The sequence below is a fragment of the Falco peregrinus genome, chromosome 11 (genome assembly GCF_023634155.1).
Source record: "Falco peregrinus isolate bFalPer1 chromosome 11, bFalPer1.pri, whole genome shotgun sequence".
NCBI classification, from domain to species: Eukaryota; Metazoa; Chordata; class Aves; order Falconiformes; family Falconidae; genus Falco; species Falco peregrinus.
The window spans coordinates 12,572,366-12,642,267 of NC_073731.1; the positions used below are offsets into that span (position 1 = coordinate 12,572,366).

The 69,902-nt window shown below is 49.4% G+C and overlaps 2 protein-coding genes across 11 annotated transcripts; one reads left to right on the forward strand and one right to left on the reverse strand.

Annotated features, from left to right (window-relative positions):
- Positions 1-11,482: 11,482 nt before the first annotated feature.
- Positions 11,483-25,721, reverse strand: LOC129785306 (uncharacterized). 3 transcript variants are annotated; one of them, XM_055816152.1, is made up of 2 exons: positions 19,932-25,721; positions 11,483-17,642 (listed from the first exon to the last, which is right to left on the reverse strand). In XM_055816152.1, the coding sequence occupies exon 2, from the start codon at positions 14,337-14,339 to the stop codon at positions 13,419-13,421; it is 921 nt and encodes a 306-aa protein (XP_055672127.1). In that variant the 5' UTR covers positions 14,340-17,642; positions 19,932-25,721; the 3' UTR covers positions 11,483-13,418. The 3 variants fall into 3 exon arrangements, with proteins under 3 accessions (XP_055672127.1, XP_055672126.1, XP_055672128.1); XM_055816151.1 differs by having other exon boundaries at positions 11,483-17,936; XM_055816153.1 differs by lacking the exon at positions 19,932-25,721 and having other exon boundaries at positions 11,483-15,703; positions 17,032-18,592.
- On the forward strand, positions 18,749-42,352 carry VEGFA (vascular endothelial growth factor A). 8 transcript variants are annotated; one of them, XM_055816154.1, is made up of 9 exons: positions 19,096-19,791; positions 25,731-25,782; positions 30,847-31,043; positions 32,809-32,885; positions 33,289-33,321; positions 33,485-33,631; positions 36,090-36,161; positions 37,299-37,430; positions 39,708-42,352. In XM_055816154.1, the coding sequence occupies exons 1-9, from the start codon at positions 19,726-19,728 to the stop codon at positions 39,727-39,729; spliced, it is 798 nt and encodes a 265-aa protein (XP_055672129.1). In that variant the 5' UTR covers positions 19,096-19,725; the 3' UTR covers positions 39,730-42,352. The 8 variants fall into 8 exon arrangements, 6 of the variants coding, with proteins under 6 accessions (XP_055672131.1, XP_055672129.1, XP_055672130.1 ...); XM_055816156.1 differs by lacking the exon at positions 33,485-33,631 and having other exon boundaries at positions 18,749-19,791; XM_055816155.1 differs by lacking the exon at positions 37,299-37,430.
- The last annotated feature ends 27,550 nt before the right edge of the window (positions 42,353-69,902 follow it).

Below are 69,902 nucleotides of genomic sequence, written 5' to 3' on the forward strand. Positions count from 1 at the left end.
ACAGCAAACTTTTTGCATTGGTGTCTTCCTTAATTTTGATGTATGTTTCAGAACAAACAGATGTCTCGTTTAAATTTACAGAGTTATTGTTAACAAAGATACTATTCTTTTCCTATGTTTATTAGCTGTCATGAAGAAAAAAAAAATCCTTCAACTTAAAATGCTTACATGCTATTCTCTTTTTCTTATGATGTAAGAACTGACAATAATTTTCACACCATCTCTTGATATTCAGGTTATAGGATTTTGAGTACAAGAATGAAATCACTCCTTTTAAAAATGCTATGAAAACATGAAACATCTACCTCTTAAAATCTATACATTCAAACAGCTTTTCTTTAGAGGTCAGCTTTAAAACATTCTTAAAAGATGATGCTATAATAGAGAAATTTAGAAGAAGATTCAGAGGCAATTGGAAACTTTGAGCAGTTGTTTTCCCCTGGTTTTGATTCCCATTATACTTTTTTTTCTTTATATCCTTTCTGTTCTGATTTTTAATTCCTCATGGAGGTCAGACATTTGAGGCATCTGATTCTGATTGACTGCTGTGGAAACAGCGATGAGGCAAAAGTGAGAGGTGACATCATGGGAGAAACAGATGGTGAGAGCTGATGAACTTCTAAGAAACAAAGACACTTTTGCCAATAAGTGTTCCTAGAGAACAAGAAAAAGAAAACTGAGAAAAACAATCTTATTTCATAATGCAAAGACTGTCTTAAAGGAAGAACAACTAGCATTGTGGATAGCTTTTCGGACTCCACTAGGCCTTTGACTCGAGCTAAATGAAAGCAGTGTTGAATACTGGAAGAGCAGAGAGCAGAAGATCATTCAGGATGCAAACTCTCCCAGACACTTCCACATTGTTAGGAAGGTAGTAGCAAGCCCACCAAAAAACTCCCTCTTTGCTCAGGCATCTTGGGAAAATTTGCTTTTGGGGAATGAGAGTCCTCACAACAAACCAGGCTTTTCAGTTATGCAGTGATATGGGTGTCTTTAATAATCTTGTTAGATCCTGATGTGGTGCAAATGTAGCTAAATTTGAAAAGGAATGTGGATAAAATGACAGTCAGTCCTGTTACTGAAGAAAGGAAAAAAGAGGAATCTGCACAAGTGGTTGTCTGTTGTCTTGTAGTGTGAAGAACATGAAGAAAGGGTTGGTTTGGGGAGGTGGGTAGCAAGGCTTTTAGGTTTTATTCTACTGCCTGACACTGCCATTGCAATTACTCTGGTGTCTAAATATGAGAGTCTTTTGTGCTTACAAGCTTGATCAAAAGCCTGCCATCTAGGGTTGCTGGACTGTCTCTGGCTGCATCATCAGTAGGGGTAGTAATTGTAGTGTCTCCTCTTGACGTGATTTGGAGGGGGTCTGAGTGTGGTGCTGTCATGAGGTGGGCAAGATGAGGTCTCACTGATGATGAGCTGCAAACTGTGCTAATGAAGGCAACTGAGTTGATACACCTTCTTGAATAAGGTGTAATATATATTGAATATAAAAAATAATTTTAGAGATGATGTAGTATTTTGCCTCACATTACTTTGGGGAAACATGAGCTAGCATTAGGGAAGACTGCATCTTACTGGCATCTGCTCAATGACTCCAGAAAAGCAGCTCTTCCCCTGAATGGAGTTTGCTGTGAAGTCATTCATCCTCCTGCTGAGACAGGGCAATCTGACTCCATTGACGGCAGCAGAAATACTTGAACCGAACTTGTTGGGTCTGAGGCTGAGGCTTAAGCCTAGCTGTCTTCAGGCATGTGAGTGGGTACCACTCCCATACAAGGAGTATAAGGTTGTGATTCCTTCACAGAGAATCCTCTTCCTTATTTTCTAGTACTATTTGATCATATCATGGAAAACACATAGATATTACTTCATGCACTACAAAAGGCCCAAAGCCCAGTGACTATTGAAGTGCCTTTGTATTAGGCACTTTGAGGACCATACACTTTCATCTCTCTTAACTTTTGATGTTTATGTTTGAATTTCTGCTCCAGGCAATCTTTATAGCCAATGGAAAGAGATAGTCACTTCCAGGACTTGGTTCATCTGAGTGCTTTTCAACATCTACCTTAAAATGAGATTACCCATGCCCCAGAATGCCTATTTTTCTCTGCTGACTGTTAAAGGAAGTCTAGACGTCTAGCTCTGATGTAAATGCCAACATCTGGACAGGTTTATCCCACCAGCAAAAGTCCCCTGGTAAAATCCAGAGCAATTACTTTGTTCTCTTGAAAGGACAAAATGCTAAATCAAGGTGAGAGCAGAGAAGAGTGAGGCTGAAGAGAAAGCCAGGGAGAAAATGATAAAGTGATCGAATTCCCACACCACTTCAGGCCCAGTAAGGAACAGAGTCAGTGCAGAGGCCCAGCTCATCCTCTTATCTATGGATATGGTGGGAAGAATTTATAGATTTCAGAGGGAGGAGACAGGAGGATCTGAATGTTTTGTAGAAATAAGCTAATAAGTACTGGCTCTGTATGTAAATGAAGTTACCCCATTAGCCTCAACTCTGTGGTAGTGTTCTGGCTGAGCTGTTATATGCAAAGGATCTGTACATTTAAAAAAATAAAAATAAAAAAAAATGCTAAGGTGTTCTAGAGGGAAGCAGAGCCACTATGGGTTAGGTTATCCAGGGCCAACTGTCCTGCTTATCCACAACAGGAGCAAAAAAGCAGTGCTAGGTAGTGTGTCACCAAAGAAAACTGCTGTTTTTATCAGTTCTCCCAGAACAAAGGAGCCTATAGATAGCTGCTTTCTCACATACTTGAGAATACTTCACGATTTTTTCATTTCTTTGTTTTCTACCTCTGCTCTTCCATCAAGCCAACAGACACTAAATTCTGTCTCTTCAAATTCGATCCCTTATGATATTGCAGCTTTAGGGTTGCTGAACTTGACCAAGACAGCACAGCACATTATTTGGCATTCACTCATATGTATAGATGCATTTTGTTCTCAAACATTAAAGATGTATCTGTTATTAAATTTTCAGTGTCCTATTGCTGCTTATAAAGGCAATGACTATTTTGTGTAAGGAACGCTCTCTGTGTGACTGCAGTGTATATTTATTACTGACTTTTCTGCTGTAATGGAGTCAGTTAAAACTCATTTAGCGTAAGGAGTAAAATATCAGTGTGACCGGTAGAAAGTAAACCAGCAAGAAATGTCCTACATAGGTGTATTCATATATGACTTGTTATAAAATACAACATAAAATATGAGAGGAAGAATGTTGCTATAATTAAAAACAAAGGACTGGCAGCAAGAATATCTGGTTTCTGCTTTCGGCTGTGTCACAGACGCTCTGTGTGGCTATGGAAGGATCACTTCTCTCTCCCGTGGGTTTCCCCATCTGGAAAATGGTCTAATGATACCTTCCAAGAAGGTGCTTGAGAAGCATGACTCATTAATATTTGTAAATATCCAGGGATCAAAGGGCCTGTAGATATACAATGTAACATATTATTATGCTGCTGTTCTTTGCCAATTTCCCTTCTCTGTAAGGATGAGCTCTTTGAATTTACTGCTTTTAACTCAGGAGAATGGTCCCACGGGACTCCGTGTTTTTATTGACTCCAGATGAAGTTTTCTCGTGTTTACAAATAAAGCGATAACTTACTGACCTCCAGTGCCCACCGCGCAAGCCCGCCCTTGGATCTCGTTCCCAAATGTGGTTCTTGCTGGTACATGGCAATAAGCAAAATGCCACATTTCTGGTGAGCAGAACCAGTTTTCTCTCTCACAGCTGGACGGCTCCGGTGGGGCTAGCACAGAGGGAAATGCCCTAGGTGGGTTTTGAGAGTAAGCAGCACAAGGCAGGCACAGGGAGCTCAGCTCTGCCATAAGGAGTGGTCATGGTTACAGATATTTTGCAGATCATGATATGATGCTGTTTTAGTAACAATTGGTCCCTTTTTCCCTGTCCTGGGATGCAAACAGTTTACAGTTCTTAGAAGGAAAATCACTTCTGCAGCTGCTCCGCTGTGGGGATCTTTCAGAGCCAGAAAAGCCAGAGAGCAGCTCCTGCAAAATGTTTTCTGTAACTGAGGAGTATGTATCACCAAATCAAAACAGTCTTGGAAATGCTTGAAAATAACACCAGGGTTAAACTTTCAGCTATTGGAGGATGTGAGAAGTCTGAACATGCTGGAGTCCACTGGTGGATAACAATTCCAGAGAGTGATTCTGCGTAGTTGCAGTCAAAGTGTTTCATCGGCCCTCAAAAGGCAGAATTTATTTCAATATTTAGTTGTTGTTTTTTGTTCTCCAGGGACAGCTGAAAGTTTGTGATCTGGTAAGATAAACAGGTAGCTTTTACTTACTGGAATACTTAGATCTTTTGGAGGTGGATGGAAGCTGTGTTTTGCTTAAAATAAAGTGATTTGAGCATTTCAGATACAGCTGCATTTCTCCAAATGCACCATACAACACACTAAAGAAAGAAGTGTGATGGCATAAAGCCAACATTGGCTAAATTAGGGACAGAAGTTTTACTCTGGGGAAAAGTGCTTTAGTTTTGGGTAATTTTTAAAAAAATAATTATTATTCAGAAATGTTATCTTCATGGGAACAAGAGGTTGCAGGAGAGGCCAGGGCTGACCACTTTGAGCAGGAAATTATTAACGATTCTTATCTTCTGGAATTTGAGTAGATTTGGTTGGTGATCTTTATAGAACAATATTTATCTTTCCCTGGTGGACTTTCTCTTTGTCTCCACCAGCTATCAGAATTATAACCTGGTGTTCTGCATGAGTGGTCTTGTAACTGTGAGCCAAGGGACCTGGGAGCAAAGACAATAGAATTACAGTTACAGTTGGCAAATTGTGAAGATTTTTTGTTAAAGGTTGGATGGTAATCACAGGAGATTGGGTTTTGCGATTACTAATGGTCCTTCGCTCCCCTTTCCCTTGTGGGTCTTTGCCTGTACAGAGCTGCAAGAAACTGCATGGAGTGAGACTTTATTTTTCAGCGTGTGTTTTCCCTCCTGCTCTGTATGCTGTTGCTGTGCTTATGAAGGAGAGGAAAAACACAAATGTTCTTTGGAGATCATCTGATGTTTAAAAATTTCTCATTCAGATTCATGTCTTCCTCAGTCTCTCAGCTGCCCTGGGCAAAATTTCTCATTTTCTTTTCTTCCTGCACCACCTTATCTGTCCTTCCTCACTGTGCTATCTTGCCCCATAAATACCCCAGAATCTATATGTTTGTATGACTTCAACTATTTTTCTTACATTATCTTGAGCTATTCCTGCTGCATATGCAATAGTAAACAATGATAGCACCAGCTGATGGCATTTTTTACTCTTTGTATATAGATGTGTCTAATCCTGGTTGTTGGGAGTTGCTCTTCGCTTCCCTGCTTGAAAACTGGTAGTGTTGTATGGGCTAACTGTGAAAAGTGTCCTACCACAGAGGAAGTCAGTGCTGGATTCCTTACCAGATAGGCCAGAGATATACTAAAAATGTAACTTATCACTAGTGGGGCTGTGCTGTCCCTGTTACAGCAGGGTCTGTGCTTCCTTATTGATTTATTCAGGGTGGTATGTGGTGGTGTGTAGCCCACAGACCAGACCACACGCTGGCCTGTTGTGTTGGTAAGCATGTCGACGTCCTTTTGTACAAAAGCCTGGGCTGTATTTTCCTTGATGAACCAACTTCTGAAAGAGAGAGGGGGTTGGGGTGAAGGGGGAGCGTCAGCAAGAGATGATAGGATTATTTTGGCAGAAAGATACTGCCAGAGAGATGGAGGTATTCCACAGGCTTCTTGGGCCTCAGCTCTCTCCAACAGGAGTATAATCCCGGTTTTCTTCTTGGGGGTTTAGCAGCCTTGCCCCAAAGTCCTCAACACACAAAGAAGTCACTCAGAGTAGCTTCAGCACACTCGGGGTCAGGCCTTCTAATGGCCTGAAGGGATCTGGGGAGCACAAGAAATATGAGGTGCAAGGCCAGTTGCATTTCACTCTGGAATTTTCCAATCTTCTCGCAGCTAGAATACATTCCCTGGAAAGCCCAGCTCCATTAGCTGTATGTTAATTATTGCCAGCTATCTCAGAAACGGAAATCTTCACTCATTTTTCTCCTTAGTCCCTATCTTCAGCAGAAGAGTCCTGTCTTCAGAGGGTGGCTGGCAAGAGGGGATGGCCTGTTTCTTTGAGTTAGTACTCCTGTATCTGACTTCTTAGTAATAACAACAGCAACAACAACATTAATAAGTTAATTTTTAGCAGTCTCTCTCTGCTGGGGTTATGACCGCACTGTCAGAGGGTGCAGGTAATGGGACTGCACTTCCACATCCAGCTGTGAGTTATGCAAAGCGTGAGGTAACATTTAAGTTAATGACATTCCAGTTCGCACACCTGCCCGATGGCCCTCTGATGCTGTTGAGTCTTTCCTACAGTGGTGTTTGCAGGCAGAGGCTTCCTTGGCTTGGGTGACCATGTTTATACAGGCTTTATTTTCTTGCTAGCATCAGCCGAAAAAAGAGGCATTCCCCATGGCTCCCCTCATCCAGGTTGAAATTAATGCCCTGCCGAAACACGTGGGTGAGGGATATTTAATCCCACATAGCTCCAGGCACAGGACCAGGTGCCACTGTGATCTTTTTCTGTATTTCACCTCCAGAACGTGAAGCAGACGGAACACGGCTCGGCAGCCAGCAGTGGGCCAGCCCGCGGGCCGAGCGGTGGCGTGGCCAGCAGGGGGGAGTGTGGGCAGCGTGAAAACCCCGGGGCCAGGGGAGAGCCAGCCCGCCCCGCAAACACGGCCCAAGGGCTGGAGCAGGAGATCATGGATTCATAGAAGCGTTAGGGTTGGAAAAGACCTTCAGGATCATCAAGCCCAACCGTCAACACAGGATTGCCAAGTCCACCACCAAACCATGACTCTTAAGAGATGGGAGTTTGCTCTGGGTCCCTTCGCCCCCCTGCCACAAACCTGGAGTATGACATGGGTAAGTTGTCCATCACGGGAGTTGCCTTACCTGCACAAAAGTTGCCTTTGGCTGCCCAAAAGTTTGTCTCTGACTCAAGTCTGAGGCCATTGCATAGCTGCTCTCTGTAGCTGAACAGAGACAGAGGCATCCTTCAATGCCTTGTCTTGTAGGGTCTTTCTCCAGAGACATCTCTTGCTATTGAACAGTTAGGAGCAGGGCTGGAGGAGCGTGGAGACTTGGGCACACTGGGACATGAATGGAGCTGTGGGGAGTTTAAACCTTGTGGAAAGCAGGAGGGAAGGTAATGAAGCAGATTGCTGCTTCTGGCTACAGAGATGAAGAAGGAAAAGAGGCCATCAGGAAGAGAATCACTACTGGATGCAGAGAAACTGCACTGACTAACCAGCAGGAAGACACAAATACCTATTGTAATGAGAGCAAGCAACAAAACCACCCACAGAATCCATCAACTTTTATAACAGATATAGAGCAGAAGGAACTGTAGTGACTATCTCATCTGTTCTGTATGACACCCACCAAAGAATCTTCCCAAGTTCATGCCTGTTTGAATTAAGGAGAAACATTAAAGCTCTTCTGTAGAAAATGACTGAAAGATTTCCAGTTTTCAAAAAATCCACCAGAGCTTGTTGTAATTTTCCTCAGTTGTATTTTTGCCTCATTTCTTATCTCCAAGATTGCCTTGCATCTTTTCCCCCCATTGGCTCTTTTAATATTTGCAACTGCTGTTATTGCATTGCTGTCTTCAGTGTCAGACTCTTACATGCCATGACCAAACCACCCATGACCTCCTCTTTCATCCAACGAACAGGCTGCGTCCTGGCAGCTCTACTCCATGGCATCTTTTCCAGTGCTGCAGTCATCCTCTGGCTCTTCCCAGCACCCTCTCTAATCCTCCCTGCCCATGCAGCATTCCCAGCAGCAGTTGTCTTGGTGCTAAAGGGATAATACAGCCTCCCTTTTCCTGTTTAATATTTCCTGGTTTGCAGCCCAGGATCTTGTCACCCTTGACACCGTATTTCACCCTGGCAGATATTTCCATGGCCTCCAAGTCCTCTCCTGATTTTTGGCTTGCTTGGGTAGAAATCCCCTTTTGGTAGGAGGTCTGCTTTCTTCCATAGCTGTGAGTCATACATTTCTGCATTAAAATGCATCGTGTTTGCATGAGCCCAGGCAATCTTTATTGTTCTGCACCAAAGACATATCCTCTTCATTACTTAATAGTTTCATCTCCAGGCTTCAATAGCAATCATTTAATGTATCATTCTGAGTTGGATTTGAAAGACCTGGGCCAAAAGCATCATCTGCCAAATGGTGACTCTTCGCTTACAGTATCACTTCCCAAGACCTACTAGTTAGCCAGTTTTTAATCCATTTAATAAGATCCATGCTTATTTTGTATCATCCTATGGCATGTACTAAAATGGCCTGAAGAAGTCCAAGTAAATTACATCAACCCTGTTACCTCTGTCAAGCAAACTCGTAATCTCACTGTTAAAAGCTGTTGTTATTCTAACTAGATCTAACTAGATCCTAGGTGTCTAGGCTCACTGATATGAATTATTCTATCCCCTTTAATTCATTCTTCCTAACTGAAAAGCTCAGGAATGGAGGCTCCACCAGCTCTCTGTGTGTCTTGCTGCAGTGCCACATGCCATTCTTTATTTGCTCATCATAATACTGGTAAAATGCCACCTTGTTTTAGGCCTATGAAACCTGTTTTCCAAAAATTATCAAAGCTCCTCAGAGTCTTTTTTTGCCAGCTCTTTTTAATGCTTTGCAGTGGTGGGTTTTTCATGTGTTCAATCTAAATTGCTGCCTTCAGGTTTCTTACACTTCTGTTACATATTTTTAAAACCCCGTAGTCGCTATTGGGAAGGAAATATGTGTCATCACTGTCCAAAGTCTACAACAATAATATTTGTTGGCTACAACTGTTCTCTGTATCATTACTAGATAATTATTTCACCACTATTTCCACGTAGAAATAGACTAGAATTGTTTTATGGTATCCTTTGGTTTTACTCTGCTTAAAAAAAGCTGTCTTACTACCCTTAGATCTGTCCGCAGTTATCTTCCTGTTCTTTTGCTCCTCCTATCAATTTTCTACAGTCGTAATAAATTAAATTATCAGTCACATTAATTATTGCTACCAGCTTCTCTTCTCCCCCCCCATATCTACATACACACAAGTCCATAAGGAGAGACCAACATCTACATTTTTAATTATTGCAATTGCTTTGTTTTCCTTACAAACCAGCCTCCTTTCCCAATTGTGATATTTCAGCACCAATAAAAATATTCAGTTTCCCAACTACTGTGTTTCTTCTGTTTGTGTTTCTCTCCCATCTCATTTTGCTCAAAGCTGAATTGTTTTCAGCTTTGGAAACTGGCCCTTTTAAAACTCCACGTTTGTACATTAGCAGTTTGGACTTTATTCTGTTTGCCTGTAACAAATCACATTGAGTCACACTCATTTGACTCTTAACTAATCAATAATTCATTTTTAGTTCTTTAGTTAGTAGTCTTAATCTAGCACAGAATACCAATAAGGAATGAGTTTCCACCAAAGCAGTGTTTTGGAAGGCCCACCCTGATCCCTCCTATTCCACTGCGCCTCCATTCTGCCTGCAGATGTGTGCTAGATGATGTGAGATCACCTTCCACTTTAGCCTAGGTGCTACTAGTACTAGTCAGAGTAGAGTATGCACTAGTCACAAGTCTTCTGGGATGCAACTGGCTGTTTTGCTCTTAATCCTGCAGTGCTTTGGAGTCGGACACGCTTTGGTACCTTCAGGACAGGAGCAGTCAGCAATAAACTGCCCTGGATAATGTTTTCCTGTTTGCCAGCAGGTGACTGTCCCCAAGGTGTCTGCAATGACAGAGCACAGGCCATCTAGTGTAAGATGGCACAGAGTCGCTGTGCTGGCTGGCTCCAGCTGTGTGCTTGGCTGCCTCCAGCTAGCTGTTGTCCTTCATTGTGCAGGGACCTCCACGTGGCCCATGTCCTGATTCTTGTCTGGGTTTTGCTACCTGCCACATCTGGTAAGGAGATTGGGCCGGTCTTGGGGGCCTGCCTCAGTGGTGACCTCATCAGAGACCTTCATTCTCCCACCTGGCCAGATACATACAGGTGGGATGCCAGGAGAGAAATGCCAGCATGATCTGCCCAGTCTTCCCCTTGCTAGAATGAGCTGCAGACCTGGGAGAGCAGGTAGCCAACCTGATAGCCACTCTCTGCGACAAATGTGCATGTTGTTGGAGAAAAACGCAGCTGGCTCAGGCAACCTCAGCAGCTGCTTAATGAGCCTTGACTCATCCTACTACACCAAACATCTGACCAGATGAAATCGGTGCTGGCTGATGCAGCTCCTCTATTGCCACTGCTCAGTCCAGAGAAAAATGAAAGGCAAGCGCTTTCAACCGAAACCTGGCATGAGCCCCCAGCCACTGGCCTCAGCTCGCTGCACCATAGTGTGCTGTCCAGCAGTGAAGCCAGTCTGCACACAGCTGCACCTGGGTCAAGGATGTATATTAATGCAGACAACTCCCTTGGCAACCACTTGATTCTCCGAGGTGGTAGCCCTTGGGCTTCTCAATGTCTCTAGTGTGTCAGAGGTGCTCTGTTACATTTTAAACTGGCGGGTTGTCCTCTTACCATCATGACCCCCTGGGTGAAGAGCTACAGACCTTCCACCAGGACCTCCTTTAGCAGCCTCTGCATCATCTCCTCACCATGCACTCTCTGCCCAGCCCAGCCTTGTGTGCCCAGACCTCTCCTCAGTCCCAGGCAGGGCAGGAACACGGATACACTAACAGCAGATATGTTCATCAGTGAAAGAACAGAAGCACAGACTTAACAAGGCATCTCTGTTCTGGAAGCCACTTCTTCCATTCAAAGACTGCAAAGCCACCTTCCTTTCAAACAGAAAAGGCCAGCTAAATGACAGGCGCAAATGCTGCTTCAGCAGAGCTTTGCAGCTGAAGCCATTCACCACTGCAGGGTCCCTCCACTCAGTACTGCAAAGGATCAAAGCAAACTGCCCGAGTGAACTGCAGTGAAATGTGTTGGTCTGTGAGGGGGAGAGCGAGCAGAAGTGTCAGAGGTGGCACTGCTGGTCTCCAGAGCAGGGCTAGTTAGCCAGGCATGGCACTGCACAAAACACACTTACTCTTGCATTGACTTTGCTGCCTGGCTTTGTTTGCTTAATTGTTTGTTTTCACAGATAGCACTGGGTTGTGTAATCATTTTCTTTGAAAATGGGATTCAGCTCATGTTATTTCACCTAACTGGCCTGATGTTGAGTGAAGCAAAAGCTGCTTTGCTGACAGCCCTGGTCCCCAGCCAGTGACATGTACTTGGGATGTGGCCTCAGAGAACAGTTGTCTTGTTCTGATGTCAGGTGTGTCCTGGGGCCCCAGCACAGCAGTGCGCATGGCAACTGGGAGACATGTGAGGCAGCCCCCCAATACTAAAGGCACACAGCTCCAGCTGTGGCATAAAGATATTTTGAATGGGCAGGAAAGGCTTCAGGGGTACAAGCATTAAAAGGTAAAGCAGCTTAGGCATTTAGTCCAGGGTAGAGAGCGTGTTTTAGGGCTTTTGAAACTTCGGGGGGGTAAATGAGAAAGGAGAAAGGCATGCTGTTATTTCTAAAGGGTGAGGGAAGCTGCTCAACTCAGCCTGCTTCTCTTGTATCTGCAAATTGGCTGGCTCTGGACATGGGCTATCCAGATATAAATGCCTTGCTATAAGAGTTGTTTTGTGGCTCACTTTCAGGGAAACCAGGCTGCTAGGTACTTCATAGCAAGTCTTCTGGGGGCAAGGACTGTGTATTTTCCTTTACCAGGAAAGCAGCTTGCTCTTTCGGAGTGCTGCTGCCTCACAATGTAATGGTAAGAGAGCACTGCCCCATGCAGGTCTGGAGCGCTGCCCTGATGGTCCTGTGCTGCCCTGCAACATGATACAGATGGATAAGATGTGAGTGGGCAAGATGCTAATCCACCCACAATGTAACTCTCGTGAAACGTCACGAAGGGAAGGGGATGGAGTAAACCTGCACTATATTTTTTGCTACCAGGATAGAGATAATATCTTAGATTCACTGCTGATTTGCAAACTCACATCCCTTCCTCCATCCACCAACCTTTGGAAGACTTAATACTGTCCCTTGAGGAGAAAAATAACATATATGGGAATACAGAAAATACTGAAAAGCAAGTTCTCTGTCAAACTATAGATGTCAGAAGCTAAGCTCTTTGACCTATAGCTCAGTTCCAGAAATAACATTTCTTTTTAGATGAGCAGAAAATAAGCTGGCAATGATGAAACTGATCATATGTTTGAACTTTAATTTTGTTGGTGGATGGCAGTTGTATGAGTAGCTGCCCCTGCGGTTTTTGTTTTAAATCATCTGGGCTTTTAATACTGACCTTTCTGTGAATTGGTGACATCAGAAAACCTATTACCCAATTCAGATTTTGCCAATCTTCTTCAAAAGTAGTTTTATTTATGAATATCCTATTTGTAAGAAAGGGGGCATTTCTGGCATCTCGAGCATATTAAGCCTTGGCTATGTTTTGTCCTACTGGTGTAAATAGTTTTCCCAGAACTGACACTAGCGAAGCGGTCTCAACCTGAAGCTGTTTGGACCAAACTTCCTTCTAAGATTTGCCCTAAGAAATTGCTTTCAAAATGCTGAGAGGCAAAAGGAATTTGAGAAATTACAATTAGCAAGGACGAGGCTGATGAGCTTGGCCAAGGATGAGGAAGGCAGCTCTCGAATTCTGTTCTTGAGAAATGCTCTACAGGCTGCATTTCAGTTCCAGAGCTGGAAAGTACTCCCCTGGGAGACCAAGAGCTGGAGAATTTAGGAACCTCCTAACAGCCTATTTGCCCCTGTTTTGATCTTTTATTAGTTGGGAGTATTGCCCAGCCTTTTTTGGGGTGTGAAGGTGTGGCTCTGGGCAGACAGCCACCAAGGTGTGTTGGCATCTGTTGAGTCCAGAGACAGAAGGAATTTAAGAAAACTTCCCTGCTTTGAGCAACGCAATGTGCTCTCATGAAATTGCTCACTGACCTGTATTCGATATGCTTTACTTAAGGTCCTGATGAAACTGAAACACTATCTTGTGTGAACTGTGATTCAAAAGAGTTATCAAATTTCCATTTATCCAAAACAATTTCTTGAAGTCTGCTATTTTAAAAAAATTGCATGTTTTCAGAGTGTAGAGCCAGACATTAATACACCTCTGAGATGGAAGCTTTACAATTTTATGTATGGTTTGTGGTTTAGACATCAGATAATAACCTAGCATAAGTATGAAAACATTTAACTGGCATCCAGTTGTAGATTTGATTGGAGCATCCTTTGGTTGGGGTTTCTAGCATGCACAGTTGAGTGGGCAGGTTTTTGTGAAGGGTCAGGCCCCAGGTCATTCGTGGAGGTGAGACTGGGATGATCATGAGTTACTTGTGGGAAAGGAGGTGGGAGGAGGAAATGGTGCAAGGAGGTCTAGAATCACTGGTGGGGAAGTGGTATATGGGGATGGGGAGGTTCCCTGCCTCAGCCCCTAATTGCTGGGGAAGAGGCACAGGTGTTGCTTTGGTGCATACACATTTCACACCCCTCTGGTACCCTGGAATGGGGAACCACAAATGGCTGGCTGGTAGCTGCTCACCAGCTTTTAACCCTAAGGAAGTTACAACTCCCAAATCTCCTCCTTCCATTGTAGAGGGGCTTTTGAGTCCCGCCAAGCAGATCTGAGAGGAGGTTGGGTCAGCGCTTGTTGGCACCCTGCCCGTGTGGCAATAATCCCGCACTGCCTGAAGGGAGGCAGGAAGGTTTTCTTCTGCCTTGGAGGGAGAAGGAGGCTGGGTTTCTGCTGTGGTTTCTTCCTTCCAGGGGAGCACTGGTGAGTGAGTGGCCAGAGAAAATACATGATTTGTGACAAGGTATATCTGTGATCCTGTCCCCATGTCCCCAGCATTTAATCCAACTACCAGATCTGTGGGCAGGAGGGAGTTTTCCCTTGATAAAATAGACACCACTGGCTGGGGTGTGCTACCTTCCTCGTTAGCACCGACAGCTTCTGACAGTTGTGTGGGGCACTGGCGTGGATCACAGCCTGCCACTGCTGAGGCTTGGGGAGAGCCTTGCACACTTCTCTCTTTCTGTGGTGCATTACGCTTGTGGTATTTGACCTTTGCTACAGCTCTGAAGTGTGGTGTGAGGTGTTGGGAGGGACTTTGTGGCCCATGACACACAGAATAGATGCTTTGCGGGTTCCTCTGGTCTGAAGTCCCATTTGGTTGTCTTTGTGGAGGACTGCACATGCTGACTGTCCAACTGCTGTGTCCCTCTGTTACCATACTCATTTGATGCGTCATCGGTGTGATTCTGATGTGATTGTTCTATAGGTTTATTTATTGTTCAAGTCAATATTGCTAACGGCCACTTGATTTGCAGGGGAGGGATAGGCATGCTTGAGTTTAGTTTTATTTTTGTTTGGTAGTTACCAAAATGTTGAAATCTGAGACCAAGTCATACCTCCTTCAGCAAGCAACATGTGTCCAGCACCTGGGACAAACATCAAGCGATCAACCTCAAACAACAGAACAGCTTTTCTGAAATCAGCCTTTGGTTCTTAGACACATAAGCCATGAATAACACCCACTCCCTATGTTTGGAGTGTAAAATACGAGCTCCAGGACAAATGATAATAAATGAGCCCAAATGAATTCTCCCCTCCAGAAAATTATTTAATACGTAAGACTGCCCCATCAGATGCTTCTCCAGGGACCATGATGTAAGTGTATAGTGAAGTACTATCACAGTAACCGTGTGTGTGTATTCCTACCAGCTCTGTTAGCCGGGGATGTATAAGTCAGGGTCAAGACGTCTGATGTACCCTTAGGCTGACATTACATGTAGTTTCGGCATGAAAAAAGCTGTTTGAGTCTCTTGATCTCTCTGTAGATATTAAAACAATCCTGCTGATGGCTGAGGACCTGTCCTGTGACATCCATTCACTTGTCACTGCCTCTGCTGCTTGCTGCAAAAGGATGATGCAAAGATCCAGCGAGAGACTGGGTAGGGGAGATGGTGAGTGAGGAAAGGGGAGCAGCTCCTCATAGCCTGCTGTCTTTATTGACTGTGGGAGAAGCACCCAGGGTACAAAATCAACCCAGAAGGAACCAGCGAGTGATGGTGCTGTGCATTTGTGAGCATTTTTCTCTCTTTCCAGGAGCTGAAGATCTTTGGACAAACTTCTGAGCGACAAGAGGCAAGTGAAACAGCCAGTGGGTGGTGCATGGGCATCTCTTATGCTTGCAAATACAAGCCTAGCGCTGCCCTTGCCCGGTGCTTGTATTCTATTTATACCACAGCAGAGGGAGCGTTGGCAAAGCATCTCAGAGGAGCAACCTTTTGTTATACCTACAGCTGCTCCCTTCCCTGTTAGTGCAACCGACACAAAAATAATCACAACGATAAGGATCGTGTGGTCAATTGATTCACTGTCTTGTGACCAGGCTGCAGACAACTCGGCCATAGCCTGGCTATTGCATCTGCCTCCCTGTGATTTCTTACAGGGAAGGAAGCACCTGAAATACCTCAGGACATTTAGGATCCGTTCACCTGGCTGCTTCTCTCAACAGCTCACTCCATTCTGGCCTTTTTTCCATGTCTGCTAGAAGGCCAGATCAAGACGTCGATTTTCCTCATGCTGTCCTCCAGGCTCAGCGCTGAGGGACTATATTTGAAATCAGAGAGTGAGCTGTGTGTTAAGAAATAGCTCTGGCACTAAAATATTTAAAATTACTCTTTGTTTCCCTGACTTCTCTCCTAATTTAGATTATCCAAATCCAGATTCCCCCCAGACTTGCCCACAAGATGGAATTCTAAGAAAATATTGTTTCATTTGTTTTTTAACGTCCACATTTCTCACATTTCCTGTTCCAATTTCAAAGTGGGCCTGAGCTCCTCCGCTAGCATTGCTCCAGCTGTTATTTTGGGGATCTGAGAGAGGGGAGAAAAAAATAAACAAAGTGCAGGGAATGCGTTTCTTGCATTTCCCCCTTGTCAGCCACAGGTTCTTTTAGGTAAGTTGGTAAAGAGTTACTGACATTCCTCTTTTCAGGTCAAATAAAGGGATTAGACGAAGAGTATTACTAACATGGGTCAAGGTATTAAAAAATGGATGCCTAAATTTAGGCTCCTAATTTTGTATTTTGAGCCCCTAAATAGGGCTTGTGCCCTTTGAAGTCAATGCCAAAGCTTCCACTGAATTCAATCTGCAAGATGAAGTCCTAAATTATGGTCAGGCTCTTAAAAGTTCTCATCGTCTCACAGCTCCAAATAAGTCATCACCCAGCCTCTTTGCAAATCACGCGTCTTCCCTTAAGTGCCTGAACATGGAGCTTGTGCTTTTAGGTATTCCGTATTTAAAATCCTGCCTGTTGATGCCATCTTTCTTTCTGTCTCTGGAGCCATTGACATGGGAAAGATAACAAGGCTAATAAAGAAGCGTAGCTGGGTAACACATTGATTTGCTTTTTTTGGTGAGCGGTGCCTAGCACGAACGCTGTGGATTCTATAGCAATGTCAGTATTTATTACGGTGTAACGTTAACATGGGAGGCACATGAATGTCCTTGCTGGTGCCAGAATTCAAGCAAGTACATGACCATTTGCACAAACTTCACATACACCGCTTTCCTGGTAACAGGATGTTGGCAGGTGGGAAGATCACAGGATCCACATGAAACGTAAAACGAGATGAGCAATCCCGTAGTGGTAATTTTAGAAGCTGGGTTCTGTACATTATTTACAGTACATTGTAGCTTTAAGGGGATAACGCTACCCCTTGCCACTCGTGGGTTTAATCTTTTTTGTGAGACTTCTGTGTGGGACTTGTGGTGGTGCAGCAGCCAAAGGGATATTGTCCATACAGGGGAGGGTTAAAATTGCAAGTTATTTGCAGTAGAGCTGCCTTCATTCATAAAGCGCTCACCTAGTGAGAGGGGAAAAGGCACCTAGGACTTTCTACCAAATGAAGAGAAAAAAGTACTGACGGAGTTACCTGCTTGCTGCTGATCTGAAGTGCTGAGGCCTGGCACAAGGAGGGAGCTGCTCACTGTGAGCTGTGACAGAGTCGGAAGCGGTTCCTGCCTCCGGGAAGTTTCATTTGCCTTTACCTTCAGTTAGTGAAATATTCCCTCTTTATCCCAGGGAGGGGCTTGAACTCTCCCTATCTCTCAAAGGACGTTTTTGGCAATTGCATTCCGAATACGGGAAACTCCAGCTATTTGGATGGATATTTTTCCTCAGAAGCCCTCTGCAACAATCAGTTAAAAAATAAAATAAAATAGAGAAAGGAAAGAAAAAGGGATTCTTTTGCAATGTTTGAACAACACCCACCACTCCGCTGTAGAAACGTGATCCCTGAGGGGAAAGGGATTATATTCTCTTTCAGTTTTCAGCTAGGCTGGATTTCTCCCCTCGCCCAGAAGGAGGGCCGGGGGCACCAGGGGTGCGGGGCATGACCCCGCTGCCTTACGCAGAGGAGGCGCTGGATGGGAGCTGGAGTCGCTCCTTGCTCAGACAGACCCGTCACTCATCTCCCAGCCTTCCTCGGGATCGGTGTGACCCGGGTGACATCCCTGCATCCTGCACTAACGGGTGACACAAAACCTTTAAAAAATAAACAAAGGGAAGAAGAGGTCTAAGATCTACCGAAAGCAAAGATAATTTTTTTTTTTTTTTTGTCATTTCGTGTGTTTCCCTCAGCCAGCAGGTGCCTCTATAGAGCCAACGCTTCGCCTGTGTCAGTAGGAGTCCGTGGCACAGCACTGGAATACCTGCTTTCAAATGATAATATGGCCTTTTCTTTCTTCGGTGTCTTTTTCCCCTTCTCCTTCCTCCAGCCCACGGTGAGCCCTAGGAATCTGCCAGTCTGGACTTCCACTCTGTCCGCCACCCGAGGTCCTTGGATGACGGTGGCAGGAGAGAGATTTATATATGTTGACACAGGCATATTGTCACTATATATCCCGTATGAGGAAATTTTGTGTGTGACAGGAGCAAAGAAGGAGCTCAGCTGGGGAATGTCTGCGGTAACCCCAGTGAGACAAAGCTGCCTTTTTGCCCTTCAAATACCTTCCCAGAAAGCAGGGTGGGGTTTGATGGCAAAACCTGCACCCCTTCAGCCCGACACCCATGGCACATGGGGCACGGCTCCGGCAGTGCAGGCGGGGGGCTGGTGCTGCATAAAGAGAGGTGAAGCCCAACTGAGGATGACACCCCACCCCCCACCCCCCTTTAGCACGTAGGTGCTAAGAAATCACTGTATCTGAAAAGCGAGGGCCTCGGGGGGGACGGATGATGTCTGTGACCACAATTTGTCCCCTGCTGCCCCCTCCCCCCAAATGGCTCCGTTGGACTTTGGAGCAATTCCCACGGGCAAGGTGAATTTTGACCCGAACGTGCATCCATCGGCGGGGCAGAAAGGGTGGAGGCAGCGCGGCCCGTGGGGCGGCGGGGGGAAGGCCGGGCGGGCGGGGGGCGAGACGTGCTGGCGGCGTGGGGCCGCGGTCCCGCGTGGGGTGGCGGGGAGCGGCGGAGGGGGCGCGCACCCCTTTACCTCCGTGGCCTTTTCGCCAGCGCGGAAAGGATGGGAGGGGAGGAGGGAGGAGAAAACGCCGCGGAGGGTGGGACTTCTCCGGAGCGTGTCTCCCCGCGGCCGCGCCGAGCAGTTGCAGAGCGCCGGCGAGCGGGCGGTGGGGCGGGCGCTGCGCGGGGAGCGGGCGCTGCGCGGAGCCGCCGCTGGAGTGCGCGGAGCGCGGCTGCCGGTGCGCCGGGGCGAGGAGCGCACGCCGCGCCGGCGGGGGACAGCGCGCCGCGGGAGCAGCCCTCCCCGGGCACCGGGACCTGCTGTTGGCTTGCCGCCTTGCTTTATCCTCTCGTAATTTATTTTTCCCCACCTACACTTTGATCCGCTGGGATTTTTTTTTTCCTCCCTTTTCTGCAGAGCCTCCCCCCGCCCCAGTTCCCTCCCTCTCTAGCCAGTTTGGATTTTTTCTTTTTTTTTTTTTTCTTTTTTTCCTTTTATATTACTATTCTGATTTTTTTTTTTTTTTATTAAAGCGGTGGACAGAGACAGGCAGAGAGAGACAGGCAGAGAGGGCAGGAGGAACGCGCTCTGTTCGTCCCCTCCGCCACCATCACCCCGACTTGCGGAGAGGGGTCGGGCCGAGCGGCGGCAGGATCAGCCCCTTCCCCCCGGGGAGGCGACCCCGGCTCGGGGAGCCGCCGGAGGCAGCCGCCGCGAAGAGGGGCAGCAGAAAAGAGATGCATTGAAACTTTCCGCGCAAACTTTGGCGTGAGTGCGCGAAACCGAGCGCGGCGCGGGTGCGTGCCTGCCCCGGCGCGGGGAGAGCGGCCGCGGACGGGCGCCGCTGTGGAGCTCGGACTGCCCGGCGGCGGGGGCCGGGCGGCGGCGGGGCGGCCGCGGAGCCTGCGCTCGGCCCGGCGGAGCGCCCACCGAAAGCAGCAGCAGGGGCCGGCGGAGAGCCGGGCTTATGGAGGGGTGAAACCGGAGACCCCGAAGAGGAACCCTCCTTCCCCCGGAGCCCCTCGCAGCGCCCGGCCGGCGGTACCCCAGGAGGCGGCGGCGGCGGGCACGGAGGAGGCGCGGGCGAGAGCGCGGCGGGGCGGCGGGGCGGCGGCGGCGAGGCGGAGCGCGGCGGGCCCCGCTCCGCGGCGTGCGCTGGCAACCATGAACTTTCTGCTCACTTGGATCCACTGGGGGCTGGCGGCGCTGCTCTATCTGCAGAGCGCGGAGGTAAGCGCCGGGGACGGGGACGGCGGCGGGACGGGGGCTTTTGTGGCCTCGGGGGGGGTGGGGGGGGTGGGCGCGGAAAAGACTTTTCCCCCCTTGTGTTTTTTTTTTTCTCGACACCCCCCCCCCCCTTTCCTTCTCACCTGCTCGGTGTGGTGCCGCCGCGCCGCTGGCACCGGGTGCGGGTGGGTGCCTGCAGCGCACACGTGTGTGTGTGTGCGTGCGTGCAGCGCTGCGGCGGGGGGGCGAGCGCTGCCCGGCGCTTCGCGGGCCCCCGGGGCAGCCGGCAGCCCGTGCGGAGGGAGCGCGCATTGCGCGCCCCCGGCGCGGAGCTCCCGGGGCGGCGGGGCCGGGGGTGCCGGCGGGGCCGGGGCGCTGCGCGGCGCGGGGCAGGGAGGCAGCGCGCTGGCTTCTTGCATCAGCCTCGCCTTCCCGTCCTCGGGTCTCCTGACATTGCAAAAGGGTGTTTCGGCGGTATTTGCCTTGGGTCCCAGCTCGGGTTCGTGCCGCCGAGTGGAGTTCAAAATACCTAGCCGGAAAAACAAATAGAGATCAAAGAGGACAAAATGGATTCTGAATTTCTTCCAGACTGAAAAAAAAATTAATCAAAATACGTGTCTCCTGCACCGAGATTACAAACCCGCGCATTTTTCTCTTCTCTTCCTCCTCAGTCACTTTTACTTTTGCCTCATTGTCATTCCTGAGGGATTAGAAACCCACTCTCCCTCCTTTTCTTTCTTTTCTTTCTTTCTCTCTTTCTCTCTTTTTTTAAGGAAAAAGAAAGGCAGCTTTCTGTACAAACCTGTCCTATAAATCTGTCTGTTTTCTAAAGAGTCAAGAGGGCTGTGTTGCCAAGAGATATTAAGGGGTTTAGACAGAGTGCCCACGTGAAAGTGGCTGTGTGCTAGGCGGGCATGGATTACGTTTTAAAGGCTATAACAGGTTAGTTCTCTCCTGCCATTTCTCCTTGGAGAGAATGTGGGCCAGATGATCTGCAATCGTGAAAATAAACGTTGCTTGCAAACTAATCAGTTATTCACATTGTTTGTTCAGCACCGATGCTGGAAGGTAACTCCCCAATTAGGAGCCATTTCAGCTGTAACTGAAGTCATGCAGGCACTACGCGCTTTGTTTCTACCCTGTTATATCTCTACTTTCTCCAGTGACAGCCGCACGTTGGGCTGTACTCGATGGGAGCGGAGGTGCACCTCTCCCTGGCGTGTGGCACAGCGCAGCTCTTGCCTGCCAGCCTCAGCTCGGGGAACAATCCTTTCCGCCCTCCCAAGAGTTTTTCCACCATCACCTAAAACGGGGGTTCTTTGCCCCCTGGCTCCTCAGTGAACTCGTACAGTAGTGTCTGTTCCCCGGCTATAGGTTAGACAACTCTGTATGGGTGTCTAGTGATAATACCCTTTAACCCTCCCCTTGCTCCTTCTCCCCTCCCCTTCCTCTTCCCCAGAGAAGGAAACGGCTGATCAGGTAGAGTCCAGGTCTGTCGGCCCTCAGGAGTCGTGTAAAAGCCTCATGCTGCCTTTTCTCCCAGGCAGGAGGATGATGCCGATGGGAAAGGAAAGAGGATAATCATGGGGAAAATACTAGGGAAGAATTAGGGGGTGTCGGTCGTGGTAGGGGGAAATGTTGTGGGGATAGGTACGTGAGAGACTGTGAGATGTTCAGATAGCCGGGTGATGCGGGCCATATAAGTGCTCAGGCGGATCGATGGTGAGGTCTGCCCTTTGGTTCTGTCCTTATTTGTCCGTTGATCACCCAGGCACCACGGTGATGGGAACGTTAGAAATACCAGCAGATCTCACGTAGGCAGCTTGACGATGACTCTGGGCATGGCAGAAGGCATGACTCTTCACGCTGGGACTAGGGTTTTGTGCTTTGATGATAATATTTATCTGTACTGTTAATCTGGCTGTTGTGCTGAATAAAACCTATCTGGCTAGCCAGGCGCATTGGAGAGCATTAAATAAAAGCTCAGGCAGAGGCTGAGCTGGGAGAGTGTGGTCCCAGCGTGTGTCAGGGAGCTTTCCTGAAGGAGAAAGAAGAGGGACACAGGAATCATGGTGCTCCTCTGGTGAAGGTGGCAGGGGGATAGCTCCTTACTGAGGAAATTGTTACAGTAGCTCCTGCAGCAAGGCTGGGACAGTGGGAAATTATGTCATGGTTGGGGATGGGCTGTTCTGATGCCACAGGTGTCTGCCTCCATTGGTGGCGATAGCCTTTCTGTGCAGGAGAGGGAGGAAAAGGTGGTTTGCAGTGCCGCCCTCCCAGCTGTTTGCCTATGCTGAGCTGCGGTGCGCAGTCCTTGCTCCCCATGGGGTCAGGGAGGTTGTGTTGTTGTCCCCTTCCAGTCCCTCTTTTCCTAAAGAATGGGGGACGGTCTGTCGTTCCTCATCTTCCTTTGTCTGCGGGTCTTGGCGGCAGCCGGGTGGCAGGTTACCCCTGATGAGGGTCTCGGAACTCTTCGCTTCCTGCCCTGAACTGTGGAGGGACCTGGATACACCAGCTGTATTGCCATAGGGAACAGGCATCGATCAGACACCGAGGGAGGGAGAGCAAGCCTGTGACTAGACTGCTAATGATCGCACACCCACCAGGCTCCCTGCCTTTGGTGTGCCTCTGCGCCAGGCCACGACGGGGAGCCACCAGAACCTGTTTCCCCAGCCCACAGGCAGCCAGGACACAGCGGGTCACCTTCCCCAGAGCTGCTCCAGGCCTTGCTCCCAGGACAGGCTGCGAGGAGTGTTCCTCTGGGAGAAGGGGAGAGGGAAGCCCATGCTGACATCTCAGAGGGGTTTGCTGATTCGTGAGCAACCCCAAATCCACTCTCCTGTCCGTCCTGCTCCGTGTCAGAGGTGCCTCGGCTGTGCTGGCAGCTTGCAGTATTACTGACCTCTGTCTGCATGTACAATGGAGAAGGAGTGCAGTGAGTCCCGTGTCCCCCCTGCTTAAGTAGAAACCGCTGAGAATTTCTAGTGCCTAAGACGAAAAGTGTCTTAACTCTGGTCCCAGAGTCCCTCTCAAAGTGGATGGATTGTTTGTTCCAGTCCTAAACAGTTACAAAGCTCTTTTAATGAGGCTGCACAGATTAGGGGGAGGGGAAGGCAGAGAAAGAGTTCTGGTGGTGGTAGTCAGGGGAGTGATGGTTAGAGGGGAATGACTTGATTAACCTTTTCTCTCCCTTCAGAGAATAACTTGCTTCAGACAAGGACTGGGGGAGAAAGGGGACAGGGAGGGTGCAGACACACGGATGGTGTGAAGTGGGTTTATTCGTTAGGGAGGGTTTTACTCCACTGCGGGATGTGCATTTGCTGTGACCTGCAAAGGGCACAGAAAGGAGCTTCCCCTTGGTCAGCCCCGTTCCCAGGGTCATTTATCCCACTCTTGAGCACAAGGGTTGCTTCCACACCTCTGTGAAACGCTGAAAATCTGTTGGAAGGAAATTGTGTTACAGAGCTGTTGGGTAATGCCAAAAGCCAGCAGAGGAGAGCGTGACCTTCAGGCTCCCACCGAAGGGCACGCTGGGCCTGCTTGTCCCTTGGAATGCTTTTGGTTCCCCATTGCCCTGTCTGATATGTAGCGGACTGGTTTAAAGTGAGGCACAAGCCTCAGCCTCACCTGCTGTTCTAGTGGATGGGCTTTGAGGGCACTAAGTCACAGGTGAAAGGCACTGCTGAAAGGGCAGAAAAGTTTCTTGGTAGAGTGAGCAGAGAGGGTGTTACTGATAGTTCTGGGAAACCTTTCAGGTTTCTGCTGAGAGCTCCCCTGGGAGTGCTTAGAAGCTCTGTGCAGACCTCATGTACGGATCTTGTTTCTGGTTCTTGGGGTGGGATCGCAACCCAGGTCTAGGTGATTGCCGGGAGAGTGTTCTGGCTCCTGCTCCAGTACATCAGGGGCAGAGAGAGGTGCTGGCCAGGTGCAGGGGAGCAGTGACAGTATGTGGCTTCTGCTTTCCGTCACCTGTGCCCCGTGTGTGCTTGCGTGTGAGGAGGTGGTGGGATTGGCAGTTGGCTGGGCAACCTTGCATGGAGAATGGGTAGAATGACCCTCAAGGTGTCTCCGAGCTAATTTTGCCATGGCCATCATGGTCATGCTACGTGCGAACCAAAAATCCCTCTGTGAAAGGTCTTGGGGGCGTTGTGAATTGGATAAACTGACTTGGCTCGTGATCCTTTTCCTGTGCTATGACACAGACTGAGGCTTTTCTGCCCTTGATGCGGTTTTCATTTGACCCGTAGGTTGTCAGGCGCCGAGTGGCTTCGGAAGGCCACTGCAACCCCCGCTTGCCTCCATTTTGTTTGTGCTGTTGCAGTGACCTTCACACTTCAGGAATGAAACTGTTTCTAGGAACCAGCTTTTTAAACTGTTGTCACAGCACTGAGCTTGGGCTCACAGCCCTCTCCTCCCCAGGGAAGAAACAGATCCATGGGGTGGCTCAGGTCTGGGCCGGTGAGTTATGCCCAGGTACAGAAAGACTTTGGTTGAAATGAGAAGCAAGGAGTTCGGTCAGAGGGACCTCAGACAAAGGGAACTGTGCACAGACACAAAGGAGCGGCTGGGAGAGGGGCTTCTAGGGCTTCGCTGGCTCTCTTGCTGCCTCCTTTTAAAAGCTGATGCTTTGGGCTGCTTCAGTGGTGGTGCTGCCCCATGCATGGGGCTACCTAGAAGACTGTCAGTAGCAGATTCCCGTTGTGAGCTTGGGGTGGACTTTGCCTGCTCGATTCAGTTGTCTCCGGCCGCAGGATCAGAGGGCCTTTTTCTAAGCCTAAATGCAGCAGATTGCTGATGAAGCGGTGTTTTATATGTATCACCACGCTCTTTTGGGGCCTTTGCTGAAAGACGGCATGTTCTGGGGCGGATGGCGTCACACAGGTGGCAACATACCTCGGGGAAGTGAATCAAGCTGGGCATTTTTTGGTTTTGGTTCAGAACAGAACAGCAGGGGGAAACCTGACTTGGCTGGAAAGTTACGTCAGAGCTAAAACCCTCACGCAGAGCAGGAAGAGTGGAGTTTTTGTTTCACCTGGAATTAAAAAGACTTCCTTAGTAAAGCAGTGTAATGCGTCTCCATCCCGGTCTGGAGGTGGGTTACCTGTCGCCACTCCTGCCTGCGTCAGCGGTGTGGAAATGCCCCTCATCCCAAAAGGCAACGGGAGTGAGGACAGAGCTCGGGGCCTTGGATTTTGCCCAGGGGAAGCGTGGGGAGCGCAGGGACGGGAGCCCCGCTGCTGGGCCACGCAGGGGACTGCGGGGCAAGGATGCATCTCCCCCTCTCGTCTCCGGTGCAGGGAGAGGGGGAACGTGGGTGGGATGGCGGTGACCATCGCCAAAGCGGTGCTGTCACAGTTAATCGCTCTGACACCCGGCCAGATACCAACACCTCGGTGGCCACCACCACTTGGCGACAGACGCCTGTGACATTGAGAGGGGAGCGATGCCCTTTGGCGCCTGGCCGCCCTTCTCCCCCCTCTGCCCTCCCGGGCCGGATTCACCTCGCGGGGGGCGGAGGAGAGCGGTGCCAGGCCCGCCGGTCCCGCCAGCGGCGGGAGGGCACCCTGGTGTTTTTCTGCCCCGGGCCCAGATTTGCTCTCAGGTTTTCGGCCGCGATCACTGGAAGCCCCTCCCGAGGGACGCGTTTCTCCCGCCGGGGCCTCCCTCCGGCCCGGCCGCCTCCCTCCCACCTGCCCCTGCCCCCGGCCCGGCCCGGCCGCCCGCGCCCCGCTCGGCTCCCCGGGGACGGGCAAAGACAAAAGGTCCCTCTGTGCCCGCCGGGGCTGCTGGGGGCACGGCCCCGCCTCGGGGGCGCCCGGCCCGCCGCGGCCTCCCCCCGCCCCCTGCCCGGCGGGGCGCCGGCGGCGGGCCCGGGAGTCCTCCCGCGCCCCGGGCCCGAGTAACGGCTCCGTGTGGTGACCGATTCTCTGTTATCTTTGCAGTTGTCGAAGGCGGCTCCTGCCCTGGGGGATGGGGAGCGGAAACCCAATGAAGGTAAGCGCTGGGCGGCTTCCCGGCGGGCGGGGGCGGCCGGGGGCTACGGGGGAAGGAGGCCCGGGCCCCGGGAGCCGCCGGCGGCCAACACCGCCACCTCCCGGGGAGCGGCGGCGGCGGGAGCCGGGGGCTGCCGGCGGGAGGTGCCGCCGCCATTAACCCCGTGCGCCGCCCCCTGCGCCCCCCCTGCGTGCCCGGGGCGGCCGTGGGGCCGGGGCGTGCAGCAGGGCCGGGGCGTGCAGCAGGGCCGGCCCAGCCCACCGCTGGCTTCCCACAACTCTGAGGAAAACTGCGTGCGTGCGCTTGTGCACATACACACGCTCATTTTTTAATATATATATATATATATACACACACACGCACGCGCACACACAAAGAGCTGGGTAGTGGCGAACAGTTTGCTAGGGATTCACCACAGTGCTGTAGGAAAGGATTTGTCATCTTCCCCAGCAGCGCTGGCGGTGCCCGGCTGGGTGGCCAGGGCTGATCCACGAACAAAGGCCGAAGCAGCACCCCAGCAATCCCCAGGCGGCTGGGCAGCGGGTCTCAGGGGGGAGAGGGGGAGGAAGGGCAGCCCAGGGTGATCTCCTGGAGTTGTGCCTCCCGAAAGTCCCAGGTAACCCCCCCAGTCAGGTTATTGCTAAGTGCTGGGCTCAAGAAATACACCCTTTTGCTCTGGTTTGAGCTGGCAGGCTTAGCGGATTCAAGGGACAGCAACGTGATCCAGTAGGTTTTACTTATCCAGTGCGAATGGGACCATTCCTCAGTGGGGAAACGAGGTGGTGCCTCTGCAGCCCTTGTGATTTTGTGTCTCTTTGGCTGCCCAGAGGCCAGGCTGTGGCAGTGTCCTCTGCCTCGTTAGTTTTTGCAAGTACCCGCAGTCAGCCCCCAAGTTAGTCAGACACGCTTGCTGCAAGTGCTCGTCCAGTGGAGCCCTGTGAGTTGCAGGAGATTGGCTTTCTGTCTTCAGTCCTTGGTTCAGAAGTGGGATAAAAGGATTGTGGACTTGGGAGTCTTCAAGCTGAGGTTATCATCAGCTGCTTTAAGACCATCCTGATCGCCTTTTCCCCATACCTTCACAGCAGAGCAAGACCACAGGCTCCATGGCAGGGTCTGATGGAGGTCTTGCAGGGTCCCTGTGGGTTGTGACCTCCAGCGTTATTCCAGCTGGAGGTCAGCAGAGGGCTCTAACAGTGTGGGCCCAGATGGGCTTTTTTTTTTTGTCACACTCGATTTCAATTTATGTAACTTTACTGGTGTCACAGACTGCATGTGTGCTGCCAGAGGTTTGTGGCAGGCTGTGTTTGGGATAGGTGTCCATTTTGCATGGGCAGAATACCTGATTTGATGGTGGGCTGCCGCCTGTTGCACCTGAGCCTTGCTCCTGCTGAAGTCAACAGAAGAAGGTTCAGTGACTCCAGTGGGAACAAGATGGAGCCTGCAGTGCGGCTTATTTTGGTAACCAGTCCTCTGCTGTTGGTAGGAAAGAGCTAGAGTCCTCGTCTGTGCCATTTGTTGTGTGACTGCTTTCTCTGGGGAGGGCAGGAATCAAAAAGAATTTAATTCCTGGTTACAAGAAGACTGATAGGATCGCAGGAGAGGTTGGTCTGGCAATATGAGTGGTGAGACTTCGGTGCTATTGCCTTGGTGCTATTTCTGATTCTGTGATGCAGATACATCTGTGAGCTAGAAATCAGGACTCTTGGCATTACCTTCCTGGCTCTACTTCTGTCCTGCTGTATGACCTTGGAGGTTCTCTCTCAGTACCTCAGTTTCTCCTCTGTGAAGAGGAGATGATGATATGCCTCTGTTCCACAAGGACAGTCCTGTAGTTCCTTCCACTGAAGCTGTTGAGGTTGAGGTAAAAGGTGATTTTGTGTCTTTGGCTATTTTATGCTTGCTCTGAGATGTTGAGCTGTGGCAGGTTATTATTTGGGATGGACTTACTCTGCTTGGAGACTAATTTTAGCTTCAGCCCCTACCCTTTTGTGCTCAAGAGAGCCTTCCACATGTTTCGTGGCACAGGAAGTTGTAGAGGAGTCAGACAAACACTCTTTGTTTGTTCCACGAGAAAAGATTTTCTGGTATAAATAAAGGAAACCACCAGCACTTGTGGCTGCACTTTTTATTTTTAAAAGAACAGTGTGTCTGTATTGCTGCTAAGCCATTGATGGGGAGGGAGGCAGAATGATCATAGACTTGCTCCTTTTCTAGTCTAGCATGTTCCCACTCAACTGCTCCAAATTTGGACTCAGTCCTGCCTGCTGTGGCTGTAACTACCCTGAAGAGTTAATGTGGGCCCTGACTGAGTTTTAACCTTACTTCCCCCCCTTCATTCACAAAGAAGAACCTCTGACTCAAATCTGGAGATGTTTTGCAGGGTAGGGGTGTGGGTTAAATGCAGGATTAACTTTTAACGTGGGTTGAAGCCCAGATTGCAGGAAGGGAGCAGGCCAAGTGGTGTTAGTCCTTCAGTGACCTTTCTATGCTTACCCATGAAAGACAGACCTTCTTCTGTCCCCGACACAACCAATGGAAAGGAAGCACAGACTGAATCAGCCCGGCAAAGTGTGGAATATGACTCCCAGTACACAAGAGTAAGTGTAGGTACGGTAGCAGAGGCAGGGCTTTGCTGTGAGGATGACTGTACCTCAGTCATGTGCTCTGGTTTGGGTGCTAACTGCAAATGAACTATGGAGCATTGCAGTCTGTGTGTATGCCCGGTGTCCTGCAAAATCAAGGCAAAGTACCTTTCATGGCAGAATCTTTTGACTGGCAGCTGGAGAAAGATTCCACATTTCCTTTTCAGAGGCTGATTCAGACTTTGGAAAATCATCATAAGTTAAAGTAGAGCCAAAAACTCCCATATTCTTTATGGGAAGGATTTGGTCCTGTCAAATCTCCCAGATCTCAAGTATAGTCAGTCGTCAGGGTGCAGCTGTGAAAGTAAAGGCTCTGCAAAAGAAGTTCAGTATGCTGTTCTGTGGCCAGCCTGTGGTCCGGATTCTCTGGTGTAATCCAGCTGCTTGCACAGTGCAAACATTTAGAAAGCGTGGCAGATGTGAATCGGTTTCACTTCAGTTTTCTACTCTGTTTTGATTTCTGCCTCCTTTATGCCCCAGACTACAGCATTTGATCTGCACAGGTAACTGCCGCCTTCCCTCTCTCTTTCCTTCCCTCCCTCCGCTTGACGTAGGTCTGTAGGCATTTTTATCTAGAACTGTGTCTTTACTGCCAGAGTTTCCAGATCCTTTCTGCTGGCACAGCATGAATAATCAACAGTGCAGTTCAGCAACTGTCACTGTGCCTGCAGAATTTCCCACATACTAAATTGTTCAACTTGTTGGAACACAGGCAGTGACTAAGGTCACTCCAAAGGGGAACGGGGGGAAGGAGGTAGCTGCAGACAAGATAGGAGAATAGCCAGGAGCCATACTGCAGCTAGGGGAGGAAGGAAGAGGAAAGGAAAGGACAAGGAACAGAAACATGCTGTCTTCTAGATGAGGAATACCAACAAGCAGTCCATGCCTGCCAGGCTACATTTCCCTTTCACAAGCCACTTTCTCTTTTAATAGCTGCTCACGCTCTCTGACACTTCAAACTCCCTGGACGGAAGCTCCTCCCCTCTTGTACCCGCTCTGAGCTCTGTGGCACTGTCAGCTCTGCATGACCTAGAATTAACTTTCAACAATTAACTGCGGGCTGTGAGCTCCAAGCCCTGCAGCTTTTGCATTTTTGTGGCAAAGTAACCTTTATGCCAGTTTGTCACAAGTTCAGGGCACTTTAGAAACGCTTACCGGAGACCATTTTTTTCCATGATGCAAGCAGTTTGCTCTTATCACTCAGTTATCAACCTTGGCGCTGTAGGACTCTGCATACTCTACAGGTGGATCATTATAGTGCATAACAGCATGGGGCAGGTACTCTCTCTTTGTGTGTGCTCTTATCCTCTGCTCCACTTGAGACATCCTCCTTTGCCTGTGTGCTGGTAGAGCTAGGAGGCCTGGAGGGCTCCAGGTACTCGTTGTTTGCAGAACTGTACTAGCAGCGGGCTTTTGTGCATGTGTACTTATCTGTCCTATCTCTCAACTCTTTAAATCTCTCCAACCCTTGACCAAGAGCAAAATGAAGCTTTGGCAAGAGACTGGGAAATGTTGAGAAAGGCTTGTGAAATCAGCGCAGGTCGCAAGCAGTGTTTGCTCCATTTGTAGGGAAGGCAGGGGATAATGGCAGATCCGCCCTGTTCCCCCTCCCACACTGCCTCATTGTGGTTTAGCAGCCAGGTATACGGTCTAGTTAATTCTGGGGGTGCGTTGGGTTTGCTTTGAAACTTTCAGTGGGTGGCTTGATTCCTTGGTCTGGGAAAGTGGTCGGTGTGGAGACGTGGAGGCTGTGACTTCTAGCAGGTGCTGTTGTGGTTCTGAGGTGGCCTGTTGAGGTGGATGTTCCGCATGGGCAGAAGAGGTAGCTGACGCTAAGAGTGAAGATATGTGGATGCTTGGTTCAGAACCCACTGCTTGTTCTTGGAAGTGTCTCTGTGCTGAGGTCTGTAGAAAGGATGCTTCTGGCTTATCCCCTTGCCTTCTAAAACCCACTGGGGCATCCACTGGCTCTATTGAAAGGGAGTAAAAGACAAACCGGTGACGGGCCTTGATCCAGAGCACAGATCATCTGCGGCAGCTTCAGGTGCTTTTAGGCTGAGCTAGTATGCTTAGTGACAGCATATCTGAGAGTATGGGGTATAGCGGGGAAGGGGTTTGGGGAGAAGGCACCTGTGGGATGCATCATGGTGCCAGGGTGGCAAATAGTGAGGCTCTCTTGTTTACCTTGTTTATATACCCTGAAGCAGTGGTAGGAAGAGACTGTCTCTTTCTCTTCCCCACTTGATTTGTGTGTGTGTATGTGTGTGTGTAGGGCAGAGACGAAGGACTTAAGCTTGCAAGACTGCTAGTGAAGAGCATAGGGTAGATGTGTTGCAACTGTCTGGCTTGATTTAAGGGGCAAAGCACTAGAAATTCCTGAGCTAAGTTTGCATTAACTTATTCCCTCCATTCCTCCTTTTAGTTATCAAATTCCTGGAAGTCTACGAGCGCAGCTTCTGCAGGACAATTGAGACCCTGGTGGACATTTTCCAGGAGTACCCTGATGAGGTGGAGTACATATTCAAACCATCCTGTGTGCCTCTGATGAGATGTGCCGGTTGCTGCGGCGATGAGGGCCTAGAATGTGTCCCTGTGGATGTGTACAACGTCACGATGGAGGTGAGGGCCCAGCTTGCAAGCTGGCATGCTTGGGTGGAAGGAAGCAAGTCAGCTATCACAGCCACCCCAAGTCCCATCTCTGAGCTAATTCAGATGAAGGGCAGCCTACTCCAGGGAAATGGAAATTGTTGGATCAGGAGGGCTCAGCTCTCTACTGACCCTTTTGCCCAGCATTACATCATGCCGGGTTAAAAGATGAGTTGCCCATGGCTGTTCAAGGCCAAGAGGAGAATCTGGTTTTGGCTCTTGACTTTGCTAATGCCCAAATACAGTACCTAGGAGCATGCAAAGGAGCACTTCATGCTTAGAGAATGCAAAGAAGCTGTTGTCTATGAGGCCTTACAGAAAATACTCATTGGGCCCTTGCTCCACTGTAACTCTGCATTTGGTCCACACAGCTGTTGCTCTGAAGCCAGCTGAGTAGCGCAAAAGGGGAAGGCTTGTCAGTACTCTCTCCTGGAGGGCATGTGAGGTCAGCCTTTACCAACAGAGCAGGGGATTTGGGTCATTAGCTACACTGGCACAGCAGGGGTGGAAAGGGGCTCTAAGAAACACACTGCTTCAGTGTCAAGTGGAAAAGCTTTCCTGCCTCTGGGCATCTTCCCTCCTTTATTTGGAGGCTGCTGAATTCTTTCCTTGGAAGAGACAGAGATGGCCACGATAGCAAAGGCTGGGCACATGGGGAAGATGCAAACTCTGCTTTAGAGACCTTTGCCGCTGCCCTTGTCTGCCAGTCTGGATCCCAGCTTGTGACCTTAGTGGTGCTGGTGCCTATTACCCTTAACCTCACCTCCTTTTGTCCTTCAGCCCCTTGAATGGCTACTGTAAATACTGCCATCACTTTTTGATATGTATGAGAGACATTCAGGGCTAAGTGATTAACCAGCAAGCTCTCTTTACTTGTCACTTGAGCTGTGTTTGAACACTGGCAGAGAACCTGTCTGTACCCTTCTGTAGTTCCCCATGCTGCTTTTCTACTTGCAGGTTCCAGCCTGGGCCAGAGCATGCTAGCATGGTGTAGATAGGGATGGTTTTCTTCCTACCATTCTTTGCTGAATTACAGTTTTTGGCTGGTATGCCTGCATGCCTGTAAAGGGTCAGAGGCGCTTGAACAGATCTCTGGTGCAAATGCTAGAGCTAGTGGTCCAGCCAGGTTCTGGGTTGAGAGAATGTGACAATACGTGCTTAGCTTCCAGTACAACTTCCCTGGAGGCGCTTGGGACAGGGGGATGGATGATGTCTGGCTCTGCAGGGCTGTTTTAAGCACAGATCACCAGGTTTACTTTGTGTGTCAAGTCACTGAGAAAGTGAAGTGTCAGCTGGGAAGGAACGCTGGCTTAGGGGAACTGAGTCGGATATGAAACTTTTGCTTTGGGCCTTTGCATTAGACTGAAGCATGCTTCTATGTGAGAGCAGGCTGGATGCTCCGGTACTGTCTCTCTAGCATCATCCAGGGATGGCTCAGTAAGAACCTTGCTATGGTGTTACGTCCTCTGCCGTGCCTGTCTCCAAGGCAGTCCACCAGTGCTGGCACCTTGCACGCATGAGCAAACAGAGCTTTGGCATGAGTCTGGTGTTGCTGCTTTCTTGTGATCAAAGACCTTCTCTGACTGGGAGAACGGGGTCTCAGAGCCAGCTTTTCTCTCTGCCATGCTTTTCCCAGGAGCACCCGGGGTGCAAATGCTTCGCTGCGCAGCGGGCTGATGTGGAGCTGTGAATATAAATAGTGAATGGGCAGTGACCCTCTCTGTTTCTTTCATTCCAGATCATGAGAATTAAACCCCATCAGAGTCAGCACATAGCGCACATGAGCTTCTTACAGCACAGTAAATGTGACTGCAGGTGAGAATGGGGCAGCATTGGTTCCTTTTGCAATAAACTTATTCTGAGCCTTTCCTTTTTTCTGCCATTGGGTTGGGACTGTTGTCCAGAGGCTTCTGCAGTCTCCTCAGCTGGTTTGCAGTGGGATGGCTGAGCCTGGGAAAAGAAGTCATTTGCTGGCAAGCCTCCTCCATCTCTAGTGGACAATGCAAGCTTGCAGCCATGAGTCTTTTGGCACTGGCTGCCAGCGAGGTGCAACAGGAGGGCAAACACTTTGAGAAGGACCACTTAACCTGTGCCATAGGCATCCTGCAATGCCAGCTGTACATGTCCTTCCCTGGACCTGGTGGGAACTGGGGATAATACTGGAAGCATATGTGGTAAGCTCCCTTCTAATGAGGTCTTTGTTCTCTCTTCCCCCCAGACCAAAGAAAGATGTCAAAAACAAACAAGAAAAGTAAGTGACAAGCCTTTCCTCCTTTCTCTTTTGGTGGTTGGTTGGCATTTCCTCTCCCCACTGCCCGTTACCCTTTTCTTTGGTTGGAGATGCTCACTTTGAGAAGGTGTTTTTGGAAATGGCATATGGTAGTGCATGGGGCGACACTCTGAATCCATTCCAGGTGGGCACAGAAACCCAGATCTGACGGTCCTTCCTTCATACCCCAGACCTGGAGCTTGCATGACCCATGGCCACGGCAATCATTCCTAATGCTTTATCCTGAGTCAGGGAAGTGCCGTCGTCTGTGTCCTACCAGAATGGATTCAAGGTGCAGCCCCCATTTTCCCTTCCCTCTTCCTGGGGTGTTTCTGGTTACTGCAAATCGCTGCCTTTCTTTATTATTAATTTTTTTCTTGCTGCTTGAGTGAGTACTTGCTGGCTTCTTTCACAGCAGCTTGGGTAGGAACTCTGCTGGCAACAGGGAGAGGTGGCAGTAGAGGCCTGGTGGAGGCAGGAGTGATGCCATGCAGGATGTGGTGCTGGTTTTGTTGGGTGGGAGCCTGGGAGGGTGTAAAGGGAGGTGGATGTCCTAGTTGGGTCTTGGTGGAGGCTTTCATGAGATTTTTTTTCATCAATCTGATGGATTTGCTGTGGTGACCTGAAGGAGGTTAAGGCACAACCTTCCTTTTCCTTCCTCCTCAAAGTAAAAAGGTTGTGGAAACAAGAGAAATAAGCTCTCGTCCTGCAGTAGTTGCAGGGACGATCACAAAATGTGGAACAAGATTGAAAAGAGTGACCTCTCTGGGAAAGAGGGTCAGCTGGATGGTGCATGGCTGGGATAGCAACTTTGCCTTTAGAGTTGTGGAGTTATGAGAGGAAGGGGGTCAATACTGGGAGATGAGGCTGAAATGGAGACAGAGGGAGCAAGAAGGAGTGTGAGAGAACTTCCTTCACCCCTCTCCCAGTGGCTGTATATTTCTAGCTGCCTTCCAGCCTCTCCTCCTCCCCCTGGAAATCTGCTCCTAGCTGCACCGGGCTGTGTGCAGCAAACACTCCTCCCTGTGCAGGGCTGTGTTGGGGACGGTCGGTCAGCGTGGCTCTGTGGTTTGAAGGTGTGTGAGAGCTGGGTCTGTGTGAGCTCTGGTGAGGATGGGGTGTGGGTGAAGCAGCCAGCCCAGACTGTGTTGCATTCCCTTTCCTTTTCTAACAGCACCTTGCCTGCTCTTTGCTGGTTCTGCACTGCCTGGGGAAGGAAGGGAAGGGATGGGAGAGCTTGGTGTGCTTTGATTTGTGCTGGATTGAAAGTCCTGTTATATTGGTGCCCCTCTCCTCCCTTCAGGTCGATTTTCCTCCCCTCACCGCATCCCCGTGACTCCTGACATGTAGGGCAGAGGCTGGGAGCGAGCTGATGCTCTGACACTCGTTCCAGTGAGACGGCTTGAACAGGGCCCAAGAAACAGCTGTGGTGCTTTCCCTTCCGCCCCCCACATATCCCCAACAGCTCCCTCCCGAGGTGGGCTGCGCCAGGGAATGAGGGAGCCTTTGCTGAGCTGCCACAGTGCCGGGGCACACTTGCCTGATGAGCCCTGGTGCTTTGCCTAGGGCCTTCTCCTTGCATGTCTCTCCTTTGGTCCTGTGCGAACGTGGCTCCAGGAGCAGCACAGGCTCCAGCCTCCCTCCCTCCCTCCCTGTGCTCTCACTGGCCTGTAGGGATCCACTGTTGGTGTCCAGGCCTGCACATCCTAGCCCCTGTCTGTCTCAGCTTCTGCCCAAAGAGTCAGGAGAAACTGGTGAATTTTTCAGAATGGAGTCAGTGCCTTGGCTCCGTCCGCTTGTCTGCCTGGCAGATCCATGGTGAAGGTGAGGGGAGGGAGGGAAAAGAGGGAAGATCTGAAAGCTGCTTTCTGGTTATCTCCTGGGTGCCATCACTAGGTCAGGTGTCCCTCTTTTGCCTTCGGCACTCAGGATGGAGGCTGCCAGAGGGGATGTTAGCAGACATCCAGCAAGGTCTCCTGGAGTCCTCTGAACCACAGGCAGGAGGTGGGAGTGGGTGAGCAGAGCCTTCGGGCTAGGTGGCCCGCTTGCACGCAGCACTGCTGTGTAGACCAGGTCATTCCCCTTGTCTGTGGGGTCTGAGGCCAGGCCCCCTTTGCTCCCATCTCAAGGCAGGATTACCGCTAGCCCTGCAGCAGAGCTGTTGGAGCTTGGCTGTTCCCTCCTAGGCCTGGTGGTGCTGGGCAGGGCATCAGGTCAGAGCGGTTTCCTTTTCCCTGGGGAGAGCCCCTCTGCTCAGGTCGCCTCTTGTCAGTCACTGTGCGCCCGTGCTTGTTGCCTAGAACGGTTGTCTGCGCTCACTGTGGTTGCGTGATGCTTTCACAAAGCTTTCTGTTCCTTCCTCCTCATCCCCTGTCCCTTTCCCACTTGCTCCTCTTGTGAGGGGGCAGGTGCCCCTCTGAGGCTCCAGCAGATCCACCTCTGCTGGCAGCAGCCCTGCTGGAGGTGGTCTCTGCTGGGTCTGCGGCGCTGGCTTGGCTGTGGGCAGGCTGGTTGCAGAGCTGGCAGGAGCGCAGGAGGGCCGGTGAATGTGTGTGTGAGGTGGAGATCTGTGCTTCGGCCCCGGGACTTGCCGTCCAGTCCTGCCTCATGTGCTTCCCCCCTCCCAGCAAGGCACATGGCTGTATTTTTTCCCCCTCTTCTTCCTTGCGTTTTCTTCCGTTTTCTCTCTCTCTCCCTTTCTTTCCTTCTCTCTCTCTCTCCTTCTCTGTTTTTTTTTGTTTTTCTTCCAGAAAATCAAAGCGAGGAAAGGGGAAGGGTCAAAAGAGAAAGCGCAAGAAAGGCCGGTACAAACCACCCAGCTTGTACGTTTGTGTCCTCTGCTTGTAGACTCTCTTCCCTCCCTCTCCCCAAACCAATCCGCCTGCTTGCTGCTCACTCAAATCTCACCCTCCCCTCCCAGTCACTGGTGGGCTGCAGACCCTGCAGGGGCAGCACTGGTGGTGGCACCGCTCTAGCACTAAGGGTATCTCAAGGAAGGTGGCTTTAGCTTGCTTGGCTCTCTAATCATCAGTGGCAACCATTTTTTCCCAAGGCACAAGAACGTGGGTGGGTGGGCGAGCGCCCTGCACCTCTTTTCCACGCCTTCCGGTTGCAATTCTGTCATCTGCTTTCCCCCACTTGTCTCGTGCCCTCACTTGCTACGATGACTGGTGACAGGCAGGCTGGCATCTGCCGTGCATGTGTGTGTGTGCGTGCGTGTGCGTGTGTGTCTGGTGGAGTCACAGGCGGAGAGGAGAGGTGGGATGGCGGGAAGCTGGAGAGGGGGTGCTGGGGAACTGGGGAGGGTGTGCTCTTTTTTCCCCCTTCTCTTTCTGCTGGATTTTGGTGGCTTCTCTCTCCCTGTTTCTCTTGCTGTCTCTTTCGCTCTGCTCTCACAGTGGTTCACAGAATCCTGCATTGTAAATCCATGGCCCTTCCATAGGAGATTCCTAGATGGCAAGGTTGGGATGGGGCTTACAGAAAGGAGGGCAGTGCTGGCTGCAGGGGTAAGCATGTGATGCTGGAGCCCAGCTGCTTTCCAGGGGAGGAGAGACCCTGTGCATCTAACTCATTTAGCTGCTGGCCTCTTTCTACTCGAATAGCCCACTTCAGAGAACTCCTTTCATCGATTTGTCAATAGCTGGCTGGGACCTCTCACCTTCCCATCCGTGCTTTTCCCTTCTTCCTCCCTCTGGCCTGTGCCAATGGATCCAATGCAGCATTTGTGAATACTGTGCAGAGAGCCTGTTTTCTTTCTCTTTACGCTAATGCAAGGGGGTGCTGTCCTGGGGCTGCCGGGGTGCTGCTGGAAAATCCATCAGCCTGCGACGCTCCAGTGGGCAGCATGGGGGCTGTGGGAGGGGGCAAGGGGATTGCTTTGATGTTTAGGGTGTTGCATGTGTATTTTCTTTCTGCTGAAGCGCTGTAGCTTAGACATCTTTCCTTTTGCCTTTTTGCAGTCACTGTGAGCCTTGCTCAGAGAGGAGAAAGCACTTGTTTGTACAAGATCCCCAGACCTGTAAATGTTCCTGCAAATTCACAGACTCACGTTGCAAGTCGAGGCAGCTTGAGTTAAACGAGCGCACTTGCAGGTTTGTGTCCTGAAGGATGAAAGAGAAACACACAAAGAGAAAGAGAGATAAAGAGAAAGAGGGGGGAGCTTGCTTCCTGCTGACTTCTGGCACCAGTGCTATATGATTACTTCTTTTCCCTGTCCTACGTGGGCCAGAGGGGCTAATTGACATGAGGGCAGAGTTTCCCTGTGTCAGAGGGTGGCTGTGCATTTCAGATGTGCTGTCAGAACTTGGACGGGGACGGCTCCCAGAGCAGGGCATTTGTATCTAAGCTATCCTTTCCTGTAGAACAAGATAACGGAGTTCATGTTGCTAAGGTAGCCAGGGGGAGGGTCTGTAGCCCTCTGTACACTATCTGTATGCAACTTTGAGCGTACTGTTGGACAAAGACAAATCCTTAGCTGACTACAATTTGACCACCCCTGTCTTCTAAGCCTGTTTTATGTAGCTTCTGGACACTCTGCTGTGTGCGGAGTGAGGAAAGCCGGGCCAGGAGCTTCCCTCAAGGCTGTCCCCACGTTATCCTTTGCCTCTTTGTTCTTCTAAAAGCCAGGGCGAGCACCCTGTCCTCTTGCAGTGTATTCACAGTTCCCTGTCCATGTCTTGTCCAGAGTTGTGGTTTGAGGGCCTGCTTTCAGGCCTGTGGTGTGGGATACAACAGGATTGAGTCTGTCTCTGGGTGAAGGCAGGCAGCAGTCTGTATTTCAGGTGTGAGGTGGGAGACGCAAAGACACTGTGTGGTTAGCGTTTGTTCAGAGATCCATGCTGTGCATGTGTCATCTGAGTGTTACCTGTCACGCACCATCTGTGGCATAGACATGTGCAGAAACTGATTCCTGGTTCTTATCTGAGCACTTTGGTGAACTCGGTGGGGTCTTTTGACTTGCACCAGCTATGTGTGTGTCTCTGGTGTGGGATCATCCTACCTATCCAGAGAGAGACGTGGAAATGGGGTTGCTAATGAGCCCTTGGCTGTGACTCTGAGCTTCAGTCCCTTTCACAGAGATCTAGGCAAATTCCTCCTGTCAAGAGAGTATTGCAGTGGCAGTGGCTGGATGGGGGAGAGATCCAGGGTCCTCTGTGGCTACACCCTGAAAGAGGAGACATCCATTTGACTCTGCCTACCTGGAATCTGCTGCTGCTAAGGCTGCTACAAGTAGCAAGTGCCTCCTCTGGGTGTGAAAATGCGTTGTGCCCAAACCAGAGAGGCATTGGCACTGCCAGCGTGGTGGAAACTGCTCTGTTTACAGGAGAATTTTCTTGGATGCTGTAATTTCAGTGGAAAAGTAACTGATGGAGGGGCCAGAATAGAGCAGCTTCTGGAGTTAAACTTCTCCCAGTGATCATAACCCCTGAGGCATGAGACGAGACCTAACTTTGGCGTTTTCCCTCTGCTCCTGTTCCCAGACCCCAGAATAACTGGAAATTACCCTGCCGAGTTTGAAGGGTGAGAAATAGCAACAAATACAAAGAAAAAACAAAGGATACCCTAAAGAAGTCATGATGGCAGAAGGGGGTTACTGCTTACTCTTACTAGTCCCTGTCTGTATTGGGATAATTGGCACTAAGGGAGGTTTCCAGGGCTGGTGTGTTGGCCAGAAAGATAGGAAGGTGTCATAGAAGCGGGTAGCTTATCTGTTTCCAGATAAAAAGCTGGTTAAGCTGAAGTTCCTCATGCTCTTTCTTGTAGAGTTAGAATTGGGCCCTACAGGGAAGAGTAATTTCTCATTTCTCCTGCTGCTTCTTCAGGCTGCTGCTGCTGTTCTCTGGTGCTAACCCCTGCTCATGACAGCTAGTGGAATGAGAGGCACTTTCTTTCCACATTCTTGCCTGCATGAGGCCTTGTTGTCTGCATTGCTTCCAACCCAAACAGCAGGCTAGGTGGAGAACTGAGGGAGTGTGTCTTTCTGCATGCATTGCTTAGCCTTTTTTTTCTGTGTTTGTGTGTATCTATGTGTGCACGGTGTGAGAGGGTGCAAACAAGACAGTTCACCTGTGAGAAGGCCTCCGATTCTGCTCCTAAATTTACCCCTGTACCGGTATCCCTCACCCACCACGTCCAGATGAGCCTGGGGGAATAGAATTCATTGACCTGTGCATGGGTCAAGATTCTCAGCTGTTCTGCCCCATCTGCACAGCGCTTCACCCCACCAGTGACATCATGCCATGTCTTAACACCATGTGCTCTTAAACACATTAGCCACCTCCCTTCCTTCCCTTTCCTCTCCTACTTGCACCCCCATCACAAACATTGACCCTTCCTCTCTTTTTTTCCTTCCCTCTCCTCTCTGACAGATGTGAAAAACCGAGACGGTGAGCAGCGGAAAAGAAGGGGGAACAGCCCTGTTTCTGGAGCCTGATTTCTCGCCTAGACAGAAAAAAACAAAACAAAACACTAATCCAAATGAACCCTAAAAATGAAGGATCGGTAGAGCACAGCACTTTCAGTATGGACGATGGACTCCGGAAGGAACATTCCCCAAGGCACCCGCCGCACAGAATTCACCTTTGGGTTTTGAACTGTTTTATTTTATTTTTCTTTTCATGCTGCTAAATAACAGAGCCAGGAAGACTATAGGGGTGTATTTGATGGGGTTTCCCATGCATACATATATATGTGTGTATACATGCATATACATATATATATATGTATATATATTTTAACCACATCTATATATACATATATGTATATCTTAACCACACACACACACATATATATATAAAATATATATATATATACTGATTATTTTTTTTAACATTGCTAATGTTATTGGTGTCTTCACTGGATAATACTCGACTGCTGTGGACACAAGCGGGCTACTTGGGGCATAAGAAACAAGCTAAGACTGGACTTGAGTAGAAGCGCTAGGTGTAAACTTCTTAACTCTAACTGACGTGTGTGGCCTCCGCTGTTTCTCTGTAGAGTGTGCTGTACCACAAGCCACCTTCTCCTTGCCTGGGACAAGGGAGGAGAGGTGATGGAGAGGACGGGCAGGGAGTTCCAAAGAGCGGCATCCTAGGGTGCAATGGGTCAAAGGCCAAGGAAATGGCCGTCTCCGTGATCAAGGATTCCTCCTCCCCTCTCTTCCCCCCAACCTTCGCCCTTACTCGTCTCATAACCTGCCTGCCTTGCTGGGACATGGGATGTCAGTGTACATTTTGCGTTGACTTTATTTGCTATAGAAACTTTTGCCAGAGAGACATGCTGGCTTCTCTTAAGGATGGTGGGCAGCTGATGCGCGCTAACTTTCCATTCAAGGAAGTATCACAGGAGTCTAGATTTCCTGCCCTTGGTGGCTGCAAAAGGACACAAGGCCTACAGTGTGCTGAAGCAAGAATGGGGACCGGTGCATAGCCACACAGTTGTTCAGCACTGTCTGCTTTCTTCATGCACAGAGCTGCCACTCAAGAGCATCCAAGATGCTTACGGAACATTTCTGGAAAGGGATATTAATCAAAAGTATATACACAGTAGGGGTGTGTGTGTGTGTATGTGAATGTGTGCATTTGTGTCTGTGTGTATGTATGTTTGTGGTTTTCTCTCTTTTTTATATATATATATTTATTTTTATACATATATATATATAAAAAAATAATATATATGTATGCCAAGATTGGAGGGGGGATAAAGAAAGCAACTTCTGCTGCCTTCAGTTTGTGTGCCCAGTGTGAATGACCTTTAAGAACGTCAAGATATTTTTTTTAACGATGTACTGTAAATATCAGGCCCCTTTTCCACATCTTGGGCTGGGAAGTCAAATGTGAAGGCAGCCGGAATCCCTAAGCCATGTCTGAGAATCTTGGCTATGTGTGTATCTGCAATATACGCTGTGGTGTATGTGAAACCCACCTTACACATGCGCGCACACACACCCCCCAGAAAGCGTGTTTGTACATCTATGTGGATATATATAATCTAGTTCTGTGATTAAAATTATTAATAATAATAATAATAATCAAAAAGGTACTCGGTCTGTGTCAGAATGCTGCCAAACATCATCTGCAATTGAATTTTCAACGCTTGATAATGTACAACACGGAAAACTTCCAAAAAGACAAGACAGTCTAAAAACAGACTCACAGCAAGTGACTACTAACCACTAGGTACTCCCCATCCGACTGATGGCTTTCAGAAGGAGAAAAAACACGCGGGTGGGTGCTTGCATCTGCAACGTATAATACTCATGCTGCATCGTGCGCAAGACAGAGGCTTCCGATCGGGGGGAGGGAAGAGAAAGTGTTTTATATACTTATTTAATATCCCTTTTTAAATTAGAAATTAAACAGATAATTTAATTAAAGAGTAGGGATTTTTCAGTATTCTTTGTTAATATTTAATTTCAACTATTTATAAGCCGTACCTCCTTTTTTTTTTTTTTTTTTTTTTTTTTTTATTTGTACTGGTTGTGTATAAATTTAACCTTCCTGTTGTCCCGTTCCATCTCTCCCCAATTGTTGGCAGAGTCAGTAGCATGTTATGGGCAGTTATTTAATTAATTTCTCTTAACACCTACCCCTACACATTCCTATTGAGACAAGGGTTAGATATACATCTACATACTATATATATATTTGGCTATGTGTTTGTATATATATATATGTTTATGTATATGTGTGATTCGGATTAAATAGACGCTACGATTTTTTTATATATGTAAAAAGAAGAAACAAGAAAAATAGAAAATTCTACATCTTGAATCTCTCTCCTTTTTAATTTTAATATTTGTTATCATTTTATTTATTGGTGCTACTGTTTATCTGTAATAATTGCGGGGAAAAAAGATATTAACACTACATATTGTGTCTAGTGAATTTTTTCAAGATATTCCTTAGTACATATTTATTTTTAAACAAAGAAATTACAGATATATCTTAAAAAACAACGACGACGACGACAAACAAACTTTTTTTTGTATTAAAGAATTTAATTCTGACCTTGATTTCCTTTGCCTTCTCCTTCTGCCTTGCATCTTGGTTTTCTTCCATTGTGTAGCATTGCCTCTGGAGGCTACAGGGCGCCAGCAACCTGCCAGTTGGACTCCTGGATTTGGGCTCAGAGCCTCCAAAAGCATCTAGGTACCTAAAGCCTGTTGAGATGAATGGGAGGTAGGCGCCGAAATACTTGCGTGGAGCTGAGCCCGAGTTCCCCACGCGGTGAGAAGAGGGTGGTCTGATGGGCAGGAATGAGGGGGCAGGACTCCTGCGTTCCTTCCCAGCCTCTGATGCCAAGGAGCGCGGTGATGGTCCCAGCCCTGCCAGTGCCTTGTCAGGAGCCAAGCCCCACGTGCTGGGTGCTGCACAGGCATGAGTAGACACGATCCTGGTGGAGCTTACAAACCATGATGAAAGTAACGCTCTGAGCGTGTCCTTCACTGGTGATGGACTTGCGGTTTGCAGCGGGAGTAGCACGTATGTAACCCACTGCCAGCAGTGGCTCAGCAAGACCTTGCCATCCCGGACGATGTTGAACAAAGAACTATTCAGCTCCGACTGTGCTCATCGCTTCGTGAGGGACCTTGGTACCCTTGCACCTTTTGTGATGCGCTTTGGGCTCTTTGGGATAAAACGCTCTTTGGAAGTGGTCTTGTCTGCTCATCAGCCGTGGAGGTGAGTGTTTCATGTGCCAGTTGTCTGGCCACGCTGGGAAGGAGCATACAAGATGTTCCTGGATGTCTGGGAGGCGACTCACCCGGGTTAACACAGAGAGTGCACTGAGTTCATGGCCGCCTCGGTCCTGCTCTTGCAAAGATGAAGGAGCTGGCTTTTATTTAGGGTGGACTTGGGTAGCTCAGTGGGTGGATCAGCAGCCACAGCCTCTGCAGAGGGCAGAGTGGAGGAAAGAGGACAAGTACTTGAGGAGGGTCTGGTTCGTCTTGTTCAGTAACATCTTGTGGAGTGCAGCGGTGAAGTGAGAAGGTGAGGAGGGGCTGTTTGTGGATGATGCTGCCTGAGGAACCCAAGGAGTTATGTCCCTTGTGTATTCACCACCAGCTTCTGGATCTATGGCCTGCTTTGCAGATGGCTGTGCAAGGTGACAGACAGCAAGGTTTGCCTCAGTAGACCTGCATTGTCTCTATCTGACCTGGGAAATGTTTACAAGTCACCAGATTGAGATTGAAACTGGCAGGTCAGTGGTGTTCCCCTGGGCTGAGCTGGGTGTGAAATCTCAGCACGAGGGAGCCCAGGTCTCCCAGATGGATGAGGCGGTGGGTCCCTGCTGCCAGTTGCAACACGTCAAGCCCTGCCTGCCGATGGTGAGCTGGGCTGGCTGCTCCCAGCGCCTGGAGGACCAGAGCATGCTGCACCCCTCTCTTTTCCTACCTCTGAGGGCTCAGGAGAAGTAGGACATCTGCAGAGCCAGGCGAGCTGGTAGCCACCTACCCCATGAGACAGTGGCAGCACCTGGCTGAGTGGCATGTTTCAGCTGGGATGACTCTACCCGCTCAAAGGATTCCCTCGCATGTGGCTGCAGCAGAGCTGAGGCAGCGTCCTCAAACACTGCAGCACGAACCTGCCCAAGCCAGCTCTGAATGAGGTACCTGGGGCCCTGGCAGCAGTCCAGCTTTTCTTTGTCCTCCAGGGTGGATATAGCTGGGCTGTCACGTCTCGTGAGGAGAGTGATTGCAGCTTGATGTTGGAGGGGAGCTTGGCCTGGCTGGAGAGGCTGCGTGCCAGTGAGGAACCTGCTCCTGGAGGGTTTGGGACACAGGAGCGTGGCTGCCCCTCATCCTGCCCAGGGTTCGCACCTGGCTCACCTGTGCCCTTCCGGAGGTGAGGTGAGGACACATGGAGCGAGGCCAGGTTTGAAGGCTGGTGCTCTGATGTCGGCACGCAGCCTTTCACCCTGCTGATGAGGACTTTCTCTCAAAGTCTTCTGGTTACATCCACATTTTGGTGGCTGGCTAATTAAAATGCTATCTTCAGTCAGCCAGCTGGTGCTTTCGTCGTGCCTGCCTCATTTATTCTGTGGGACTCAATGAGAGGAGGCACCGTGAAAAGCAAAAAAGGGTGGCCTGTGCAGACACGACAGAAAACCCCACTGTCAGTGGGAAAAAAAGAGTGCAATGCCTGTAAAGCTTCTGTCCTTCAGCATGGTCCCACAAAGGGCCTTGGAAGCCCAAAGGAAATCAGTCCCGCAGGCCACGTCCTCCACTGTCTGCTGGCGGGAGCTTTGATAGCGACAGATGGGTATTTTTATCCTAGTCCATGTGGTGTGGGTGCAGGCAGCCTCTCCGTGCTTGGGACGCCTGAAATTTAAGCCTAATCTCGATCATCCAGCACAAGGTCTGCAGTCCCGCTCCATGCAAGCACCATGTTTGCTCCCAGCATCCCATCTGGGGCCGGGCCAGTGTGGCCCCGGCAGCACTGTGTCACCCCACAGGCAGCTGCTGGTCCCCGCTGTGCCCTGCAGCGCCCCATGCCCTGCAGTGTGATGGGGCGGCTGAGCTGCTGGCTGTCACTGGACCTCCAGCCAAGTATCCTGTATCTTGTAGGACGTGGTGAGCTGTGGATAAGAGCGGGGAGGTGATACCCCCTGCACCAGCAGTGAAGGAGGGTGTGAAAGGAACGGAAAGAGTGCCTGACACAGCTTTGGGGAAGGCTTTCACTTCAGTTTGGGGTGGTGGGAGGACCCTGGGGGCTTTACACCACAGAGAGGGCGAGGGTCAGGTCCCCTCTCAAATGTCAGTGGCTTGCTGCCTGCCTGCATCAGGGGCAGGGTCCTGAAGTACCTCCCAGAGGTGCAGCTTGCCACCTGTGTGAGAAGGGTATAGCTTATACAGGCAAATGGGCTTCTTGGGCATGTCAGCTGGTTACCTGCCCCAGTCTGGCCTAAGGCCAAAAAAGCCTTCCCATAAGGATTTATTTCAATTTGCTGCCTGAGCCATCTCCATACGTCCACGTGGGCAATGCTGCATGTTCACAGCTGAGGGACATGTGAGGAAATATCTGCACTTCTGGGCTATATCTGTACATTGTGATAGGGGGCTAATCTTGCTGGTTCGTGCTCTTTATTTTTACCTCGCTCTTTCAGATGTCCCAGACACTTCTTTGGGGGTGAAAAAAAAAGGCAAAATCCTTCTCTAACCTGAGAGTGCCCCAGCATCTCCTTAGGCATCGGGGCTGCTGGGCAACCTGCTGCCATGGGCTTCTATGTGCCTTTAGCACCCAAGTACCTCTACTGCCCACCCTGTGCTGCCCATTTCCTGGCCAAGCCTGGTGCACACAGCAGGGGGAAGGCATGCTGCAAGCCTGATGTTGGCATGGCAGGGGTTTAGCTAGGGAGTTACTCTGACACCTCCTTTGCCAGCTATTCTGGGAGCTGTTGGTGTGCTCCGTGTTTGGAGCGTGTTACATGGTGGGACCCAGGCTGGGAAAGGCATCTGGCTCTGCTGAGTGCCCTGCCAGGACCACTGATGAGTGGCAATTCCTGCTGAGCACTCCACAGGGAAGCTCATGTTATGCTGAAACAATCTGGGATGCGAGTCCCCAGAGAGGCTCACATTATGCCAAAATAATCTGGGATGCAAACTGGGATGTCTTGCTCCCAGCCTGTGTGGTGCCTTGGAGGTGAGAAGCTTTGGCTCTGGATGGCAATACCTCTGAATTTAGGTCGACCATGTCTGTGGCGAAGAAAGGGTGCATCTCACACAAGCCCCTGGACCTTTCCTGTGCAATGCTGTTCAATGGGAGCATTATCTAAGCAAAGCAGGGAGAGACATAACCCCTTAGCTGCAAGCCCTATGGACGGCTTGGCAGAGGTGGCACAAGATGAGTACAATGATCAGCTTAAGCAAATAATTGAGTTCCATCACCTCTTCAGTGATGTTAAGGCCAGAAGCGTGACTTGCCTGAGCTGACCAGAGCCCTTCACCTTCATCTTGCCCAAAACTCCTACCTGAGCCATGGTGTAGGCTTTGGAAAGGCATCCAAGCTGCTGTCTCACTGCCTGGCCTTCCTGCCTTTCTTACCTACAGAGAACCTGCTGGCACTGGAGGCAGCCTGTGCCACGAACATATTGATACCACGGGAGTAAGTGTTTGTGTCATTGACTTCTTACCCAGAATCTGGGCTCCTACCAGCACCCCTCCCTGCTCTCCCTGCCTGTGCTGGGCTCTGACTCCAAGCGCAGAAGCAAAAGCCCAAACTGAGCTTTATGTCGGACTCATTCCTTTCAAAGAAACCCCTCACCTGGCTACTCGGACGCCAGTGCAGGTACTAACTTTTGGAACTACAACATGCTGTCAATCACCCCCCCCCTCCCTTTTTTTTTTTCTCAGTTTGAATTGGCTCATTCCTCCTCCAAGTCCCCTTCCTTACGCTGGGCTGCTTACTGGAATGTTCAGGCCTTCTTTTTTTCACATTGCAAGGACCTCATATCTGGGAGAAGCAGCCTGGAGACTCCAGAGCAAATCACATTTCTTCTAAGGTGGTGTTGCTCCTGGGAAATAAGGAGCCAACTTCTACTTATTTTGATTTATTTCACCACTGGAAGTGCAGTGAATGGGGGGTCAATGGCACTGGATCTGATTGTTTCCAGTCTTCACAGGCACCATAAATTATGAGTCATAGGATCATCCTGAGTTATTCGGTGACTAAACTGAGGCTGGTCTTGAAGCTTAGGGCCAATTTCTTGCTTGCAGTATTGGCTTGCCAGAGCTCTGTGTTGAGAATGTGCGGGGTGGACCTTGTCAATACACAGCACCCAGAAGAACTGGCTGAGCTGCCGAAGGGGGTGCTGATGAGTCAGGGAGTGGCACTGCCCTCTGCACCAGTGCCGTACTGGGGTGGCTGGATGTACAGCACAAGAGGCTGTGACATTCGTGAGTCACTTTGCAGGACTGAGTATGATCCACACCCCTGCTGAATTGTTGGGACCGGTCACGGACTCAGAGACATCCCAAGAGGAACAATTTCTGGGTTTAGGACATCTTGTCAACCAATTGCAATTGCGCTGCTGTTCTGAACATGTCTATCTTAGTGCACGTCATACCCCACAGCCTAACCTGTTGCACTGCCTGGACTCTGTCCTGCTCTTTAGCCTCTGTTTTCTCTGCCTTAATTTCACCCTGTTGCTCTGAGTTTGCAGATGTGTCAGTAGGTGTGTTCCTTTCCTCTCTGACGTAGACCCCTCAGATCCTTGTGGGGTCTCATCACGTCTCTGCTGTGAATGTTTCTTGGCCAGTGACATAAAATGATTATTCAAAACCCCTGTCATTAGCTCATCAAGCTCTGCCCTTGACCGTTTGTTCCTCTTCCTCACCTCCTGACACCACCCATGCATAACAATAACACTCATTTTTCTTCAAAGGATGTCTAGTGCTGAAGACACTCAAAGGTGGATCGCTCCAGAACTGCAGACAGGCAGCTGGCTCTGAACATACCCCTTGTCTCTCTCTCTGGATGTATCTCTCTGGGGTTGCTCTTTCTCAACCTCTTCTGGCAGTTCTGCTTTCCAGAGTGTCCCTCCCACTGCAAAGCAGCTTTGCCCCAGATACATTAGCTTATCTTTTCCCAAGTTAAATCTCATTTTGTTTCCTGCTCATTTCTAATCTCTCTAAATCCTTTTTGAGGATTTCTCATTTTGCCCTGGAATTCGCAATCGCTTCTGATGGAGGTGCCAGCTCTGGCAGCTCATGGGGGAACCTTCCCTTGGTGCTGCTGAGTCAGGAGGGCGCTGGGGCTCCCAGTGCCGGGGGGTGGTGGTGCCCCACAGTGTGGGTGCAGGTGTGGCCCTGCACGTAGCTGTGTTCAATCATCTGGTGAGCTGTATTTCTCCCTCACCCTCAGACAGGAGTTGCCTAGAGCAGCTGGAGGAACCGTGGGAGTCAGCGGGTCCTAGTCTGTAGAGCAGGGCAGAGGTGTGGGAGGCGAGGGAGCTGGGTTCAGCTCCCAGGTGGGCCACCGAGGCTCTGCTTTCCCTCCCTGCCTTGATTTCTCCATGCGTGACAAAATCTCATCCTCCTCTTCTGGGACCCTTGGCAGATGGTCAAGCTCCATTCACTACTTATCATTGTATTGCCGGTTAGTAGAAGGCTTCCCGGCTTGCTGGAATTGTTAGGGATCTCTGTGTACATTCCCCAAAAGCAGGTTAAGTCATTGTCCCCTGCCCCGCTGCAGTCGTGTCTCCCTGCTCCTCTCCATCATCTGAGAGGGAACCTCAACCGGTATTTTGGTACAGACAGCTCCTCCCTCCACCTGCTCCTTGGGAGGGGACAGGAGATACGGGGCTGGAGGGGAGACGGCAAGGCACAGCTCAGGAGGGGCTTCGCTGTCGGGGAGAGGTAGGGGACAGTGTGAGAGTGACGAGGGCGGAAGGTGAGGGATGCCCTGTGAGGTGGGAGGATGAGGAGGAATAGGCTCACTGTGTCTCAGGAGCGGGGTGGGGCAGGCCTGAGATAATCTGGCAGCCCTGGGCAGAGGGAACCCTCCCAGTTACGAAACCTCCCGCGCTCCCATGGTTAGGGTTTGCAGGAGTGCCTGAGCTGCCAGCTTCATCAGCACTGGGGAGCTTTCCCTGGGCAGCCCCTCGGCCTCTGCATGTCACGGAGAGCCCCGCTGCAGAAAGGGCACTCGTGAGATGCCGCACGGCTGCCTCCCTGGCTATTCATTAATTCCCTGGAGTCTCCCCTCTCTGCAGGATGACCGTGCATGTGAAGAGGCAGCTGCTAGAGCCCAGGGTGGCCAACGCAGAGGATCTTGTGCTACTTATACCAGTACAGGAGCTGTGTGCAGTGCAAGACTACCTGCTTTTAGTCAACCCAAAAAGCTTTCAATCCTTCATACTCCTGAAAAAAAATAAATTCCAACACGACCCAAGTATACACCAAAAGCTCAGAAGGCAAACGGCCCCATATTGCAATAGTTTTCAAACTGCTGTGGGGTTCAGCTGTGCAGGTGATTTGCCAGCAATGACTTTCCTTCCCAGCCTTAAATCCTGCCGGTAAGTCCCTTCGGGCACGCTTCAGACTCCGCTCTCAAGGCTCCCACCATATCCCTTTACAACCAGGTTCCACCCTATTTTTAATCTACTCCCCATCTTCTGGTGTTGTCAATCTCAGACCCTTTCCAATGCCCAGCAGAGGATTGTATATGTGCCCTTGTCTCACTGTGGATGTTTTTTACAGTTTCTCTCCCAATTTTAAGTCTCTTGAGCCCTGTTTGCCTTTTGGGTTGTAGATACGCACGAAACCCAGGCATCCTATCCAAGGTATCCACAGCAACTGCAAAATATTTTTTTCCAGAGGGGACCTTCAAGACCTGTTGGTGAAGAGGTGAAGTTTTGGCTGTTCTGGGCCAGGGTATGTCACCTTGCGCCTATCCAGGGGCCGTTTCAGAGGGCTGTTGGGCTGCTTCACCCCAAAATATCTTTACATCCCTTTCAGGCTCCTCAGACATCTGAGCACCATAAGCCAAACCCATTAGCTCCTCATCCTCGGTGTCCTGCGATCATTCAGTGGCAATCAGAGCACCGGCACCCTGTGGCTTCCTCATTGGGGGCTCTGCTCCGAGCAGGTTTTCACTTTTTCTTTAATCACATCACCAAGTTTTAATGCCCAGCAAGAACTTTGACCCTTATCCAGGGATTAGTTGTTATCCTTAAAAGCTTTCTGCGGCAAGCCTTATAAAAGAACTCCAGCTTTGTAGAATGTGGGCAAATCATGTCCACCGGGTTAATTTTCTTTATTAGCCAACTGCCTCATTTTTCCATCCACAGCCCTCGGATATTGTCCCCTCGCTCCGGGAGAAGGGCCGTTCCCATCAGTTCACAGGAAGTTCACTGCCGGGACCCTTGTTACTACCAAGCCACCCTCAGCAAGAAGGGGGAAATCTTGGCCTTGGTGAAATTGAGGGAAAAACGCTATGTTCCCTCATCGGGCTGTTTCGCATCCCGCCCCAGCAAAATCAAGCAGTGATGGATGGCTGCCAGACAGACCCTGCAAAGAGGCAAAGTGTTTTAAGCAGGGAGCATAGCGGCAGCTGGGGTTAAGGGGAGGCAGCAAAATCCATTCAGCTGTTTAACAAGTTGTCTTCATGAAAAGAATTGTGGGCATCTGTCTGTCTTTCCTTGTATCTCTATCACAGCCTATTTCAAGTATAATCCTGTTTACTGAGCAGGATTTTAGTAAGGGATAAAAGGGGATTTTTGTTCTGGTTATTGACCGTTATTTTTCATGTGTGTGCAAAGTACTTGGATACGGGAAAACCAGGAGCACAGTGTGTTTTGCTGTAAGTAATTAGAGGCAGGATTCACAGGTATATTCTGGCTGCTTTCAGCCTTTCCCGTGACAGAAAGCAGCTGCACACCCAGCATTAGCCAATCTGCTAATAGGCTGTGTCACAAGACACAGCATCACCATGTCTCACAAAGCAACTGCATTGTCCTCTCTAAGCTTATTGTGTGAAATATCACGGGAACACCACCAAATCATGTCCCGCAGACCATTCCAGACTAAACATCCACAGCCCGGCTCCCTGACCCGGATTGGGGTCCTTGAGGGAGGAGAGAAGGTACCTCGCTTCTGCTGTGCTGGGAGCACAGAAGGTCTGTGCGCTTGTTCAGCATCTCCACACAGACCTGCCTGTCTGCATGGGGTCCGATGCATCCAGAGGCTCCTCATTTTCTTGTTCAAATGATAAGTATGTGGAACATGTTAGCGACAAAAATCAGTCTGTGGGTACCTCTGAATCAGGTCCTAGGTTTCCCAGCCCAGGTGGCCAGGCAGACGGAGCCCTGCACCAGAAAACAGTGGATCCTTAGAGTCCAGGTGCTAGCTAGCACTGGATGACTGGTCTCTAACTCACAGAGGATGAGGGGTGGAGTGGGTAAAGACAGAAGGCAGAGTGATGACAGAAAACCTGCTTGGGGGCTGCTACAGAGGGCAAAGGGAGTTTTGGGTAGGTTCTTTCTACCAAGACGGACCAGAGCTGTGGCCTCTGTGGAAAATTTTTTGCCAAACCCTGTGCTTGGTGTAAAAGAGACTGCCTAGAAGTTGCAGAGTGGTGTAATACAGGTGATCCTGTACCTTGGTGCTGTGCCAGAGCCGGGAGTCCTGGGTCCTCTTCCCAGCCCTGTGCTTCGCTTGCTTATTAGAGCAGTGTCAATCACTGGTCCGGTCCGTGCCTCAGTTTCCTCATCTCTTAGTGGTGATAACAGTACAGTGGTGATAACAGTACTGCGCTACCCTGGGGGATGATTTGTAAGTGAATTAATGGTGAGGAGTTAAAGAAGAATTAATCGCTACCCTCTGTCAAGTGCTGAGAGATTCCATGATAGTGGGCAGCAAGTGGTGAGCCAAAGTTTCATGTGATGTGCAAAGCATGGCTTTTGCTTACGTTGCAGCCTGTCTCTGAGTCTTTGCTCCTCTCTGTGTGGCTCCAAAGGAAAGTCACGCTTTGATTAAGACAAGCGCTCATCAGTCACGTAATGTTATTTCCAGGTGTGCAGCAGCCTGTGTGGGCAGGATGGAGTAGGTTCCCAGCTGCAACTGCCTTCCCTTGAAGCAATATGTAAAGAGATAACTCAGGACTAACGTTCTCTAGGAGACCCTCACATGTTGCATGGGATGACAGAGAAAAGGGAAAAAACCTAGGAGAAACAGAGCAAAGTGGGATGTGGCTTGTAGCAAACTAGTGCTGTAGGGTTTTAACCATAAACTGGTAAAAGCTAGGGAGCTCAGCCCTGGAGGAGGGAAACGTGGAGAGTGCAAACCATCACACAAAGTCTGCTGGGAGGGTAAGATCAAGGACTGGAAAGAAATGTCTTCTGAGAGCTGCATTTGGCCTCCATCTCCATGGTATGAACTGTGAGTCTGGGGTATGACAACTGCTTATTAGGTTCCAAGTTTTTTCAGTCTCTGAACCCCTGCTCCTCTTCCAGGGGTGTTTCAGAGCTCTTCAGAGAAGTCAGATGTGTAGAGCTCTGCAGAACATCCAGCGAAGTGCCCTACCTTGTCACTTCTTCTGGATAACCAACATGTAGCCGCCAGACCTGTGGAGATCTCTGGAACGCAGGTGGAAGATCACCCTTGGTGGATCATTTTATCTCTCTGTGCCTCAGTTTCCTTCTCTGTGAAACAGAGATGTTAAAACCAACATCATCCTAAACAGCAGCTTGGTGCCTCGAGGCTGGCAGGGGCCATGGGGCAGGGCTGAGGGTCAGGGTCAGAGCTGTGGGTTTGAGCAGGACCCTGGAAGACCAGAACTCTTCGTGGATAAGGGATGGCGCCTCCAGCGCAGCCGAGTGCAGGCAATTGGAAGAAAGTGGATGCTCAGCACTGGCACGTCTGCTCTGCACCCGTTTGCACAAGCTGCCTGTGTGTTACGGAGGTCACCCTGGGAGCTGGGGTCCCCCAGCCCATGGGGGCTGCCCTGTGCGTCAGGTCAGGGTGCTTTGCTTGTAACCCCTGCCCTTGTGCACTGCAGGTCCCCAAGGAAGCCGGGCACCCACCTCACCCCTGATCCCTGCGACTTCTGCCTCCAAAGATGGAGCCTTTCTCCCCTGAGAACGGAGCAATGTGGCAACGCTCTCAGACCTTGGCTTGTAACAGCAGTAACCTCCGAGCTGCTGACTGTTGCTCAGCAATAAACACCACTCGTGCTATTAATAAACACTATCTGTCAGCCTTGGTATTTTTAATGCCGGGACACTGTGCCCTGGCATGCGGAGCCACTCAGAGACTGAAGGCCGGATTCAGAGACGAGTCTAAACTGGCGTAAGGCACTGCATCACACAGCCCTGCAGCCTGTGTCTGCTGCAAGGTGGAAGATCTCTGCTCTCCTTGGTGTATCAGACAGGATCCAAGTTCCTCCCCACAAGGGATTTTCTCTCCCGCCCATTGCAATCCCAAGGCACTGAGACTCAGAGACAGGCTCGACGTGCTCTCACAGCCTGGGATAGATCTAATAGGATCTCTGGACCCATGTGAGTCAGTGAAAATACTCCAGCTTTTTCCCTGTGATGTGCCAGTACCTTTAGCTGAATCAGCAAGGGAATGCTGCCTACTTACACAGTGTCTTTGGACTCACAATCCTGTTATAGGAGGTTCCAAGCACCAGCTTAAGACGTGCTCCCCTGTGCCTAGAGGTTGTCAAGAAAGATCTGATGGGATCGATGCCTCTGAGTGGGGCACCTGGATCCTGCATGCTGCGAGTGACTCTGCCACCAGCAGCCTGGAAGAAAAACAGGAAGGAAAATGAAAATGAAGCGTGCATGGGGGCTGGTCATGTTGTACTGAAGCTCCCGGCTGCTTCCACCTGGCTGGGGTGTGAGCCATCCCTGCATTGAGCTGGCGTGTTCTCTGCTGGGGCTAATCTATCTATGTCCAGGCAGGGCTGGAGGGGGCTGGTGTGATGCCACAAGGGGCTCTGCATGGGAGGGGGTCCGAGGCCGTGGGAAAGAGACAGTTTCACCTGCAGCCTCAGCGTTTGGCCCTAGAAGTACAGCTCGGGTGGCAGGTGGGTGGCTCCTCCTGTGCTCAGGGGCAGGGAGTGGGGCTGCGGGTGCTAGAGAGCTGGGGTGGGGTGTGGGTGATGTCAGAGGGGAGCAGCATGGCCCCGGCACTGGCTGCTGCTGGGGTGCACACCAGGCTGGCTGGGGGTGCACCCTGGGGGTGCTTTTCCCTTCGCTGCTGTGAGCATGGCAGGAGCAGCTGTGGAGGGTTATGGAGGGACGGGGCAGCGGCGGGGACAGGGGGGAGGAATGGCTGAGCAAACAGTGAGCTGGCCGAGCAAACAGCCGCCAAAGCGAAACAATTGGGTCCCGTTCTGGTAAAGCTCAGCAAATACTGCGTAAAACCTGCTGCTGGCAGTGGTGCTTGCCCTAGTCATCAGGTATAGCAGTATCAGAGGGCAGATACAGAGCAACCTAGGGAGGCAGGGAGAGGTTGTGCAAGAGAAAGCTCTGACCAGCATGACTCAACACTCATTAGCAGTGGCACACCTACGAGAAGCCCATTAAAACCGAAAGGAAGAAGCTCAAGCACGTTATTTCTCCTCTTTGCTGTAAACCGTCTCTTTTCCCATGTGCACATCTCAGTGTCTGCAGTGATGGAAGCAGGGAGGGAAGCACTATGAATAGTTATTGCTGGTTCTTGGAGCTGCACAGCATTTCTGGAGAATTAGGTTCTGGCCTGAAAAGCTTCCAGCATCAGTGGAAGCAAGTCATTATAATGGAGTGCACATGGCCGGGAAAGGGGAGGTGGAAGACAGATATAATTCCTTACCCCATCACTTTGACCCACTTTAAATTCCCCCCACACCCGTCCCCAGGCCCCCTGTCTCTGCCTCTGCCCTGCCTCCTGCCCCATGGCCCCTGCCAGCCCAGTCACAGGCCCCCAGTAGCTCCCTCCAGCCAGATGGGCTTGTCAGTGATGTGATCCAAAGATTATTTTTCAGCCACGGCCTTGGACTCTGGTTTCTTCAGAGCCAGCCACCCTGATGCCTGCAATCTCCTATAAAGGCAGCGGCACTGCCCCTGCATGCCGTGCACAGCCCCGCACTGGGCTGGCCGTGTCTGTAGCACAGTCACAGATGTGCACCTGGGAGATGCCCTCAGCTCTTAGGCTGAAGTTGTGCTCTCTGAACACCATCCACCTGCCAACTTTCCCTTGCTTACTGGCTGGTTTCTTGGACATGCCCTTGAAGAAAACACCAAATGAGATAGATAGATAGATAGATAGATGAGACTTCCATGTGTCTAGGTATAAATACCCCAACCTGGGCTGTGCAGAGTGGAAACATGAACAGAAAGCATGTCTGCAGCACGTCCCCCTGGGCACTGGTGTGCATCACTGGGAAAATGGTTTCATTTTTTCTGCTTGCATTAAAGACACCAAAATTAGGTTTACCCTGAAATGCTTAGTACACAGCTGTAGGACTGGCCTTGGAGTAAAACTCCCTTAAGTCACTTCTCCATTAGTATTTTACAAGGAGAGAGCTAAATCCAGTCATCCCTTGGGCATGTCTGCATTGCATTCCAGAGGTGGGATCGCAGCTTGGTAAACATACCCTAATGAGCCTGGGTTTTAATCTGAGTTTTAACCTAGTTTTCTGCCTGTTAGAGTGGGTACCAGTAGCAGTGTGTCACCGAGATGTCTGGATTGCAGACCCCTCCTAGGCCAAACTTGACTCTGCTGCTGCTCATACTCTCCCACTAGTCCCCAGATAGTTTAAAACTGGCTCACGCATGCCTCTCCAAGCCATCAACATGATCTCGGATTGCTGTTTTGGCACTTTATGTCACCATTACATTCCCACCACATCTGCCAGTCCGGAGGCACCATGAGTCCTCCCCTGCTGCTCCCAATACATGTCTGAGCCCTTGCGCTTGCTGGTCTGGACCAAGGTGCACAGCCCTCGTGCGATTTAGAAGGGACCTCTCTGCAAAGGCAGAGGCTCTGGAAGGTGTGCTACATGCTGCAGAGGGGAAGGATGGTCTCAACCCTCTGTGTCCAGGGTGGCTTTGCTGTTCTAGGCAATTATCTGCCACAAAGAAGACAGGTCATCCTGCCCCGTCCTTCCTCCCTGTGCCCCCCTCTCCTGCCCTCACGGTGCTCACAGTAAGTCTTCAGGACGGCTCTTCTCTCTCAGAAATACAATCCTAGGCCCACTGTCTTTTATCTGATTCGGATTAGATTTCTTTCTGCTTTTCTCTTCCCTCCATTGACACACAGAAGAGTGATACCCCCACAGGGGAGGGTCCAGACATACTCCAAATGATGTCAGCTTTGATTTATTATTGTTTAATATCATGTTGCTTACTGTTGCATTGCATGGAGTTAGCTTAGTTTGGGAAAGACTGCTCTTCTTTGGACAGGACAGATGGTCTGAAAATTAATTTTTTCCCTTGCCTACCTAAATATCCAAAGCAGGCTGTTCTGTCATCAGAGCTTTGCTTAGGCGAGATCTTTCCTTGGCAGAAGTGGCAGGGGGAAAGGTGGGGATAAGGGGAGAGAAAAAGGGAGGTGAGTGCACTCTACCACAGTTGAGGTTTCTCAGTTTGTCTCCTCGTCCCCCCTCCACAGAGCCTCCTTCCACTCCTGCCAGTTTCCCAGTGGTCTAATTCAGAGCTGTGCCTGGGACAGGGCCAGTGCCAGATGCTGCAAGGAAGAGGGGTGGGAAATGGGGCTGCAGGTAACTATGAAACAACCCACTCAGATGTGTCATTTTGTCTTAATCCCTGGCAGTCAGGGGTGGCTTGTATCCTGGAGCAAGAGGGCTTACATCTCCTACATTTTTATTCTATCTCATGTAGCTCTGGATGTTCTTTTTTATCCATTGAAACATCTGATCTTTTCGTGCTTCCTGCAAAGCTCTTGGTCTCCCTGATGACAATGATTTCCATCTGTGCTTTCCTTCAGATGATTTCCAGGCTCCTTTTGGTGAACGTGTGGGTTCGTGGGGATCCGAGCTCCCGTTTTGTGAATGAGCTCAAGGGCTTGCTGGGAAAACCGCTTGAGCTCGTGCTGCCTCGCAAGCTCCACAAAGCTCAGCTCCCTGCCCTGCAATTGGCAGGACTGTGTGGGTCCTGCTCAGTGTAGATGGGTCCTGTTATGCTTCTTGCCGGCGTCAGGAGCCAAGCTGCTAGGCTGTTCAGAGCAAGGAGAAGAAGACACCAGGCAAGGAGGGGAGGAAAGGAAGATGCCCAGAACCCACATGCTCAAGCCAGCTTCAGTTTCAGTCTTAGCAGGGACAGAGCCTGAAAAAACTGCTCCTTGTATGTCTACCAGGCAGACGAAGAACACTGCGTTTGTTCCCACTACTACTTTTAGTATGCAGCTCTCAAACGCATAGACCTATATCGTCTCAAAATGTTCGCTTATTTTGTTTGGCCTGAATCCTAGAGGACATAACTGTGGGTTTCCGAATATTTAAGGCAAATGTGTTATTTATAAGCCATGTCGGAAACATTCTGAGCATGTGGATTTTTAGTAAGGAGAGTCTGGATTTGGTATGTCTGCACACCTCGGGTTTGCCATTCTGCAGTGCTGTCTGTGGTGACTGTATTTGAGGTTAGCAGTGTCTGTAGCTGCGCTAGTCTCGTGGCATTCTCTGCTTAATATCTCCAAATGTACTGGCAAACAGCAATGAAATAATAAGGCGGGTAGCAAAGGACAGAAGGAGAACTTGTGTGCTTTTGCATCCCTTGCAGTACCCTCATTTAAACTCCTAGCAGCCATCACACCGCTCCTCTCTACTCTCCGTGGGCCCCCATCAGAGCCCTTGCCCTTTCCTTCCAAGATGATGACTATCGCCCTTGGCATGGCACCCCAGCCTGCGACCGCCTTCCCAGGGAGGAGCAGGAGACAGAGAATGGAGCCTCTTCCTCCAAGTACTGCTCTGTCCACCCACCCCTCATGGCATTTAACTGGAGCTTGTCTCCATGCTGGCTGCCCGTGGCATCCCTCCACAGCAGCCTGTCCTCTGGGGCACACGATCCCTGCAGCACAACTGACCGGTAATTAGTCAGAGCAAGAGCGGCTCTTGGGGCCCGCATTTTCCTGCTCCTGCAGGAGCAATTAGGCTGCTCTGAGGCTGTCTTCAGTAGGCTGATGTTATCTCCACCGTGACGCAGGCGAGCAGCCCTAAGCCCTTGTAATAACCATGCCAGGGTCACTCTCTTCCTGCTGCCTGTCTGCCTCTACCTGGGAGACAGGCTGAGCTCCAGGACTTTCTCAGTTATCTAACCAACGGGCAAAGCCTTTCCTTTAGCAGCACCAAAGCCTGAGAAAGCCTCTCTGGTCCGTGCTTGAGGTGAGCCTGCAAGGTTTTTTGGCGGGCAGATGCATCCCACAGTTGCTGCAAAAGCCATGCTTTGCCTGGGGAGCTGAGGCCAGGGACTGGCTCTTCAGGGGAGAGCCTTGGCTTTCCAACCAAATCACAGAAGGTCTGAGATTTTGCTGCCCGCTAATTGAGACAAGATAAAAGTTTGCATCAGGGATTCCTGCTCCTGCTGACATCGTCATATGCAGCTGGTCTGCTCTGCTCTGGTGTTAATGGTGTCTAGGAAGGCTCCCAGCTGCCCCCTGTCACTGCCCAGGGAGAGGCAATCTCTACCCTGGAAAGCTTTTACCTAATTAGACGAGACAGATAGGGAGGGAGAGAGAAAGAAGGAAGTGGCAAAAGGCTCGCCCAGGGCCACGTGTCAGGTGAGTCGCAGCAGCAGGATGTGAAGCCAGGGCTCTTGCACTACAGGTACACGTCGCCTCCATGGCAGGGCTCGGCACAGTGCCCTGCCCAGCCCGTCCTAGGGCCAGGCACCCTCCAGCCCACCCTTCTCCTTCGCCCACAGGCTGCAGGGGGGTGCTTTCCTCTCCTGGTACAGAGCACAGCTCAGCAGGGAAAGCCTGGCCTGGCTGGGGGTGTTGGTGGGCAGACAGGGAGGTGAGCACTGGCCAGCCGGCAGCCCCCCGAGGGCAGAGGGAGAGTTTGGGGCACTGGCTACTCTGGGTGGTGACACCTGCGCAAATGAGGGGTTTGTGTCCCTGGAGCTGGGGCAGGCAGGTGGTGCGGCTGATGCTGGTGATAAACATGCAGCCATGGGAGTGATGTGGTGAGCCATTCCCATGTACCTGCGGGTGGGTTCCCCTTGCCCAGAGAGACTGCAGCATCAGTCACTAAGCCCGGGGACACCTCTCCAAGGCTGCGATGTCTGATGCTGCATCAGTCACCAGAGAGAGAAGAGTACAGGGTCCGCACAGGGCACTGGTCTCTTTGTACTCTGCCCTCACTAACGTGGAGTTTGCCATGGGGCAAAGGGGTTGGACTGGCACCAAAAGCACCCCCCTGATACCTGCTTTACCTTGAGTGTGCCTCCAAAGCAAAATTAAACCAGACTACCTGCACTCCTCTGTATGGTGCAGGACACATTCTTGTAGGTCAGCAAGACCTCTCAGCCCTGCCCTGATCTTACACTGACCAAGGCTCTGCCCTGTCCCATTTGTATGGTTTGTCTGCAGAGTTGAAGGGTTTGAGTGACAGCACGCACAGACACCAGTCCAGACTAGGGCCTTTCTTGCTGAGCTGTTTTATTCTGCTACCCATGATTATTTGGGGTACATCAGGATCTTCAGTTATACATCCTGGCAGAACATGTTATACCCTATGGTGACTGCAAATTCTGTAAACTGCAAGCCAAGGTCTTGCAAAGGAGGCGAAGGCCAGGGGTGAAAGAAAATGTCCCTGAACTGTGAGACACAGAGTGGAAGAAAGATCCTTATTTCAGCTCTTTCAGCAGACAGAGTTTCCTCTAGATACCAACAACCACTTGGGAGCTGCTCGCTGGTCCCCAGAGCCCTGAAGCGTGAGTGGGAGAGGAGGTAAGTTAGGAACGATGTGGTTCCAGTGAGCTGGGAGGACCATGGCTACCAGGCTTCAGGTTCAGCCTGGTCTGCAAGCCATTTCAGTCCATGCTTGCTCACACGTTATTGCCCACTGGAGTACGTTAATGAGACTCTTTCTGCCCTGTTCAGCTATTCCTGATGTTGGGGATCACCTGGCATTTTGCTCACAGGCTTTGTTCCTTGAGGAGTCAGCTGGGGCAAACAACGAGGTGTTTCACCTTTCTCCCTGATTAGACGAGCCAGTCGCATGCAATTAAGCAGCTTTAGCTCAAGGCAACTGAAGCCATAATCGCTGGGCTCCTCTGCTCTGCTTGAACTCTGTTATCCATGCTAAAAATGTCAGAGAAAGAAAACATTTTCTTCTCTCCCTGGCGTCTCCCTGGCGCTGGCTGAGTGGCAGGTGCATATCTGAGATACCTCCATGTGCATCTATCTGATCACCCTCACTCCCCACGTCAGGCTTGTCTCATTTGAGGTAGGCTAGGGTTCGGTTTCAGGAGAAGGCAAGAATACCTGGCCAGGTGTCTCAGCCCTCCCTGGGGAAATCCTCTTTGGTTTGGCAACCTTCCTGCCTCTCAGGGAGAAAGCTCATCTTGGCTGCTGAGGGCACCATGCAAAATTCTCCACGTGCCCCTTAGAAACAGCAAGGGTTGAGAATAAGCCCTCCTCTGAGTGTCTCTGTGCTTCTCCACCGGGCCTGCACCAGAGGAGAGGCGATGCCTGGAGAAGGCATGTGGACCACCCTACTTTTGGGGTAATGCTGTGACTTTTTGTCTGAGCTGGATCTTGGCACGTACTGCAGGGTTGGGAGAGGTTTTGCAGGTAGGCATAAGTATTGCAAGGATTATTCATTTCTGGTTACAAATGTTCATGCTGCAGTCCTGCTTCCCTTATCTGGGCAAAACTGTGTAACATTCAGAGGAAAACATGCACGCACACACAAGCATACATGTACATATATACATGTGCAATGCACAGAATAATCCCTATACCTAGCCCCAAACACAATTGATGCTTGAGGACAGGGTGTATTCCCTCCTGTCCAAAACCACAGACTGCCTTTTCCTTCACAGCTGGTCCCTGTTGATTCCCTACCCATTTGTCCAGATGTCACTAAGCACTGCTCTGTTACTCAGGCATGTTTCCTGGTCATAATTCATTGTGGGTTTTCACATCCAGGTGCTATTACCACCCAATCATGTATTAATAAAGACAATTAAAGGCTTGTTTTTAAAAACAAACCTCTTTCCCGTGAAGGTGACTCTAATACGTCTTGCTGGTTAGAAAGTCCTCAGTGTTCATTGGCACAACAGCCACGTTACAGTCCAGTGGTTGCTTCCAGCCAAATAGCCTAAGAAGGTGTCCCAGGCTCTCTGGGTAGCTCTGAAAGGGGTATGGGCACTTCCGTAGCTCTTCAAACACCATTTTCACTACTGGCTGTGGAGTGGCCCTGCAGGAGATGTTGGTATATATCATAGCAGCAAGAACACATCCTGCTTAGGAGAATAGGACAGCAGAGCTTGAGCGTGAGAGCATCGAGAGCAGAGTCCAAAACCAGGCAGGAAAGAGTAGGGAGATCTGTGGAGGTAAACTAATCCAGCTTGTACTGGATTCTGAAGGACAACCTCCAACAACACTGACTGCTGTGGACATAACTGAATTATGTGGAGACATCTTTCTCTTTCTTTTAGGAGACACAAGTCTTACACTGTCACCCTGACTGGAAGAAGATCAGAATGAAGTGGTTTGGCTCCAAGGTGAGCAGCCATGCAGAATTAGGTAGGGATTGTTTTATCCTTACAAAAGACCTCTGATTAGAATTGAGGCTCGCAGACCCCTCTCCCTGTAGAGATTGCATGGGATTTAAAAGCAAAGCTGCAGAAAGAGCAATATAATTTACTGCCAAATGGGCAAAACTCCTCTGGGCATGGAAGAGAGCTTTCTGGGGGCCTAGATAACTGTCTGCAGGAGCAAAGGACCACCACATCCCACCTTCTCTCTTACACTTGAAGGCACTTCTTCAAAGCTGCTGTCTCTAGCTATGATACCTGGTGAGCAAAGTAAACCACCTGCATTACCTGTGTACTTCTGCCTGTGGGATTGGAAGGAGGAAAGGAGGAGTCCCATAGGGTAGATGTTAGTCAGACTGCCTTAGGTGTTACTAGGAGGTCTTCAGATAGCGCCACGATATGTTCACGTAAAGAAGGGAACAACTCCAAGTTTGTATTACTGGGGGCTGGGGGCCACAGCTGCTCATGCGGAGTCTGACATTTGGGTAAGAGTCAGCAAAGTGTCAGAAGTGGGAGAAACCTCTGGTCTTACAAAAATTACATGGATGGGGTTAGAGAAAGGAGGGTCTCTTCTTGTGAAGTGGTGTCAGGAAAAGGCTTCATTTTTCAGTTTGCCAAGTGATACATCACCCTGGGATGGGCAACGATGGACTCATTTCTGAAGCTGCTCGTCCCTGTGTCCCTGCAGACACAAATATTCCCCCCAATGCTTTTGCAACACAGAGAGAAAGTGACTTCATGGCATTCCTTTTCTGACTGTTTCTCTGGCATGTGCTTTCTAAACATAGATCTAAAAATCAGAAAGCACCAGGAGAATTACGGGTTTCTACACCCTATTGTGCCTTATAATAATTATAATTATTGTAAATACGGCCCAGACACTGTAATTTTCTGCTCTCCATTGGGTCTGCCTTTTTCATTTTCTTCTTCTTTTTATGACTGTTTTCTAAGAAAGTTTTCATATGTCACCTTATAGATGGGAAATGGCAGAGTCAGCTCTTAAAATAAAAGGAGAGGAGTGGCTTGAGGGGGGACGGAGAGAGGGATGAGAAGGGAGTGAGGAGAGAGAAATGTCATATACTTTGTGGTGAGGGCACCAATGGGGACAATCAGGAGACCTGGTGCAGTACCTAATCTAATGCCGACCTGTCGCGTGATTATAAGCTCCATCTATTTACCTATTTTTGGTTGTGGGGGCCTTCTTTTATCTTATTGCTTAGTTCAGCAACTATCTGATCTTAAGTTTAAAGGTGCTGACCATTTTTCACATGAAACATCCAGCTGAAGTTATTGTAAGAAGATGTGGTACAGATATTTGAATAGGTAGAGTATTTGTGGCATTGCTCAGGTACAGGCAGGAAAACCTGGTTTACACTACGAGTGGATGTACACTATGGTATGGACACTGGTCCCATGCCCTGTAAGTGTCCAGAGCAGAGATGTGGCTGAGATGTATCTTCCTACCCAGGCAACTTGGTCTTACTCCTGTGGACATAATGACATGGGGTAGAGTGGAGAGAGACTAAGAATCAAGTATACCCAGGTTTTGTCCCACCAGGAAATCAGAATGTGGTCACGATATGGACTTAGGTGGAGTCATCAGTCAGAGCATAGACACAGGCAATGCTTCCTGGAGCTTTGCACAGGAGCGGTGAGGAAAGGAAAGGAAGTTAACAGCATCAAGGGAAATAAAAGGCAAAATAAACAGATACCCTGAACTCAGGCAAGAGAGTTTACTTTGAATTCAGACTGAACTTAAAGAAATAATTAAAGAAAATGCAAAAAGGTAGGATAAGGATGGATGGGAAGTGGTAAAAGACATGGGGGATATGGTGTGATGGATAGCAGAAAAACGAGCAAAAATATTTATGCAATGTAGAGATTGGGAAAGCAGAAGACAGGCAAATAAGAAGTCACCTGGAACAAGAGTCACTATTTTTAAACACAGAATTGAGTTGAAACATCGTCACCAGAAACCCAGCAGAGATTCAGATTGAACTGTGACTAGTTTATCCAGCTTTTACCCAAACAGAATAGCTCAGTAATCGCTCACTGAGAACTCAGGCTTCTTCTGCTCCTCAGGAGTCTCCCCTGGAGACTTCCAAGGTGAACCAAAGAGCAGAAAGCTGCTCTCCACCACATGACCAGGGGAACCTTGGTTTTATACAATTTTAGAGCAAAAAGAGGAGTCTTTCTGGGTGACTTTCTACAGTGAGTGTAGGGCTTACAATGTGGGCTAGGGGCTTGAGAGATGTAACTATTGTTGTGCCAATGAAAAGAAATTGCAGCTGGTGATGGGACTCTGGAATCTGGCTTCTAGTTCCAGGCTTGGAAAGTGACTGACTGTAGCCTGGAAGTGAAAAGTGGGTTAGTGGAGTTTAATTCCCGCCTTTCCCACTGTCACAAACCAACCTACCAAATGACTTTCTCAGCACAATTAAATAGCAATTAATTGCCAGAGGGTTTCCCTGATGCTGAAGTTGCTGTTTGCAAAGTGCCCAGAAATCTGCTGGTGAAAGGTGATTTGGAGGAACAATGATTATGCCTTTACCTTGTGGGGCAAGAACTTCTTACAAGAAGGTTTGTGTATTTGCCTCTGGCCATCTGTAAATACACCGCTATTGCAGGCGATGCAAGAGGCTGAGCAGAGCCCTGTGCATTAAAAGGAACAGTTGCTGTAGTATTTGGAAACAAGTCAAATTCTCTGCTATCTGCATTTCTTACAAATACCACAGATTCCTTATGTTTGTGCCTCCACCATTCCAAGCTGTTGCTTTGACTTGCTAATAGCCCTCTGTTGTTAAAAAAAAAAAAGTGTGCTTTTTTTTTTTTTTATGGGGCTAACACTCAGATGTTACTTTGTGCCCAGCAAGACAGCAAGAACATGGTGTCTGCTGGATTCCAGAAGGAAAGGTCTGCAGGGATCCTGGAGGGAAAACTGTCAGACAGGTATTTATGAAAAGGAGACGATCTGGTTGGATTCAAGAATGTACTACAAGCTAGATGCTTATCTGGTGTCAATTGACAGTTTCATTGAATTAATTTGGGCTATGCTGATTTATAACTACTGAGGATTTGGCCAAGTCTATATAAACAACTCTAATTAAGCCCCTTTCAAGGCAGCAAGAGTTAGTTCCAAGAGATAAATCTTGATCAGCTATAGGTCCTTGCCAATTGTCTTCCAAACTCTGATCTGTCTTGTCACTGTAAAGAATGTATGGAGCTTTTGTCATCCAGGTTCTGCCAACTCACTTTCTACTCCTCTCAGCTTTGCTGATGCAACTGCTCCAGCCTGTGCTGAGTCACTGATCACAATTTAAAGCGAATAGCAAACCTAAATTGATGAGCAGCCCCACAAGCAACTGCATCAGGTGGGAGCCAATGTTTGGAACTAGGCTCACGTGCCAAATTCTAGCTTGACCCACAGAGAAATAGCTAGTAATGGAGTGGGATCACCAAGCCTTGCACTCTCAAGTTGAGCTTGGCTGACTTTCCAACAGATAGGCTTTGCCTGGTCCGGCAGTCACCGAGACTTGCAGAAGAGAGGACTGGCAGAAATGTTATGGCTGATATTAAGCAGAAAGCTGGACTAAAAGTGCTGGTGGATCCCTGTGGGCATGCAGAGGTAAGCATTTAGCCACTCAGACAGCAATCATTCCCCACAGACCTGCCCGTGGCGTAGCAGCAACACTCAGCGGCTGTTTCTCCAGCAGTGGGTGGGGGATGGCCGATATGTTACCCACCACACTCCACTGCAAGGTCGCTGGAGGGCTGTGCGGCACCTGCTGCTCTTCTCTGGGCCGTGGATATCGGTTTTGCAAGACTCAGCATGGACCCCGGCTCCAGGGCTACGTATGTTGCTGAGAGGACTCAAAAAGGGGAGAGCATGAGGATCTCCAGAGTAGGCAGCTGGCAGTTTAATTTCAGCATGGGTAGGTACAAGGTAATACAACATGAGAGATCAATTTAAACTACTTATGTAACACGACAGGCACTAAATTAATTATTTCTAACTCAGGAAACCATCAAGGTTCTTTTCAGGCTCAATAGCAATAGCGATCACAATAACTAGCTAGCACTGAACAGGATGTATTATAATGCCTTCCTATGGATTGAAATTATGTCTACATTTGAAACTGTGTGCTCAGATTTTGTCACTTTCCTGAAAGATACCAGAAATAGAAGGTATCTAAAGATAGATACACATTATTAGAAGAGCTAGAAAGATTTCACAAAGAAAAGATTAGGACCATTAATTTAGTGAGAGGGATGTGACATGGGAATGACAAGAACAACGGCGGGGAGAAAGCACATGAGACCCTGCTATTTATCCATTTTAAAATACCAGAATGAGAAAGAAAAAGCTCATGACTTAAAATACTGCACCTGAAATACTAAGAAAGGAACACACTCTGTTGCACAGTATGTAACCTGTGGAATTCACTGTTTGAAAATACGACTAGGGCCAAGAGCTTGGGAAGACATTACTCTCACATTTTCCATACAGGAGCAATAAAAATACCATCCACCCCTACACCAGCTGGGATAAAAACCTACATGGGATATAAATCTTCATCTTGCACGACAATAATTGCCGTGAGCTAGATGAGGAAGCCTATTGCACAACCGTCCACTATGAGGGTTTCGCTACCTCCCATGGAGCGTGTGGTGCTGGCTGCTGGCAGAGGGGCTGCCGGGAGGGACACTGCCCCTCTCCCTTGCCATCCCTCCCCTCCTCACTTCCATATGGAGCAGGTCCTTTAGCTGTGCCAGGGACCTCCACATGGACCGACCGCTCTCCTCCGTGCTCTCGGCAGCAAGGGCTGTATTTCGTGTGCATGGTGTGGCTCTGGTGATCTGGCTGAAAGGAGACACGCCTCTGGCCTTGGGAGATGTGGAAGCTGGTAGTCATTCAACCAGCTCCCTGCAGGAGCAAACTCCAGGTAGGAGTCAGCAGCAGGGAGGACGCCCATCTGCTGCAGACATCGGCATTCCCCTCAAGACAAAGAGTTTTCACAGCTGTGAGCGGCTGTGATCAGAAAGCATGTAGCAGTTCCCTGAGGCAGCCGGCACCCAGACTGTGAATTTGGAGAGGAGGGTTGAAAGTCTGGATTTGGCTCAAAATATGGTACAGAGCTGGTGCAGAGAACCAAAGGGTCTGGTGTTTGAAGCTGATGCCCAACACAGAGTTAGGGGGAATAAATTTGGGGGTGGTTGTCTCTGGAAAGGCTGCATCAAAATGTGAACCCATTGGGAAAGAGGTGCTGTCTCCTTGCCACAAGGTGCTTTATTACTCTCCAGCTGCAGTACGGTTAGGTGCCAACCAGGAGTGGGACTCTGCTGCTTGAGGCAATGTTCATACAGAGCAGCAGATACCAATCTAACAGATGTGGCTATTTCAATGTCTAGAAGCGATGAGGAGCCCGGGCAACATCAAGGCTGTGGGTTGTCCCAACATGTCAAAAAATTGGGCTGATGTAATTTCTTCTTAGCCCTTGCTTGCTGATTTTCAGGGAGAGACCCTCAACTTTGCCACGGGAAAAGAAATTCTGAAAGGTATTTGCAAGCCTAATCAATTATTTTTTGAATTTTCTTACAAAATTGATTCTTACAGAGTTTGCAGTTTGAGATTTTGTGTTTTGTATTTCATTCAGCTTCTGGAATATCACAACATCCATTAGAAACCCTAATTCATGTCCTTTTTGTCATTTACTATGATAGCTGACTGGTTTAGGATAAAGTTTTAGTGCATAATATGGCAAGAAATTTGAAATCTTCCATTCTTTTATTTTTAAACTCAATTAAGGGCAGCTGTTACATAGTACTAATTAAAAAATCTTATCTTTCTCTACAGATCAAAGTGACTTTTGTTTGTTTTGCAATGAAACAATCTGACAAAAAGTCAAACACAAAAAGTGTCAAACTGCTTCATTACAAAACAAACAGGAGACACTTTGATCTGTGAAAAAAGATAAGGTGTTTTAATTACTACTAAATAACAGCTGTCCATTATTTAAGAAAGGAAATAAAAATCCAATATTTCAAGTCTTTCATATGGTGATGTGCACCCTGAGGAGCTCTCGTAGAATTAAAAAGCATTACAATGAAAACTGGGCTAAAATTTTGAAATTTATAAATTTATGAAAATGTATTTCTTAACTCTGAATGCGCCCATACTGACAAAATTTGCCAGGGGAAATTTCCATTGACATCAATATCTGGTTATTAAAAACAATGCATTTAATCAAAATGCCTTTTAGCATAAGAAGCTGTGTTCAGAAACATTCCAGCCTGCTCTGTTTGCAGACACTGGTTTCAGCTGTGGCCCTGCTGGGTGGGGAACGGGGGTAAGTAACAACGTGCTGCAGTGTGCCTGCAGCTGGGCATGATGCAGCTGCAGCACTCCAAGTACGTATCACCTGGTTAAGTCATTCTGGACTTACAGCTGGGCCCGTGACACCTCTCTTCACTGCACTGTGAAGCCACATGCCTTCGTGGAGGTGTTGGGGGTAAGGCAGGTGAGGTCAGGTCTTGCAGGTAGTGCTGGTTGTTGGGAGGTAGCAATCAATCCCAGCCTTCTCCGCAAGGAGTGAGGTGCCCTCTCCGTGTGGTTCTGCTGAGCTTTTCCACGTTCCTGGGCCAGGGCAAGTGTTTTGAAGCTGGCTGTGTCAAATATTGCCAAGAGCAATGCAAGTCCACTCTTAGAAAAACAACAGTTATCTATTACTAAGTATTTCCACTGATTCTCCTCGGGTCTGAGCACTGTGCAAACCTGGTGAAGGGAAACTCCTGTCCCAGGGAGCTACACTAGCTGAGGGAGTGTAAATCACAGGAGGACCACATTCCTACTAATGAGGCCAGGGTGATGGATGACCAGGCGGTGAGTGAGCACGTCAAAGGGTCAATCAATGGTCTGAGCCACGGAGTTAGTTTTGCTCTTCCCTTCCACCTTGCTGTTAACAGCCAGTGAATTTCCTACAGGAACCCCATGGAAAGGGTCCTCAAAACAGTGTCCTGTGATCTCAGGGGCAAGCAAACATCAGTCTCAGTCCAATCCTTGGACATCAACTCTGCCCCTTGTTCCCGGATCATTGAGAGCTGCTGGGCTATGCTGCTTGCTTTTCACAGCCTCCTGTTTATCTCACCTTTGGTCCTGCTCTGTGTTTACAGTTAAGCTGTTCATTCAAGTGCCATATAGTTTGTCAGGATTTGCTGAGGGAGCAAAGGTCTTCAAGCATAAGATGAGAGCAGAGGAAAACAGCCTCCGGCTGCCACACTTGTCCACGGCTTGCTTCAGAGAGGTTGCTCAAGACAGGCTGGCAGCTAATATGTACAAAAAGATAGCAGTAGCAGTATGTCGGCAAAATTTGGAGACCTCTGAGACTACCGTCTTTTTGGTTGTTTTTGGTTGACTTCTCGGTGCCTTTATGATGATGATGCAGTCATTGCTGATTTTACTTCTACTATTTTATCAGGAATTTTTTTTATGGTTGCACTAAATTCTGAAACATAGACGGGCTGACTACTTCTGCTGATCATCCCAGCCCTGCATATTTACAGTCTCCCATATTCATGTTATAGCTGTGGTACATAAAAGAGTATAAAGAAATAAAGTTTTCAGCGAGAAAGTATGCCTTTTACTTGGATCAAATCACAGAGTTAAGAAAAAAGACAAGCTTTAAGGCACCTAAAGGCAGGTTTACCCTTACTCACTCATAACCTACAGTAAGATAAGAAACCAAGATTTTAGTCCTTCAAAGAAAACCTTGGCAGGCTGGGCCTTTTTGGCAGGATCCTTGATACCTATCGAGATAGGAACAGTCCTCCAACACTGTAAGAATCCCTCAGTCATTGCTGAGACTGAAATATCACAACATTATTTGGGATGCAAGAAATTCAAGGCTGCAAGTGAAAGGCAATAACCTGTTGCTTAAGAAGTAAACAGAAGTGGGAGCCGCTGGAGGAGAATGCTAACTTAGGCAGGGACTAAGAAGACCCATCTGCATATTAAAGGACAGCAAAAATACTGTGTGAAGGTGGAAAACAGGTGATTGTTTACACAATTTCAAAGGAACTCTTGAAATAATATTTACAAAAGGTCAGGACAGGAAAATTCAGCTATTTATCCAGGAAACCACACTGAATAAAACTGGAAACGGCAACAATGCCAGGGGTCAAGACTAGGCATGGGCATCACATTTCAACCACTTCCCTCAGACTGGCGGTGACGTTAGGGAAGGGTGGCTGTGCAGGTGGCCTGGGCCTTGGGTTGTGACTTTGTGGTGAGAGCAGGTCTGAAGAAGCAAGCTGTTATGCAGGTTAAAAGCTAGCCCCCTTGGTAGGCAGTGTGATGTACATGT

What these genes read in the sequence shown, in the direction of transcription:
- LOC129785306 (XM_055816152.1), bottom strand. Translation starts at nt 14,339, where the DNA reads ATGACGCATCAAATGAGTATGGTAACAGAGGGACACAGCAGTTGGACA.
- VEGFA (XM_055816154.1), top strand. Translation starts at nt 19,726, where the DNA reads ATGAACTTTCTGCTCACTTGGATCCACTGGGGGCTGGCGGCGCTGCTC. An exon ending in TGTACAACGTCACGATGGAG is followed by an intron (nt 31,044 to 32,808) that starts GTGAGGGCCCAG and finishes CTTTCATTCCAG; the next exon opens with ATCATGAGAATTAAACCCCA. An exon ending in CGGTACAAACCACCCAGCTT is followed by an intron (nt 36,162 to 37,298) that starts GTACGTTTGTGT and finishes GCCTTTTTGCAG; the next exon opens with TCACTGTGAGCCTTGCTCAG.